This window comes from Sorex araneus, chromosome 5 (assembly GCF_027595985.1).
Source record: "Sorex araneus isolate mSorAra2 chromosome 5, mSorAra2.pri, whole genome shotgun sequence".
NCBI classification, from domain to species: Eukaryota; Metazoa; Chordata; class Mammalia; order Eulipotyphla; family Soricidae; genus Sorex; species Sorex araneus.
Window position 1 is genome coordinate 48,019,448 of NC_073306.1, and position 66,901 is coordinate 48,086,348.

The 66,901-nt window shown below is 51.8% G+C and overlaps 2 protein-coding genes across 2 annotated transcripts; one reads left to right on the forward strand and one right to left on the reverse strand.

Annotated features, from left to right (window-relative positions):
• The first annotated feature begins 33,160 nt into the window (after positions 1-33,160).
• Positions 33,161-45,267, forward strand: TENT5B (terminal nucleotidyltransferase 5B). The gene is made up of 2 exons (XM_004603486.2): positions 33,161-33,574; positions 39,178-45,267. Exons 1-2 carry the CDS (start codon positions 33,314-33,316, stop codon positions 40,189-40,191), a joined length of 1,275 nt encoding a protein of 424 aa, XP_004603543.1. The 5' UTR covers positions 33,161-33,313; the 3' UTR covers positions 40,192-45,267.
• On the reverse strand, positions 44,760-51,544 carry TRNP1 (TMF1 regulated nuclear protein 1). The gene is made up of 2 exons (XM_055139748.1): positions 50,561-51,544; positions 44,760-45,552 (listed from the first exon to the last, which is right to left on the reverse strand). Exon 1 carries the CDS (start codon positions 51,414-51,416, stop codon positions 50,724-50,726), a length of 693 nt encoding a protein of 230 aa, XP_054995723.1. The 5' UTR covers positions 51,417-51,544; the 3' UTR covers positions 44,760-45,552; positions 50,561-50,723.
• Positions 51,545-66,901: the final 15,357 nt, after the last annotated feature.

Sequence of the window (66,901 nt, forward strand, 5' to 3'; positions counted from 1 at the left end):
ATGGAATAGAGAAGGGATCACTAAGAAAATGATGGCTAGAAGAATCAGTCAGGACGGGAGATGTGTGCCGAAAGTAGATAATGGACCAAACATGATGACCTCTCAGTGTCTGTGTTGCGAGCCATAATGCCCAAAAGTAGAGAGAGAGTATGGGGAATATTGTCGGCCATAGAGGCAGGGGGAGGGTGGGAAAAGGGGGGTATACTGGGGATATTGGTGGTGGGGAATGTGCACTGGTGGAGGGATGGGTGTTTGATCATTGTGTGATTGTAACCCAAACATGAAAACTTGTAACTATCTCACGGTGATTTAATAAATTTTTTAAAAAATGGGTCTGCGAGGGTGGTGGCAAACTACAGGCCTGGCATGTCCAAGGCTCTAGGTTTTTGATCGAATGTCCCCTAGTATTCCTGAGTGTAACCCTGGTGGTCCCCAGGCACCTCCAGGCACTTCTGGGAGAGCCCCTATAGTTTAAAAAAAAGGGTGTGGGAGGGAGAAATGGAAGCCAGAGGGCTAGTCCAGGGGCTGGGTGCTTGCCTTACATGTGACCAACTCTGGTTCCTGGTACTTCCAGACAAAATTGGGTATGTTCGGGGTGGTACAGCTGTAGACTCCTGCCTGCAGAGTGATTCCTGAGCGCAGAGCCAGCAGTGAGCCCTGAGCACCATTGGGTGTGACCTAAAAGAAGACAATCAATAAGTAAAGAGTGGGACTCAGTGAAAGAACTCACGCCTCCCATATGTGAGGCCCTGAGTTTCTTGCCTTAGTGCCAAAAATAGAAAAGCAATGAAATGGGCTGTCTCGTCGATTTCCCGACAAAGGCCTGCGCTGCCAAGCCTCTGTGGGAAGATTTGTGGAGCCGGGAAGGACGATGTGTGCTGCAGCTGGAACCAGCTGGGCGGATGCAGGCGGTGGGAGCTGAGCACAGGAGGCGGTGGGCAACCAGGAAGGGCGTGAGGCCAGCACTGAGGTCCATCTCAGCCCTCCTCAGAGCTCCAAGTGACCACCAGGGGATGCAAGAAACGCTCTTGATCTCCCCAGCCGTTCTCAGAGGTGGGCAGGGCTCCCAGTGCAAAGGTCTGCTCCTGCTCCTTTTCCTGGAGCTGGTACACGAGCTGCTGGCACCCAGAAAGAAGGTCCCAACCTCTGAGTTCCTGGCCACGCCCCCCAGCATGAGGCAGGCAGGTCTGGGTGACCCGTAGGCCTATGGGAGCGGTGGCAGGGGATTTTCAGAATGACATCAAGGTTGCAATCTCGCTCCATGAAATCACTTCCTCTGGGTGAACCCAGCCAGCTGCCACATTGTGTGCACACACCGGCCACCCTAAGGAGAGGCCCTGAGGGAAGACTCTGAGGCCACCTGCTCACTCCACAGGCCACATGAAAGAGGTGCCCCGGCCCCAGCCTTCAGCTCCCACAGACCCCTTGAGCCCAGCTTGATGAGAGACTCTGAGGCCGAGCCCTGCCAAGCTGGTCCTGGATTCCTGCCCCTGAAAGGCTATGGGAGGGGCTGGAGCCATAGTACAGCGGGTAGGGGATTTGCCGTGCACACGGCTCACCCGGGTTCAACCCCCGGCATCCCAGATGGATCCCCAAGCACCGCCAGGAGTAATTCCTGAGTGCAGAGCCAGGAGTCACCCAAAAAGCCAAAAAGAGAAACAAGCAAACAAACGAAAAAAACCTAATAACAATGCTATGGAGCTGTGGGAAAGGAAAATGTCTACTGTTCCAGCACTGGTTCCCCTGATTCTCAGGGCTGTCTGTGACATAGCACGACAGGAAAAGACAAGGTGGTGTGCTTCTCCCTCAGAGGAAACAGGCAGGCGGCCAACGCAGACCTCTCTGTCGTCACAGAGATCAGAGAGAGGGGGCTTGGGGGAGGCCAAGGACATTTGAAAGCTCTGTGAAATATCAGGTCTATTTTAGTTTTTAATTTTGGCCACACCTGGCTGTCTCTGTGCTGAGAGATCACTCCTGGTGAGATCGGTGAACCGTCAGGAATGCCGGGGACTGAATTCGGGGCAGCTGCGCATAAGTCAAGATTTCTACCCTCTGTATTATTACTCAGCCCCTTCCACTTCTTTGGGGGTTTTGTTTTGTTTTGTTGGTGTTTTTGTTTATGTTTTTGTTTTGCTTTTTGGGTCACACCCAGCGATGCTCAGGGGTTACTCCTGGCTCTAACAACTCAGGAGTTACTACTCTTGGCGATGCTTGGGGAACCACATGGGATGCCAGGGATTGAACCCAGGCCAACCGCATGCAAGGCAAATGCCCTACCCACTGTACTATTGCTCCAGCCTCCTTCCATTTCTTTTTATTTGGGTTGAGTTTGGGGGCCACACCCTGCAATGCTCAGGAGTTACTCCTGACTCTGCACTCAGGCTCAGAGGAACATATGAGATGTTGGGGATCAAATTCGGTTGGCCACATGCAAGTTACGTGCATAGGCCTTAACCGCTGTGCTATTTCTCCAGCTCCTCCCTTGTCTTTTTAAGAATCTGCCCTGCTTCATCTTCTGAGAGCCCAAATACGTTAACAATTCCTCAGTTACTCAGCTAAGATTACAGGGAGGTGGCTCAAAAGTCTGGGTTGCAGGCTTCCACGCAGGAGGCCTAGCTTTAACCCCCAGCACTGCTGGCTCCGCCAGCCTTCAGCCAGGCATGGTCAAAACACAAAACAAAGCCAGGATTCCTGCGTGTCTATTCTTGTTGAGTCAAGGGCCAGCTTCACTCTCCTCAGGCAAGTCCAAGGGTCCAGAGGAGCTGCCATTTCAGAAGCGGCCACATCCTGGTTCCTTTACCCTGATGGAGGAAGAAACCAGAAAAGCCTGTCTCCACTGCCAGTGGCATTCGGTTTCTGCTTGCACAGCCTGCTCCAAGCCAGAATCCAGCCGTTTCTAAGGAAATGAATGTTGCCTTCACAAAGCTCCAGGGATCTGTCTAGAGGGAACAAGTCTGGGAAATCCAGATCTGTTAGAGCAAAGAAGCGCGGCTATTGGTCCGGCAGACCTGCGGGATTGCTGAGTCAGGCTGCAGCTTCCTGGGAAAGAGGGGGGCCCTCAGGTGGGGTGGGGGATGCTCAAAGGGCTGGAGCGCTTGTCTGCCTGGCACAGTGCCCTCGTTCTACCCCAACACCGCATGGCTTCCCAAGCATGCCAGGGCAGCTCTGGTGGCCACAGCAAGAGTTAAAGGAGCCTCAGGGCTGTGCTCGGTGTGGGACATCTGGACTTGCGGATTTCCGGCAGGTCTGTGGCACTTTTCCCTCAGGGAATGAGGGGGGCACTCTGAGGGTTGCACAACCCGTTTTCCTTTTTTGGCCTGTACTTCTTTAAATGTGCGATTCCCGCCAAGTCTCTGCTCCAGCCCCATCCATCTCACTGCTGGGGTGCTCTGAGGTCTGTGAGGAGGAAGGGGGGGTCCCGGCAGACACTCAGGCTCTTCTCCTCAAACAATCCTCTGTGAGGACATTCCTGAGGGACTTGATCACAGCACTGGGCTGACTCATCCTGCTGGTGTAGAGTGCAGGGGTGAAGGACCCTCACCCTTCCTTGCTCCCAACCTCCCAGGCTGGGAAGAAAGTTTTCTTCCTGGGTTCTGGACCCCCGCACACCCGAGAGGGCAAGGAGGCCTGTGGGACAGCTGGGCCCCCAAGGACCTCATGGGCCATAAGTTTGTATCTGCACAAAGGGATTTTGTCCAGGAGAGAAGAGAAACCCAAGAGGTCAGATTCTCACTTATACTGACTAGCATTGGCCAGTTCCTTGTCAGTGGAAAAGCTACATAAAACCCCCAGGCCCACTGACTTCCTTTGTTTGCCTGAGGATCATGTTTTGCTTCTACCTTTGGAAAATCATGCTTGAACAGATCTTGGTTCGCCAAGAATCCCCAGAGTCCCTCACGCCACCTTTCCCGTCCTGCACCCCCCAGCCTGTTCAGGTGGCGCCAGCAACTGCATCGCTGGGTTCCCACTGCGCCAAGCAAAGACTCAAGGACAAACCGCCCTTGGATGCTTCCTGCCAGCCTCTCCCGGCTGCCAACCCTGTGGGGAAGGACTGGGTCTGCTTCTTGCTGGAGCTGCAGGGCCTGGAGATGCTGTTGAATGAATTTTTGTGCATGCATTTGTTTTTGTTTGGGGCCACAACTGGCTATACTCAGGGCTTACTCTTGGCTCTTTGTTCAGAGATCACTCCTGGTAGTGCTCAGGGAACCATAGGCAGAGCCAAGGATAGAGTCAGAGATGAAGCAAAAGTTGTCTCATGCAAGGCAAATGCCTTCCTTAACCCCAGGTACTAGTTCTCTGGACTCTGAATGAATTTAGGGACGGTCTCGGTTTGGCCCGTTCCCCACTGTAGCTGGAAGGGTTTGGTGAACGAAAGGATAATGTCTGCTTGTGGCCTGACATGTCTGAGCCTTAGTTTTCACATCCATAAAGGAGGTAATTGTTTGTGCTTCTTGTGCAGATGGGGAGGAAGTCTAAACTCCTGCAAGCTGCTGTTTCCCTCTCTCCGTTTCTATTCTTACCTTCCACCCCACCCCCAGGATCCAAGGCCCAGAGGAAGTGTTCAGTCTCCCTCCCAGATCACAGGAGGAGGTGTGACTTGAGGGGCTAGTACACATCACGAAATGAACAAAGAACTGGCTTCCTGCACAGAAGCCTTGGGCTCCAGTACTGGGGGCCCAGGGGAAGATGGGCTTGGGCAGGCCTGGGTGTCGAAACAGGAACGGGGGAACCCTTAGATAAGAAGCAGAGGGAGACAGGCTGGAAGAGGCTGGATTTCAAGCAGAGCCCTGTCCTAGACCCACCCCAGAAGTCCACCTGCTTCTGGACTCTGCCTTGGCTGAGAAGCGCAGCTCTCCCATAACTGGGATTCTAGCGCCACCTCGTGATCATTCCTGAAATTGTCCACGCAGGCTACGGGAACCAGATCAACACCTTCCTTCCTGGAATCCTTCTCTTCCTTCGCATTTTCTCCCTCCTGTTTTTTATGTCCCAGGTTCTATGATCATTCCATAGAGGGCCAGGTATAAGGCTAGGTATGCCTTATAAAACACATTTAATTTGACCTATGGTAAAGGATGAAATCCTGATGCCTCCTGGGGCTTAGATATCTGGGCCCCAAGAGATCTCCAAATGTTCCCGTTTCTGAGGGGCTGCTTAAAGGAAGTTAGACTGGATGGCCCCCTCCAGCTCCCAGCCTCAGGGAATTCCCCACTGGTCTCTGGGACCCCACTGCTGGTCCCTGGTGGCCAGACAGTGGAAGTCAGAGCTAAGGTGGGCGCCTCACTGACAGAACCTATGACGGACGAATGTCCTGTTCCATGCTCTGCTTCTTCCAGAACCTGAAATTTTTTCTTTCTGCCAGTAAGTGTGTGCTGAGCACCCACCTACTGTGCTCCGATTGTTCCAGATCCTGAGGATGCAACAGCTGATAAACCATCGTGTGTGTGCTCAAGAGTGCAACTGTGTGTAATGTTGGAAAATTCTTCTGGGGGCCAGAGAGATAATACAGTGGTTAGAGCGGTTGCCTTGCACATAGCCAATGTGGGTTTGATCCCCAGAATCCCATATGGTCCCCCAAGCCTGTCAGGAGTGATTGAGAGCAAAGCCAGGAGCAACCCCTGAGCATCACTGGCTATGTCTCTCCCCCTCCCCACCCCCGCCCCGAAAAAAGATGTTGTGGGAGGCAGTGCAGGAAGAGTGTCCCCAGCAGAGGGAATAGCAAGTTCTGAGGTGGTGGGACAAGGTGTGCCTGCCAGGCCCACAGAGCCACAGAGGGCCGGAGGGAGGCGGGGCAGATGGAGATGGGCAGATGGGCCTGGGGGGCCACTGGGCCCACATCAGGCTCCGACATGTAGGGACAAAAACGGGAGGAGAGGAGCGAGCGGCGCACAGGCAGCTCTAAACTTGTGTCTCATTACCCAGCCACACCTCCTGCAGTGCACTATGAATTAATATTTTCTATAAATCCTGTAATTATCTTCTGAATAGCACAATTATATCGCATTGTATTTTGTGTGTGTTAAGAGCATTCATTTGTTAAATGTAAACATTTAAAATATACCATGTCTTACGCAGCTCTTCTTTCTTATTTTGTAAGCTGGAATTCTTAAAATTGGAAAAAGGATGAGGGATTTTCCTGGACTCCAGAGGCCTGAGGCAGACCTACACTCACAGTCAGCCACACCGTCTCACTCACTCAACCCCTTTCCACCCACCCCTACCCACACCCCCACTCACCCCAACCCACACTCACATTCACCCCCACCCACACTCACCCACACTCATCCACACTCACACTCCCCACTCACCCACACGCACACTCCCCACTCACCCACATGCACACTCACGTTCACCCACACCCACCCCTACCCACACCCACATTCTCCCCTGATCACACCCACGTTCACCCCTGATCACACTCCCACTCACCCACACTCACCCCTACCCACACACACCCACTTAACTGTACTCACCCCCACATTCACCCATACATTCACCACACCCACATTCACCCATACATCCCTACACATATTCCCACTCACTCACACTCACCCCTATCCACACCCCCACTTAACTACACCCTTCCCCACACCTCCATTCACTCACCCTCACTTCTACCCATATTCACATTCACAAGTACCCACACTTGCCCACACTTAATCACACTTCTGTTCACCCACACTTACCCCTACCGACACCACACCCCCACTCAACCACATCCCCACTCAACCATGCCCTCCCACTAACCCTCCCCCTCTTCCCCCTCTCTCACACTCAAACTGCCAAGCCAAAGGCAGTGTGGTGGGGCACTACCCACCTGCTGCCCCCAGTCCTGACTGCCTTGAGCACCTGGGCCCCCACCCCACAGTTCACAGAGAGGCTGAGTGTGTCCATTTCACAGATGGTTACAGAGGCTGAACCTCCAAGGTGCCAGCTCAAAGCAGCTGAGGTCGGAGCAGGGGGCCAGAGGAGGTAAGATGGTATTGGAAGGGATTTCAGCATTTGAAAGGGAGGAGGTGGGCAGGGAGATGGTAAGAGGCTGGATGCTTGCTCTGCATATTAATTAGCCAAGCCGCAGCAACACAGGGTCCCCTGAGCACCGCCAGGAGCAACCCCTGAACACCGTTAGTCTAGATGAAGAAAGAGCGTCGTGGGGAGAGCCCTTGCCTTGCATGTGGCTGACCCAGGTTTGATCCCCAGCATCCCATATGGTCCCCTGACCCCTACCAGGAGTGACTCCTAAATTCAGAGACTGGAGTAAACCCAGATTACAGCTGGGAGGTGCCCCCAAAAAGCAAACAAAAATCATTCTTAAGAAAGACGGGGTTCCAGGGCTGGAGTGATAGCACAGCAGGTAGGGCGTTTGCCTTGCACGCGGCCGACTCGGGTTCAATTCCCAGCATCCCATACGGTCCCCCAAGCACCACCAGGAGTAGTTCCTGAGTGCATGAACTAGGAGTAATCCCTGTGCAACGCCGGGTGTGACCCAAAAAACAAAAAAAAAAAAAAAAGAAGAAGAAGAAAGATGGGATTCCATCCACAGCTTATCCTCTGCTCACTCTCATGTCTCTGAGAACCCGTAGATATGAGCCATTGACTCCACCTTCTAGATCCTTCCAACTACTTTTTGCCTCCTCCCCCCCCCCATGCCTCCCCTTCACCAGTGCCATTAGGCAGAGTGGGGCTTCCAGCTACTCTCCACGGTCCTGTCCTCCCACCATTCCCCAAATCAGCCTCCAGCGCTGCCCCTGAACCCTCAGCCTCCCACTCACAATAAAATCCAGACTCTGGTGACGCACAAGCCTTGCAGGACCAGGCCTCCAGCTGCGGCGCCTGCCGCTGCTCTCCCCTTTCTGGACATACTGGCTCCCTGTTTTTCAAGTCCGAGAGAGAGGCCTGGGGCCCTTGGGACTTGCTGTTCTCTCTGTCTGGAATGTTCCATGTCCAGATGATTCTGTGGCCTCCTCTCTTACCTCACACCAGCCTCTCTCCAACTGTTACATCTCAGTATATTAGCATCTTCCTGTCTCCCTCTCTTCCAGAACACCCATCAGCGTGTCCCACTGATTGTGGTTTGTCAGCACCTGCTCCCAGCCGGGGAGGGGTTCTTCTCCTGCTCCCGGCTGCCTCAGTGCTGAGCACGTGCCCAGTCCCTGAGAGGTATGGAAGAATCAAACACAACAATGAAGGGGACTGAAGTCTATGAGTGGAAACTCAGGAAGCCTGAACATGGGACAACAGGAGGCTTCCCACAGCGAACGTCAGAAATGGTCTCTCCAAGGAGCTGGGGGCCTTCAGACTTAACCCAAGCTGGGCTCAGGGGAGAGCCTCTGCCTTGTGAGTGTGAGGCCCTGGCTTCTCACCCTGTGAATTCTCAGCACCAACAATGTAGTTAACCCCAACTGAGACAAGACAGTCACGTGAGGGGAAGTGCTTGGGGACCACTCCTGGCACGGGGCCAACCTCCTTAGACCCCCCACTACCACACAGTGCCTCCTCCCAGACCCCCTCAAAAAATAAAATAACAGTCAGGACATTAGCCTTTCCCTGGGCCTCCCCACCCTGTGTTCCGGGGAGGGGACCCAGCCTTCTCTCTGAGCTGACTGGAACAGAGAGCCAGTTGGAGTTGGTGGAAGTGAGCACTGAACACTGGAAATGAGGGAAGAGCTGAGAGGAGCAGGAGGAAGGGAGGCCCTGGGGTCAGGATTCCTTTTTCCAAGCCACCACAGAGGCTGCCCACTGTCCTGGGGGGTGGCCGGGCCAGTTCTGCATTCCAGGAGGCCTTCTCAGCTGCTGGGAAGAACAGGAGAAGAGGGAGGGGAAAAAAACATGTGAGAAACTGTGGTGAGCCCTGAGACGGCCTGTGGTGGGCTGTTGAGAAGAGGATGGTGAGGTGGACTCCAGGCGAGTCTCCCCGGGTGCCACACAGGGAAGCCTCGGTGCTAAACAGAGGGTGTCTCAGGGGCAGTCATGGCTGGGCATCATTCTCCCCTCAGGAGGCTCCTGGGCCACACTCAGCACCAGCCCTGGGAGGCAGTGGGGAGAGCGGGCGGCTGGGCGTATGGGGCGGTGGGCAGAGGCCCGCCAGAGGGAGCTTCGGAGCCCAGGGGCCCTACAGAAGTAAGGCTGGCCGGACCCTGGACACGGAACTTTCCAAACAGAGAAGAGGACAGAACCCGGTACTATTCGCTCCCAGGAATTGTGCTAGCCAAGAAGGGGGTTTCTGGGTGCTGTCCCCAGCCTCGCTTCACGTGGCCCTCTGAAGACCCTTTCCCACCCCCGCTTCTGTGTGGAAAGCTGGGCCTCTGGCAAAGTCTCCGCTACCCCCTGAGGCTGTGGGACTCGGGGATGGTGGGAAGTCTCAGGCTGAGCACATCACTGTCATGGGGTAGAGGGAGCCAGAGCAGAACAGGGCAGTCAAGAGGGACCGCCAGCTTTCTCTGTGGCTCGGGTGTCTCTGGGTAAACTGTGGCCAAAGTGGAGGGAGATAAGGTGAGTTTGGGTTGTGTCAATGCTGCATGAGTCTGAGACTGTCAGGCCCCAGGGTCTGGTGTCACCTCCCTGAGTGACAGGGTAAGAGAGATGATGGCAGAGGGGAAGGTGACAGAGGGGAATGAAACTCCAAGGTCAGGAGCCTGTAGATGCGGCAGTGATGAAGGGGTGGGGACGATAGGGAAAGGGTCCCAGAAGAAAACAGGCCCTCTGGAGTGCAGCCAACAGGAGCCCCCAGCTCTGCCCCTCCAGTGCCCAGAAGCCTCTCAGTTCCAGATCTCAGACAACGGAGCAAGTCCTGGCCCTCCCCCCTCCACATTTGCCCACAGGCACCACCAGTGGGGAGGAGACTCAGAACTGCCGCCTCAGCCCCAGACAACCGGAAGGACTTCCTGGCTGGGAATGGGAGGCCCCCAGGGGAATGAAGGCATTTCTGTGCGGGTCAGGCCTGGGGGTGGTGATGTGCCAGGGCCCCCTTTTGATTGCCTGATAAAACATGAAGAACAAGAGCTCAGGCTTGACCAAGGCTCCCTGTACTGTAACAGCTGGAGCCATAGCACAGCGGGGATGGTGCTTGCCTTGCATGCGGCCAACCCAGGTTCGATCCCCAGCACCACATAGGGTTCCCCAAGCACGGCCAGGAGTGATTCCTGAGTACAGAGCCAGAAGTAACCCCTGAGCACCACAGAGTGTGGCAAAAAATACAAATGCTTATGTATTATTTATACACGCATAGGTGTTTGGTTAAAGAAGAAAAGAGGGGCAGAGAAAGATACTCAAAAGACTGAGCATGTGCTGTGCAGGAAGTCTGGGTTCCATCCCCCGCATTTCCTACAAAGATTGGTAGGAGCAATCCCAGCACCGAGCCCAGAGCAGCCCCTGAGCACCACTGGCTGGACCCCTCCAGAATCTTTAAAAGGGCCAGAGGTAATACTGACATTAAGACCCCAGCCTTGCACTTGCACTTAGCCAACCCAGGTTCAAATCCTGGCACTGCATGTGGTCCTCTGACACCACCAGGAATGATCCCTGAACACAGCCAGAAATAGGTCCTAAGCACCTCTGGGTGTGACCCAAAATCAAAAAAAGAAATTTAAAAATGAAGAAAAAAGAAACAGAAAAGTCCTAGTGACTGCCTGGATGTGGGTTTCTGCTCTGGTACTTGATTTATGTTTCCTCAAATTTCCATATTCCTCTCAACAGCTGTTCTTAAGGCTTTCATTTCATAGATGAAGAAACTAAGGCCCAGAAGGGTGAAGTCACTTGGCTACATAAAACCTGCTCTGACTCTTCCTGTACTCTTGTTTTTGTTTGTTTGGGGGCCACGCCTGACTGGGACTTAGGGGCTGGCCTGCTCTTTGCTCAGAAGTGATCTACAGCAGCGCTCAGGAGACCGTATGCAGTGCCAGGGATTGAACTGGAGTCGGCAGCGTGCAAGGCAAACGCCCTCCTCGCTGTCCTGACTCTCCGGCCCTATCTATCAGCACTTCTAACTCCCACACTTCTAACTCCTGCTCTTCACCAGCAAGACCAGAGGATGGCCACGCTGACCGCGCACCCACGTTGTGGACCCCACCAGAGACCAGCCCCTTCCCCACCTCGGCCAGCCCAGACATTTCCCGGCTGTGCAGGGTAGCTCAGCGCTGAGACCAACTCATTAAGCAATTATTTCTGGGAGCGCCCTGCACAGGGGTGACCTCACTGGACACACGGCCACACCCTGCCACTGGAGACCGAGGTAATGGGGGATAATCAGGGCAGCGGAGGTAGTGACATGAATGGTGGTGATGTCCGTGGTGGAAAAGGAGACGGCTCTGCTAGATCTTGATGTTGGTGGAGCTGACAGGTGCTAATTGACTCGACTGTGGTGAAGGGATGGCTGGTGGCAGATCACAATGTTGCTGGGCCAGTGACAGTGCAGTGACCATGAGTGGGGCACACCCCCGGGGCCTGGCTCTCCCAGCCTCCATCCTGCCTCCTAGACAGAGGGTGGGAAAGCTAATGACTATGTTCCTGCCACACCACATAGGCCTGTGCCACAGACTCCCCCATCACCTCCCGCTGAGCCAGGTTCACAGGCCCCTGCAGCGCCGGCCTGTCTGGGCCGCTCCTTAAAACCGGGACCATTCCAGCACCATCTCTGGCACATAATAAGTGCGTTGTAAGTGGTGGTGATGGTTTTACTGTTTTAATTTTTAATTCTTGGGCTTTTAGGGATTGTTTGTTTATTTGTTTGTTTGCAAGGATGGTGGTGGTGGTTTTGTTTTTTAACTTAACTCTGATTCCATTTTTTTAATTCTTTTTATTTTGGGTTTTTTGGGGAGGCATATCTGGTGGTGCTCAGAGATTACTCCAGGCTCTGTGCTCAGAATCACTCCTCAAAGTGTCAGGGACAGTAGAGAGCGTCAGGGATTGAACCTAGATCGACAGTGAGCAAGGCAAGCACCTTACCCTATGTGCTTGGGTATTGTCTGTGGGTTTTTCTTTTGGAGGCCACACCCAGCAGTGTTGGGACTACTCCTGGTGTGGTGCCCAGGGGTCACTTCTGATGATGCGAGTGGACCATGCAGTGCCGAGACTTCTGTGTGCAAGTGTGCCCTCCAGCCCTTTGAGATTCCTCCTGAATATCAATGTTAATTTTTTCTCCTTGTCCCCCTCCCAGCCTAGTGAACATAAATAAGCATGCCCAGGGCCTCATGTCCCCACACCAGAAGTAGCATCCTGACACCCAGAGTAAGGCATCAGAAGTGTGTTCTCAGGTTCATGGGTACAGAAGCAGTGGCTCTCTTGGTGGGTCAGTTCTGTGCAGGCTAGGAAAGGAGGTCATTCCTGAAAGCTTAACCCATTTTGCTTCCCTCACTGATTGTCCTGAAATAACTCCCTGTAAAGGACACCAAGAAGAATCTCTGTTTCCAGCACTGAACCCTAACAGTTTGAAGTCTGCTTATGATTAAAGCTCTCCATGCTTGGAGATTATCATGCTAAGTGAAATGAGTCAGAAAGAGAGGGACAGACATAGAGGGACTGCACTCATTTGTGGAGTGTAGGGTAGCATCACATGAGGCTGACACCCAAGGACAGTAGATACAAGGGCCAGGGGGATTGCCCCATAGCTGGAAGACTGCTTCATGAGTGGAGGGGAGAAGGCATATGGAATAGAGAAGGAATCACTAAGAAAATGATGGCTGGAGGAACCAGTTGGGATGGAAGATGCATGCTGAAAGTAGATAATGGACCAAACAAGATGACTTCTCAGTGTCTGTGTTGCAAGCTATAATGCCTAAAAGCAGAGAGAGAGTATGGGGAATATTGTCTGCCTTAGAGACAGAGGGAGGGTGGGAAAGGGGGGTATACCGGGGATATTGGTGGTGGGGAATGTGCACTGGTGGAGGGATGGGTGTCTGATCATTGCGAGATTGTAACCCAAACATGAAAGCTTGTAACTATCTCACGGTGATTCAATAAAATTTAAAAAATTAAAAAGAAAAAGAAAAAGAAAAAAATTTTTTTAAATCTGTCCATGCTTATGGTAACAAATGAGAACCTGGAAAACAATGGGGTCTGGAAAGGGACAGTGGGGCCAGTTTGAGGCTGAGTAGCTGGCAGAACCAGTAAGGCCAGGCCCACCACAGACACTGACACAGAGTGTCACCATCACACGCCACATGTTCTGCTGCTACCAAAGCCTCCACCAGGAGCCAGCTCCTGTCTTGGTGGCACTCCCCCAACACCCCCTCCAGGGAGCAGGCAGAGAGCTCGGTATGCTGAACGCATACTCTGCACGTGGGAGGCCTGGGTCCAGTCACTGCCACTGCGTGCTGCCCCCCAAGCATCAAGCAGGAAGTAGCCCCGGAGCATCATTGGATGTGGCCCCAAATCTAAAAGAAAACCCAAAACTAAACAAACATGAAACAAAATCCTGATGGCAGAACACAGAACACAGGCCTACATGGGGCAAAGTCACCAGTGTCATGCCCCTCTTTCAGGGAGGGTTCCTGTGGTCCCCTTCAGCTTTGGTAGTAGGCAACATGTCCATTGTGTCCATCAAGACTCTCTCAGTGAGGGCTTCCCCATAAAGAGAAACAGGGTTTGGAGAAAGGCCGCCAGAGCCAAGCACAATCCACTTCATAAGAAGCCTGGTGCTCGGAAAGGGCCAAGTTGAGAGGAAGACTAAGCAGTCACTCCTTGGGAAGGTGCTCCCTGCAAGCCCAACCCCCTGAGTTTGATCCCTGAACCACCCCATGCCCAAGTGTGCCCCCAGCAGTACTGCTGTTGGGATCCACAAGGTCACAACAAAGTGTGTGGCCACCAGCACATCACCACTGAGATGTCAAGCACCACAAGTCAAAAATAGTGTGTAAGCATCACACAAGTGTGGGTGACCCCTAGTCACTGCAACAAGAAGGAAAACAGGGAATAAAGAGTAAAATTTTAAGAAGGGGGCCAGAGAGATGGTACAGTGGGCAAGGCACTCGCCTTATACACAGCTGACCCAGGTTGGATCCCCAGCACCTCTTATGGTCTCTCAAGCACCACTAGAAGTAATTCCTAAGCACAGAGGCAGAAGTAAGAGTGAGCATCACTTGATGTGGCCCAAAAACTAAAACAGAGAGCGAGAGTGAGAGCAAGAGAGAGAGAGAGAGAGACAGAGAGAGAGAGAGAGAGAGAGAGAGAGAGAGAGAGAGAGAGAGAGAGAGCTAGGCTACTTTATTTTATGAAAAATAAATCAAAGTTGGAGGTGGTTGGACCTTTCACCCTGACAGGGCCAAATCCCCTTGAGGTCACCCACCATCCTCTGCTTGTCATATTACCCTGTATGAAGGGCTGGGGCGTCTGTGGCCTCTGAGGCACCATGAACGAGCAGGTGCTTCTGGAAACGAGGTGGCAGAAGGAGGTGAGTGACAGTCACGAGGAGAGAGCTGGCATAGCACTGTCAGTGCGGGTCACTGGGCTGTCCTCTGACAACAGGGACCCATCCCCAGGCCGTCAGGAAGCAGTGGAGCGCAATGCAGGGGGCGCACACCCAGCAGTGGTGAGGACAGCTTCTGATTCTCAGACTGTCACTAGACTTATCAGACTTATCAGAGGGGAGAGGCAGGACGTGTGTGTGGGGGGGGGGAGGTGTGTGTGTGTGTGTGTGTGTGTGTGCATGTGCGTGTGTGTGTGTGTGTGTGTGTGTGCGCGCGCCGCACACACCAGAACAGAGCCAGTCACCTCACAGTCACCTTCAGTCAACAGGCACTGGGATGAGACAGGAGGCAGACGAAGGCACCTAAACTTTGGAGCCAGCAGGCCATCAGCCCTTCCCTGGGTCCTGGGAAAGCAAAGGGACTATCCCACAGGCACTGGCATCCATGCCAACCTCAGCATCAGACACAGCAGGGGACTCTGCGCTCCTTCCCTGGGGAGTCATGTACCAGCTCCCACCACACCCACTACACACACAGACACACACACATACATGCACACACTCACTGACACATACTCATACACACACACATACATGCACACGCTCATCAACATATACATTCACACACATTGACATATGCCCACTCACACACTCTCACACACAGTTCATTGCCACACTCACATTTACACACTTGCCTCTTGGTGGGAGCAGGGTTTCATCTGCTGAGGGAAGTAGGTAGGGGTGGGAGGTTCCCTCAAGCACACTCAAGAGAGGGGCTGGGGACCCTGTGCTGGCTCCAGGCGGTCCCGTCCCCCAGCACCTCTACTCCAGCCCAGAAGCCAAAGGCCTGTGGGTGCCCAGGCTCTGCCTGACTCAGCCGGGAGAGTCAGAATTCTGGGCGGGGTCTGACCTGGGAGGGACCAGAGGCGGCTTCTCCCAGTTCCCTGATCCTGGGATGAGCCCTGACATTGGTCATAAAAACTGGGCTTGAGCTTGGTGACAAAGATCTCCACCCTGGCCCAGACAGAGCCACACCCTGGTTCTAGGAGAGCCCAGCTGGGCCTCAGCCGACTCTCACCTTTATCTGCCCCCGCAACTGGCCCTGCTTAGCCTAGAAGCCTGGCGAAGGCAAGCATGCCAGTTCCTAGAGGCCCGGCCGTCAAAGCGAGGGAACAGGCCTGGACTGCGACTGGCTCAGCACCGCTCCCCTCCATGGGGGCCCAAGCCCCCGCCTGAGAAGTCAAACAGTAAAAACCCAAAGCAAATTAAAACCCAAGACCATCTCCTCCTTGCTTCTGTGACACATGTGGGTCTTGGGCAATCATCCCTAAAGGCAAAATGACTTTCTAAGGCTCTGCCCCCTCCCTGCTGGCTCTCTGGGATCTGGAGGATTCTGTATTTCTATAGAAGAGGCCACACCTGGCCGCGCTGGGCAGTGGGGCCCATGAAAACTCAGGCCTTCCCCATGTGGAACATGGCGTCCTCATCCTCTGAATGAAGGTTCTCACCTTAAGCAGTCCCAGGACACTAGGTCCCAGGAAGAGGAAGAAATGATATGTGTGGGGTGGGGGGAAGAGGGGCTAAAAAAGGCAGAAGAGCCTGGGGCAGAGAGGGCGGAGTTGGCCAGGATCTCATCCACCTTGTAGGTCCCTCTCTGGACCTCAGTTCTGCCACCTGTTTAATCAGACACTTGATTCTCCGACTCTGGTCTCCAAAGAATGGAGATGGAGGATGCCGAGTCTGCAGCTGCCGTGTTCAGAGCTGTGCCTTCTGGATAATCAGGTGCAGGGGACACTCCCTAGGAATTCTATAGGAAACCTATTGAGTCGAACCCTGTGTTGGTCTCTTACTCTGGTGCCTCAGACTCCTGACTTGGCCCCTCTGGGTCTCAGCAGGAGTCCGTGAGGATCAGCGGAGAAGGCGCCTAAGGTCAGAGAGAGCACAGCAGGGAAGGCGCTTGCCTGCATGTGGCCGGCCCTGGCTCCATCCCTAGCACTGCCTTGAGCCCTGAGCACCACCAGGAGAAGAGCCTGAGCACCGCAGTGTGGCTCTGACCCTGCCTTCCAGCAGGGTCCCGAGGCACCCACAATGGGTCAATCAGCCTAGCTCTTAGGCGGGAGACACCCCGTATCTCCCCGGCCCCCAGGCCCCAGCTCTGCCATCTGGCTTCTGCCTCCACTTTGGAGGTGAAATGAATCCCTCCCTGGCCACCACAGGATCAAGGACTCTTGAGCGCAGGAGCCACTTCTGGGAGCCTGGGGACCTTCTCCTCTGTCGTGGCCAGGCGGGAAAAGAGCAGGCCTGGAGACACACAGCCCCATAGTGGGAAGCTGGGCCCCTAACCCAGGCCTCTCTTCCTACAAGGCAGTTCTCCAAGGAGTCAGGGGCCTAAAGCAGGACTCTCAGCATCTTCCCAGCAGCAAGACCCCCTCTGGCACCCTCTTGCCAGCAAGCCTGAGGCCCTTAGAAAGGACTAAGGAGCCCTCTGCGGCTCTCATGCCTGCCAGACTCCTGCCTCCTCCAGGAAGTCCTCCCAGACCTACACCACAATGTTGAAAGTGAGTTCCTTGCGCTCATCCTTTGACAGGAAACAGGTTTAAAGATTAAAGGTGTCTGGGTTGCCAGCCTGCCCACCTGCCCCCTCCACTAAGACGGCTTCTTCAGAGCAGTCTTCTGAGCCCCTCTCTCCCAGGGCCCGCTGAGAGGGCAGAAAATGAGGAGAAACGGGGGAAGGGATGTAAAGGAGCCAAGAGATCTTGCTCCTGGGATTTACTGCTCCGAGACGGGCGGGGCCGAGGGTGGGGCTGACAGGGGCCAGAAAGGGAGGCCCCGCCCCGTCGCACGTCAATTCCTCGGGCGGGGCCTCATCCCTCCCCCGCGGCCCGTCGTGCCTGGGGCGGGCTCCTCCCGTGGGAACTGCTGTCTCCGCAGCGGGCGCCGGGCTACGTGGGTGCCAGGAATGAGGTTGGGCAGCGGGCCGGGCGGGGAATGCCGCTGCCTGGGGCCTGCGGAGGGGGCGGCAGGGAGGACAGGCGCGAGGGTCCGGGAGGGTTCAAGCACCCTCCCGCGGAGAAGTAGTTGAACGCCTGGGAGCAGAGATGCGGACTCCAGGGGCCTGCCCAGACCTGCAGGATCCGACAGAAGCGTCCTAGTGACGCCCTTGCGCCTTCCAGTTTGAGGGCGCCCTTCTACAGGAGTCCATCTGCGAGTTTACAGGTTTAAAAAAAAAAAAGTGCATCTGGAGAGAGAGCCCAAAGGGCTGGAGCCCCGGGTTTGATCCCCGCACCCCAGGGTCCCCACAACACCGCGGTGAATGCCCTCTCTCGCGCGCGCAGAAAAAGACCCAAGATGACCTGCCTTGCACGAGGCCCTGGGTTCATCCCCAGCACGGCAAAATAAAGAAGTAGTTAAATAAATTAAATGATTTGGGGGCTAGAGGGAGCGCACTGTGGGAAGGGCGCTCACCCTGCTTCGATCCCCAGCACCCTATATGGTCCCCTGAGCCCTGCCAGGAGCAATCCTTGAGCACAGAGTCAGGAGTAAACCCTGAGTACTGCTGGGTATGACACCAGCCTGCAAACGCCCCTCCCCACCCCACCCCCACCTCCGCAAACCGAAAGAATGCGAGCTCTGGTCTTGTCTCTGGTCTTGTCTCTGGCTACTGGCTTCCTTGCCTGGGAAAACGTGAGTCAACACTCAGTGACCTTTTCAAGGACTCAGTGGCCCTGGGGAAGACTCAATGGCCTTTGGGGAAGACAACAGAGACTTGGGAGGACTCCAGTGGCCTTGGGGAGGACTCCAGTGGCCTTGGGGAAGACTCCAGTGGCCTTAGGGAAGACTCTGCGGCAAGGCGCCTTCTCTACCAACCCTGCAAGAGCTGGTGCTGTAGAGGGCTCCTTCACTCAGCCCTGGAATAGTTACTGAGCAGGAATAATTGTCAACTGGGTTCCAGAAAACAAAAATAGAATCTCTGCCCTCCTAGAGTGCCCATCAGGGAAAAGGCAATAAGTAAATAGGCAAATATCCGGCAGGTTGTGTAGATCATGTGGGACTAAACAAAGGAGAGCTAGCTGGCCTGCAGGGCTGCCACTGGCGGGTTGGAAAAGGTCTGGCTGGGAAAAGAATACCTTTGAAAAAGCCCTGGGGGAACTCTGGGTTTAGGGAAGCAGGAGGCTGTGATATTTGGTTTTGTTTTTTTAATTGAATCACCCTGAGATACACAGTTTCAAAGTTGTTAGAGTTGGGTTTCAATTGTACAATGTTCCAACACCTGTCCCTTCAACAGTGCACATTTCCCACCAACATTGTTCCAGTTTTCCTCCCACTGACACCCTTTACCCTGCCTACTTTCTCTCTCTCTCTCTCTCTCTCTCTCTCTCTCTCTCTCTCTCTCTCTCTCTCTCTCTCTCTCTCTCTCTCTCTCTCTCTCCTCTCTCCCCCCCCCCGCCCACCCCTTTCTGGGCATTTTGATTTGCAATGCAGGTACAGAAAGGTTATTGTGTATATCCCTTTACCTCCTTTTACTACTTGGTTCTTGTCCAAATTGGTCATTCCCTACTATCATAATGGTCCATCTTCCATCCTAACTGACCCCCCACACACACACACACTTGTGGCCGACTTACAATTGTGGACCAGTCCTCCTGGCCCTTGTTTCTACTGTCCTTGGGTATTAGTCTCATAGTATTTTTTTTAATATCCCACAAGCCCTCTGAGCACTGCTTGGGAGACACTCTTGAAAAACAAAAGAATTGACGGCTGGGAGCTCAGGATGGAACTCAGTGGCAGAAGACTTGTCTCACAGATACAAGGTCCCGGGTTCCATGTCCAGCACCACAAGAAAGGAAATGACATTTAGAATGAGAGAAAAGCTTGAAAGTCCTAAGCGCTTATAAGGGACTTTCACCTAGGATATATAAAAACTTCTCTTAAAACTCAACAATAAAAAAAAAACTCAACAATATTTAATTTATAGGGTTTTTGGATACACCTATGGTGTTCAGGTGTACTCCTGACTCACTGCTGCCCATTGAACCTGGGTATCCTGCATGCAAACCATCTATTTTAGCCCTTTGAACTATCTCCCTGGCCCAATAATAATGTATTTTTATCTTTATTTTGGGCACCACATCAGATGCTTGGCTGGCAGCGATGCTCAGGCCTGATGAGGCTGCATAGTCACAAATCAAACACAGGACCTCATATATTCTTGATCCATAACCCCGGCCAAAACTCAACAATTATTTTTATTTATTTATTTTGATTGTTTGGGGCCCTCACCTGGATGTGCTCAGGGCTTATTCCTGGATCTGTGCTCAAGGATGACTCCTGGTGGGGCTCAGGAAGACCAAATGTGGTGCTAGGGATTGAACCTGGGTTGTTGCATGCAAGGCAAGTGCTCTACACATTGTGCTATCTCTCTGGCTCCTCACAATGATTTTTTTAAAAAACCAAATTTTTAGAGAGGGGTAAATGGTGGCAGGAAGTGGTCTTGAGCCCGGATGGGGTTCAGTGGAGAGCGTTTGCCTTGCTTATGTGAAGCCTGAGGTTCGGTCCTTGAACTTCAGTCTCCAGGTGCTGCCAAAAGCAACTGCTGATCACTGATCGGTGTAGCGCCTAAAAAGGGAAAGAAAAAGTCTTGGTATTCCCTCAAAAAAAGCAAAAAATGAAACCAAAATATTTAATAGGCAAAGAATTTGGATAGGTATTTCTCCAGAGACCATCTCTAGATAGTCAATAAGTACATGAAAAAACTGTTCAACATCATTGACCACCAGAGAATTCAAATTAAGCCACATTACATTATCATGCTTACCCACTAAAATGATTATAATGAAAAAAAAGATAGACAGCAACAAGTACTGGTTAGGATGTGGGGGAAAAATGGCTGGTAAGAATGTAGAAGGAGGAGGGCAAAAGAAATAGCATATCAGTACAGTAGGTAAGGTGCTAGCCTTGCACAAGACTGACCCAGGTTCAATCTCTGGCATCCCATGTGGCACCACCAGGTGTGATCTCTGAGTACAGAGCCAGAAGGAATCACTGGTTTTGGGGGTTGCCCAAAAACCAAGAGACACACATACCTAGAGAGAAAAAGAGAAAAAGAAGGAGAAGGAGGAAAAGGAAAAGGAAAAGATTAAAAGGAGCACCTTCGGGGGCTGGAGTGATAGCACAGCAGGTAGGGCATTTGCCTTGCACGAGGCCGATCCGGGTTCAAATCCCAGCATCCCATATGGTCCCCTGAGCACCGCCAGGGGTGATTCCTGAGTGCATGAGCCAGGAGTGACCCCTGTGCATCGCCGGGTGTGACCCAAAAAGCAAAAAAAAAAAAAAAAAAAAAAAAAAAAAGGAGCACCTTCTTGGGAAAGACATGGCATTTCTTCAGAGTTCTTCGCTGTGTTTTATAAAGCTTTTTTACAAGGCCAGCCAGTCTCAAGGTGTAGCCCAGAGAAATGAAAACACATACCACACAAAACTTGTCCATGTACAGTACCAAGTGTGATCTTTAATATAAACTATGGATTTTGCTTGATTACAATGTGATGATATATGTTCATTACAGCATTTACTGCTCTGATGGAATTAGACTGATGATGGGGAGAGTCTGCCTCTGTGGACTAGCAGGTCTAACACTGCTCTTAAAATAATAAAGTTAAGGGCCAGAGAGATAATACCAGGAGTTAAAATGCTTTGCTCACAACTGACCTGATTCAATCCCCAGCACCCCAAATAGTCTTCTGAGCCCCATCAGAAGTGATCCCTGAACACAGAGACAGAAATAAGCTCTGAACTGGGAGTGGCCCTAGCCCTCTCCCAAAAAGAACAATAATGTTTTTAAAAACAAACCATTTACACGAATAACCATAGCAGGATTCATAATAGAAAAAAAATTAAAACAAACCAAATGGTCATCAATTGATGAGCGAATAAATGAAATGTGATACAACCATATATCCATGGAATAGTATTTGACAATCAAGAAAATACGGGGCCTGGAGACATGGCTCAGTGGGAGAGTACTTACTTTGCATGTGTGAGGCCCTGAGTTCCACCCCCTATACTGCACGGGCCCCTGAGCACAACTGAAAGCTTGAGCCAACTGAGAGCTACCCCAAAAAACAAAAGAAGAAATGCAATACTGTTACAGCACAGATACACCATGGAAACATCACGCTGAATAAGTCATCACAAAAGACCACTGTGTTGTGTTTTGGGTTTTGGATCACACTCAGTGGTGGTCAGAGCTTATTCCTGACTCTGAGCTTGGGTTCGGTCCTGGCAGGATAGCCATTATGGGGTGCTGAAGCTTGAACCCAAGTCAGCCACATGCAAGGCAAGCGTCCTACCCACTCAACTATCTCTCCAGTCCCCAAAAAGACATTTTGTATATTTCTGTTTATATGAAATGTCAAAATTAGTCCTACCTGTACAGAGGCAGAAGAAAGACAGAGTAGTGCCTTCCTAGGGTTCAGAGATGGAGTGGCGTGGGGGTGTGATAAGGGCTGTAGGAAGTAGGAATTGGTTATAAAGGGTGGAGAGAGAGCCAGTGAGATGGCTTAAGAGCTGCACTCGTATTTGCATATAGAAAACTGGCACTGCAATGGCCCCTCAAGTACTGAGCACTGCTGGGTATTTCCCCCCCAAAAAAAAATAAAATAAAATTTAAAAATAAAAAAGGGGAAAAAAAATAAAAATAAAATTAAAAAGGGGTGGGGAGTGTGGCTGGAGGGAAACTGGGGATATTGGTGGAAGGAAGTGTACACTGATGAAGATATGGGTGTTAGAATATTATGTGACTGAACAAGTTTGTCACTATGTATCTCATGGTGATTCAATTAAAAAATAAGTAGATAAAAAAGGATTGGTGCTGAATGGGACTGGAGTGTGAGTAAGTGGGTTGGGTGCTTGCCTTTCACACAGCCAACTCAGGTTCAATCCCCAGCATCCAAATGGTTCCCCAGGCACCACCAGCAATAATTTTTGAGCACAGAATTAGGAATAACCCCTAAGCACTGCCAGGTGTGACCCAAACCCTCCCCCCACAAAAACGTTACAGGGACGGGAAAGATAGTACAACAGTTAGGGCACTTTCCTTGCATGCAGCAGATCTGAGTTCAATCCCCAGCACCCAATATGGTCCCCGAAGCCCTGCCAGGAGTGATCCTTGAGCATAGAACCAATGTAATCCCTGAGCACAGCTAGGAGTGGCCCCTCAAAAAAACAAAATAAGAATTTTTTAATTAAAATTAAATTTTAAAAGTTGGGGCCAAAGCCAAAGTACAGAGGTCAGGTATTTGCCTTGCACGCAGCCCATCTGGGTTTATCCCGGGCATCCCACATGGTCCCTGAGCATGCCAGGAGTAATTCCTGAGTGCAGAGCCAGGAGTAACCCTGGGTGTGACCCAAAAAACAATAAATAAATAAATAAATAAATAGTACATACATTCTTTGGGGATTGGTGAACATGTTCTAATATTGACAAATGGTGCTGATTGAACAATTCTTTGTTTTTGTTTTTTGGGGTTTTTTTTTTTTCTTTTTGGGTCACACCCAGCGATGCATAGGGATCACTCCTGGCTCTGCACTCAGGAATCACCCCAGGGGGTGCTCAAGGGACCATATGGAATGCTGGGATTCGAACCTGGGTTGGCCGCGTGCAAGGCAAATGCCCTACCTGCTGTGCTATCACTCCAGCCCCTGAACAATTTTTTGTGAAATATAGATGTAAATCCAATCTATAATAAAGTGGTTAACAAAATTGATTGGATTTAGCAATGTGAAGGTAACAGGTACCTTGGCAAAAGCAATTTTGGTAGCATGATAGGTACAAAATCTTGCCTGAAGTGTATTTAAGAGAGAGTTAAGGAACTGAAGAGATAATATCACTGTGTCACTGTCATCCCGTTGTTTGTCGATTTACTCGAGAGGGCACCAGTAACGTTTCTATTACACTCAGTGCTGAGATTTTAGCAGCCTCTCCTTATTCATCTTTCCCAGCGATTGGAGGATTTAGGATTTTTCAAGGTCAGAGGAATGAGATCTATCGTTACTGTTTTTTGCATATCAAAAATGCCACGGGTAGCTTGCCAGGCTCTGCCATGCAGGTGGGATACTTTCGGTAGCTTGCCGGGCTCTCAGAGAGGTATGTATAATATCTATTACTGTATTTGGGATATGAATATGCCACAGGGAACTTGTCAGTTTCTCCCAAGCGGGCAATAGACTCTCAATAGCTTGTCAGGTTCTCCAAGAGAGAGAACTAGGCTATTAGATGTCTCGCTTCTGGGAGCTTGGTTTTATAGTCTCTGGATGTTGGCTGTTGATGGGATTACACGTGGGGGGAGAGGGGGCAGTTTCTGATAATTTTGTTTGTTTTTTTTTTGCTCTTTGGGTCACACCCAGCGATGCTCAGGGCTTACTCCTGGCTCTGCACTCATGAATTACTCCTGGCGGTGCTTGGGGGACCATATGGGATGCTGGGAATCGAACCCGGGTCGGCCGCGTGCAAGGCAAACACCCTATCTGCTGTGCTACCGTTCCAGCCCCCGGAGGCAGCTTCTGAGTGTGACCGCCTAGCTACTAGAAAATGGGGGATCTGGGTGGAAGAGGCCCAGTCCCAGTCCAAGCAGCCTTGGAGATCTCGGCCCTGAGTCCCGCACACCTGGGTTCCTCTGCCAGTTCCTTCATGTGTGAGGCTCGTCCAAATGTGTGGAGAGTAACCTTGAGCATGGCTGTGGCTGGGTTCCAGAGGTCTTCAACAGTCAAGGCTCTGCTCAGGGGTGGGGAGGGAAATGCAACCTGTCCCCTCCAAGGGGCCCCAGTGAAGACAGCCAGGCTCGGGGGCAGGAGATTCTTGAAGAGAGTCTAGTACAGAAGAGATAGTACAGCAGGTAAAGTGCTTGCCTTGCACACATCCTACCAGGATTTGATACTTGGCACCTATATGGTCCCTGAGCCCCTCCAGGAGTGATCCCTGAGGGTCAAGAATGAGCAAATCCGGGGCTGGAGTGATAGCACAGCGGGTAGGGCGTTTGCCTTGCACGCGACCGACCCGGGTTCGATTCCCAGCATCCCATATGGTCCCCTGAGCACCACCAGGGGTAATTCCTGAGTGCAGAGCCAGGAGTGACCCTTGTGCATCGCCAGGTGTGACCCAAAAAGCAAAAAAAAAAAAAAAGAATGAGCAAATCCTGTGCATTGCCACGTATGACCCCAAAAAACAAAAACCAAAAAAAAAAAAAGAAGAGAAAGAGAGTAGGATTGGGGCTGGAGTAAGTACAGCGAGTAGGGCATTTGCCTTGCACACAGCCAATCCGGGTTCGATTCCCAGCATCCCATATGGTCCCCTGAGCCCTGCCAGGAGTAATTCCTGAGTGCAGAGCCAGGAGTAACCCCTGTGCATTGCCAGGTGTGACCCAAAAAGCAAAAAAAAAAGAAAGAAAGAAAGAAAGAAAGAAAGAAAGAAAGAAAGAAAGAAAGAAAGAAAGAAAGAAAGAAAGAAAGAAAGAAAGAAAGAAAGAAAGAAAGAAAGAAAGAAAGAAAGAAAGAAAGAAAGAAAGAGGTAGGACTGAGGGTGTGGCTCAAGGGTTAGAGCACTTGCTTTGCAGGTGTGGCTCTAGGTTCATGGATTCTTTGGGGATTAATTCCCAACACTGAAGCCCCCACCCAGCACTGCCAAGCACTGCACTAACCACCACAGAGAGAACAGGACCAGTAAGGCAACAGGCACAGACATACATACATTTTCTTTTGGGGACAGGGAGCCACACCCAGCAGTGCTCAGGGCTCATTTCTGGCCCTATGCTCAGGGATCACTCCTGGAAGAATTCAGGGAACCAGACAGGCTGCTGGGGATGAAACCTGGATTCTCCACATGCAAGGCAAGCACCTTACTCACTGTATCTCTCTGGTTCCTGAAATTGTGTTTTAATGCTGATTTAAATGACCCAGTAGTGAGGAGGAACCAGTCAGGGTGAAGTCCTCAAACTGCTGAAGCCCAGGGAATCTGAGTGACAGATAGTGAGATTCACTGAGGTAGGCAAAAGACGCAGTCCCAGAGGAGCTAAAGGAGCTGGTTAGAATCTAAGAAGGGTAGTTTTCTTTCTTTCTTTCTTTCTTTCTTTCTTTCTTTCTTTCTTTCTTTCTTTCTTTCTTTCTTTCTTTCTTTCTTTCTTTCTTTCTTTCTTTCTTTCTTTCTTTCTTTCTTTCTTTCTTTCTTTCTTCCTTCCTTCCTTCCTTTCTTTCTTTTTCTTCCTTCCTTCCTTCCTTTCTTTCTTTCTTTCTTTCTTTCTTTCTTTCTTTCTTTCTTTCTTTCTTTCTTTCTTTCTTCTTTCTTTCTCTCTCCCTCCCTCCATCTCTCTCTTTCTCTCTTCTTTCTTTCTTTCTTTCTTTCTTTCTTTCTTTCTTTCTTTCTTTCTTTCTTTCTTTCTTTCTCTCTCTCTCTCCCTCCCTCCCTCCCCCCTCCCTCCCTCCCTCTTTCTTTCTTTCTTTCTTTCTTTCTTTCTTTCTTTCTTTCTTTCTTTCTTTCTTTCTTTCTTTCTTTCTTTCTTTCTTTCTCTCTCTCCCTCCCTCCCTCCCTCTCTCTTTCTCTCTCTCTTTCTTTCTTTCTTTCTTTCTTTCTTTCTTTCTTTCTTTCTTTCTTTCTTCTTTCTTTTCTTTCTTTCTTTCTTTCTTTCTTTCCTTCTTTCTTTCATTCATTTCTTTCTTCCTTTCTCTCTCTTCCTTCCTTCCTTCCTTCCTTCCTTCCTTCCTTCCTTCCTTCCTTCCTTCCTTCCTTCCTTCCTTTCCTTCTTTTCTTTCTTCCTTTCTTCCTTCCTTCTGTTTTTCTTTATTTCTGATTTTGGGCCATATCCAGAGGTGCTGGAGTGGAGGTTTATCCCTGGCTCCATGCTGGGTGGAGTCACTCCCAGCAGTGCTCAGAGGACCATGTGGTGCCAGGGAGTAAAACTGAACCTCTGACATGCAAAGCACAATTGAGCCATTTCTCGGGCCTGTGGGGAAAGATCGCTTCTGCTTTCTCAGTGAAGTGGGAAGCAAAGTCATCAACTAAGGATGAAATACTGACAGGGATGGAGGGCAGGGCACGAGGACCCTGGGAAAGCCAAAGGACTGGCTTATCTGGAAGGATGCCCAGCAGCACTCAGGGCCCCCTGGAGGGTGGTGGGCGTGACTGGTCAAGTGAGACCAGTCAGCAGGGCTGGGTCTCTTCTCCAGCTTCATCAGGTGTGGGTGCAAGCTCAGAGTTGGATTAAATAGGGTGTGGTTTGGCTAGATGAGTGCAATTTAACGAGAGAGGAGTAAGGGGGTTGAGGGTGTATGCAAGGAAGTAATTATAATGATGGTCCATGGAATCTAAGCTGGTTAAGGAGAGTTGGGACACGAGGGAGATGAGAACAGTGAAGGAAAAGTGGGAGCCTCAATGGATTAGAAATGTGGGAGTCAGGGATCTGGGGATCGGGGGAGCAGGAAAGGAAAAACAGGATGGGTTTGGGAGGGTGCAGGTATGGAAATTATGCAAGATTGAATGGGGCTGGAAAGATAGTACAGTGGGTAAGGCACTTGCCTTACACACAGCTGACCCGGATTCAAATCCTTGTATCTGAGCACCACCAGGCAGGATTCCTGAGTGCAAAGCCAGGAATCACCCCTGAGCTTTGCTGGGTGTTGCCCAAGGGAAAAAAATTAGACTTTTATCAAAAGAAAAAAAAATTATGCAAGGTTGGGATACAGTTACTGGTAATGACAAGGTCTGGGAAATTACTATGGTCCTGAGGGGCTGGGGAGTAGAAGAACCACAGATGTATGGGGGGTTCCCTGTGAGCAGGGTTATCTGTGAGTAATGGAACAAAGGGAACCATCCTCAGCAGGGCCTGGGGAGGGCAGGGCCCAGGATGCAGCAAGCACATGACTGCAGAGAGAGACCCTCTGTGGAGCTGCGAGTTTGCACATAGTCATCACTTTTGTGAGTCTCAGTTTCCACAGAGGCAATGAGAGATCATGTCTGTGTGAAAAGATGATGTTCTAAAGATTGAGAAACTGGACAGTGCCCGGTGTAATTCTGGGCATAGTGGATACATCCCAGAGCACTCTGGTCCAGAGTCCTAGAGATGAGGAGGGACAGTATAAGAAACCAGACCCTTCCCAGGACCCTTTCTCTCTTCCCATCAGCTCAAGTCACAGCAAGAGTGAATGGAAACTGATTTCTGTTTTACTCCCACCTCACAGAAAAGGAAATAGAGGCTCAAACTAGGGAAGTGACATATCTACGTCACAAAGGCTAATTATCATTAAAAGTCTCCTCTTAACTTATTTCTTTGGTGCCAGGGATTGAACCCAGGGCCTCACACATGCAAAGCAAAAGTTCCACCACTGAGCTATATCCCAAGTGAAAGTACTTTTTTTTTTTTTTGGCTTTTTGGATCACACCCAGCAATGCTCAGGGCTTACTCCTGGCTCTGCACTGGGGAATTGCTCCTGGTGGTGCTTGTGGGACCATATGGAATGCTGGAGGTCGAACCAGGGTAGGCCACATGTAAGGCAATGCCCTACCCAATATACTATCACTCTAGCCCTCCAAAAGTATTTTTTAAATCAATTGTAGTTAGGATAAAAGTAAAAATGTTGTCAAAGGAGACAAAGCTCATGTATAATATTTAAAAGTTAGTTGGACTCTTCAGTTATACCTCAGCTGTCATTCCCTACCATTCTCAGGGACAATTAAAAGTTGGAAATCAGACCAGAATGATAGTACACTGGATAGGGTACTTGCCTTGCATGCAATTCAATTCCCGACATCCCATATGGTCCCCGCAGAGTGATTCCTGAATACAGAGCCCGGAATAAGTCCTGAGCACCACTGGGTGTGATCCAAAAAACAAACAACAACAACAGCAAAAAAAGATCCGGGGTCAGGGCTGGAGCAATAGCACAGCAGGTAGGGCCTTTGCCTTGCATGCAGCCAACCCAGGTTTGATTCCCAGCATCCCATATGGTCCCCTGAGCACCGCCAGGGATAATTCTTGAGTGCAAAGCCAGGAGTAACCCCTGTGCATCACCGGGTATACCCAAAAAAGAAAAAAAAAAGATCCAGGGTCAGTCTGGAGAGACAGTATAGCCAGTAAGGCTGTGCTCGCCACACAGCCTATCCAGGTTCAATCCCCAGCACTGCATATAATCCCTGAGCCCTGATAGGAGTTATCCCTGAGCACAGAGCCAGAAATAAGCCCTGAGCAACTCAGGCATTCAATAGGCCGAGCACACACTTTGCATGCTGGAGGCTCAGGTTTAATCTCTAGCTCTTCATGGTCCCCAGAGCACTGTCGGGAGCCACCCCTGAGCACAGAGCTAGGAGTAGCTCCTGAACATTACCAGGTGTGACCTAAAAACTAAATCCAAAAACAAGTTAGTCTTGGGGCCGGAGCGATGGCATAGCGGGTAGGGCGTTTGCCTTGCATGCGGCCGACCCGGGTTCGATCCCCGGCATCCCATATGGTCCCCCAAGCACTGCCAGGAGTAATTCCTGAGTGCAAAGCCAGGAGTAACCCCTGAGCATCGCTGGGTGTGACCCAAAAAGCAAAAAAAAAAAAAAAAAAAAAAAAAACAAGTTAGTCTTGGTGAAAATGCAACACACTCCTCAGCTTATCTGAGCAATCTCCTCTTTTCTCTTCCCTATTCCTTCCTTCTCCAGCCCAATGATGCACAAATCCTGCGACTGGGCAGATATTGGTCCACTTAGCTCGGGTTTAGAAGAGTCACCAGAAGGGTGACTCCCCAAGGATGAATTTGCTAAATGCTCTTCCTAACCCAGACAGAAAGAAGGAGAGACGAAGAGAGATCTTCAGGCTTCTTCCTTAGAGAACAGTGATCAATGCATGGGAAGAGCCCAGCGCTAGGTCACCCCTGGCCACGCCCTACCCCTGTGTAGTTCCAACTTGGCCCAGTCTCCCAGGTGTATATCCCTCCTGCTTTCTGGACCCTACACTCGCCATCTCTAAAACGGGAAGAACAGGAGCCAAGTGGTTCTCAAAAGTCTTCCCAGCTCAGGTCTTCAGGGTCTAGGAATGTGTGGCCTAACACCTGCACTCCCAACCTGGCTGTCCAGGGGTCAGCATGGGCAGCTCAGGCAGAAGTGGATACAGCAGATAGGATTAAAATGGCAGGACTGGGGCTGGAGTGATAGCACAGCGGGTAGGGCGTTTGCTTTGCACGCGGCCAACCCGGGTTCGATTCCCAGCATCCCATATGTTCCCCCAGCACCGCCAGGGGTAATTCCTGAGTGCAGATCCAGGAGTAACCCCTGTGCAATGCCGGGTGTGACCCAAAAAAAGCAAAAATAATAATAATAATAATAAAAATTTAAAAAAAATGGCAGGACTAGGGGAGGCCTTCCATGGGCATCACTCCAGACACTGCTCTCTCTCTCTCTCTCTCTCTCTCTCTCTCTCTCTCTCTCTCTCTCTCTCTCTCTCTCTCTCCCCCCCCTCAAACACACACACACACACACACACACACACATGCACACACACTTGCTCTCTCTCATTAACCCATTTTATTTCTTCTTAACATTTACAACCTGAAAAGTCTTACTTATTTGTTTACTTGACTATTGTGTTTCTACACCAGAATGTCAGTTTTACAAGAGTGGGAGTCTGACCTATCATAGGAACCTAGCCTGGTGCCTAGTACCTGGCTTGGTTGATGACTTAATGAATCTTGGGATGGTGGAAGGTCTGTGTCCAGCATGACTCTGATCTATACCAACTCTTTCATCAGGAATAGTTTAAAATTTAACCCCTAGGGCTGGAACTATATTGTACAGCAAGGGGGGCACTTGCCTTGCATATGGTCCATCTGGGTTTGATCCTCTGCATCTCATATGGGCCCCAGAACCCACCAGGAGTGATCTCTGAGCATAGAGCCAGAAATAAGCCCTGATCTGAGCACCAATTTTGTGTGTGTGTGTCCCCTGAAAAAAATAGGGCTCTAGGGTCTGGGTCTTTGTATGTGTAAGGCCCTGAGTTCAATCCCTGGAACTGAAAAAAAAAAAGTCTCTGAAGTCAGGAGACCTGGACTGGCACTGCAAACTGCCAATTAGTGGTTGTATGACCTTAGGCATGTCACTTGACCTCTCTAAACCTTGATTTCTTCATCTGTAAATTGAAGATAATGAATCCTAACGTGTATTTTTAGGAATTAGAGGTCCTGTTCATAAAATCATCTCGTGCCTTGTAGGTATTTAGCGAATATTGCTTCCTCCCCCTCTTACTCTGCTGGGGCATAGAGGCAATGATATGTCAAGGGTTTGGACACTGTGGGCCCATTCACAGGAGGTTTCTTATCTATTATCTTTCCAGAGAAGGGAAAACAAAATTGCAAACAATTGGGATTAAGACCATGCAGGAGGGAGCTGGAGTGGTAGCACAGCGGGTAGGGCATTTGCACGCGGCCGACCCGGGTTCGATTCCCAGCATCCCATACGGTCCCCTGAGCACCGCCAAGGGTAATTCCTGAGTTCAGAGCTAGGAGGTAACCCCTGTGCATAGCCGGATGTAACCCAAAAAGAAAAAAGAAAAAACATGCAGGAGACTTGTCCCAAGTCACACAGTTACACACTGGAGCAAGCACTGGGTTCCCTTCCTAGGACGAGGAAGCCCCCGACTCCAGACATAATGGAGGGAGGGACAAGGGCAGGGTCCTGTTTGAGCTGCCACCCAGACCAGGAAGTGGCAGCCCTAGTTTGAGAGAGGCTTCCTGAGCATGGTTGACTATGGACCCCAAACAAAACAAAAGTGAGGGGGGAAGAGAAGGGGATGAAGGTGGGCAAGTATATAGCTCAAAGGACTGGTGCACAAACTTTGTGTGTGTGCATGGATTCCATACCCAGCACCATGTGGTCCCCCAAGAACCTAAGAGCCTAAGCGTGTAGTCAAATCGGACATGGTGCCAAACAAACGAGAGAGAGAGAGAGAGAGAGAGAGAGAGAGAGAGAGAGAGAGAGAGAGAGAGAGAGAGAGGAAATACATCTAAAAGAAAGAGTAATAACAAGCTTCATCCATCTGGGCTCTGTAGAGTTGGAGAGAAAAAACAAGATATAATTGTGCAGGGGGCAGGGGGCAGTTGGGCCACAGGAAAGAAGTTCTGGGTTTGGTTAGTTTTCACCGTGAAGGTAGCCTTGGGTCTACTTCACCATCGCTGCCGCCCCCTATGCTCAGGGCTTACTCTTGACTCTGTAATTCTTTTTTTTTTTTTTTTTTTTGGCTTTTTTGGTTACACTTGGTGATGCTCAGGGCTGACTCCTGGCTCTGCACTCAGGAATCACTCCTGATGGTGCTCAGGGGACCATATAGGATGCTGGGAATCAAACCTGGGCCGGTTGCGTGCAAGGCAAACGCCCTACCCAACTGTACTATCGCTCCAGCCCCTGGCTCTGTAATTCTTAACATTCATGATCTGAAATATCCTGGCATTCCTCAGGGAGCTATATGAGGTTGCAAGGCAAGGGTGCTACCCACGGTACTATCACTTCGGCCCCATTAACATTATTTAAAAAAAACCCATATAAACATGTTTTGTCAACTATAAAAAAATCAGATAGGGGCTGGAGCGATAGCACAGAGGGCAGAGTGTTTATCTTGCATGCGGGTGACCTGGGTTCGATTCCCAGCATTCCATATGGTCCCCTGAGCACCGTCAGGGGTAGTTCCTGTGTGCAGAGCCAGGAGTAACCTCTATGCATTGCCGGGTGTGACCCAAAAAGCAAAAAATATATATCAGATAAAAATTTTTAACTATTTAGTGAGCACCTTCTTTACTGCTATTAAGGAAAGTGGCACAGAGAGACTCAGTGATTTGCCTAAAGGCGAACAGGACTTGGGAAGGCTGCCAAGCTAGACTTCCCACAGAGGCCCAGAACCCCTGGGGTCTGCGCAAATGTAGCGGAAAGAGGAAGCATCATAGATTCTGAGCTCAGGATCAGCGCAGAACTTTTCCTGCTGTGGAACCTCAAAGGAATCAGGCTCCCTCTTTCAGCAGGTTTCCCCTCCTTTAAAGGGGACCGAAAATGCTGTGCAGATTTTAGTTGGCAAGAGCCAATCACTTGCCCCTCAAGTCTGAGACCCCAGGTTCGACCCCTTAATTATAACAATCACAACAACAACAGAACAGTAAGAATCTACCTTCGCTCACACATGCTCGTTACCGTTCCTCTATTCTGGAAGACGGTCAATGAGTATGAGGGACGTTCTGTAGACTCTAACAAGTGGTGCCATGTCTCCAGGGTTTCTGAAAATAGCGAGGATGATCAGAACCAGGTCAGGAATGCCCAAATTCCTTGGGGTGGCTATGGAGGGGGTGGGCGGCTTGGGGGTTAGGGGGACATAATATATTTCAGTGTTTCAGCCCCGCTACAAACCCCACAGTAACCACCCTCTCTTCTGCCCCTGGAGGGCGCCGTCTCTTTCGGTCCAGCACCCCGCCGCCTCCTGACCAATCACAGTGACGCGAAAGAAGTTCGCAGAAGGCCCAAAAGAGGGAATTCAGTGCGGGCAGAGGGCGGGGCAGGGGTGCGCCTTCCAGCCAATCGCTGACTCTCTGGCGACCAGTGACTAAGGTGCCAAGCTCTGCTAGCCAATAGCAGAGGCGCTGGAAGGCGGGGCGGCTCCCCTGCGTCAGTGCCTTCGGGGCCAATGGGAAAGTCGCCCGCGGCCTATAAGAGCGGCGTGGGCCGGCGGCGCGCGGCTCTGGGTTCGGTTGGCCGTCGCCGTCGGAGGTGTGCCCTGGGTCTGCTTCGCCGTCGCTGCTGCACCATCGCTGCAGCCGCACCCCCAGCCTTGGCCTCGGCCCAGCGCTCTCCCCGCCTCCTCCGCTTAACCGCCCCTGGGTTTCTGCCTTCGAGGCCCCGGGGCCCGGCTAACGATGCCGTCGGAGAGCGAAGCGGAGAGCCCGGACCGAGCGGCTGCACAGATGGGGATGGCAACGGCCTCGGCGGTGGCCACGGCTGCCCTGGCAGGTGACGGCCCCGACCCGGAGGCCTCCTCGGCTTCCCCCGAACGGCACCTGAGTGGGCTGGGCTGGTCCCAGGTGCAGCGGCTGGACGCGCTCCTGAGCGAGCCGATTCCCATTCACGGGCGCGGCAACTTCCCCACCCTGAGCGTGCCCCCGCGGCAGATAGTGCAGGTGAGAAGGCGGGGGTGTTGGGCTTGGTGTTGTGCGCTGCTGGCCCAAGGCGGCAGGGGTCATCTGGAAAGAGGCAACAGAGGAGGAAGGGGGGCGGAGAAGACTCGAGAGGGAGATAATGAAGAGGGGGGTGGAGGTGAGAACGGCCCTGCCAGCAAAGGCAGAAGATGCAGGGCAGACCTGGGGGTAGATGTGAGTGCTTGCATCCAAAATAATTCTTGTCATCCCCATTCCTCCCCGGACCTTCCCACCTCATATTCCTGTCTCAGAGCTCCAGGAGCAAAACCTGTGCCCCCAGAGCCCAGGCTCAGAAGTCCCAGGCAAGGAGCCCCTTCCCTCAAAGCAGCAGATCGATTCTGCCTGGGAGACAGGGGGCCGTGCTCCAGGAGCTGACATTAGTTTAGGTGCCCCCTCCCCACACACACACACACCCAAGACTGTAAATGGGCCCAGGTGTCAGGCCCAAGTCCTGCATTTCTCCTGAGAAGAGGGAGAATTTAGCAACCCTAATACCCTCTCAGACACCTCGGCATCCTAAAGTTGGCTCTTTCACCTGCATAGTATCACCCTGTCACGCTCTCATTGCCAGAATGTGATTTATTGTACCTATCTTGTGGCTCCACTGTCAAAGATAATCTAAAGAGGGGAACATTGAACCTGAGAGAATCCATTTTTTAGGGGGGCCCTCTGGGGTCACACATGACAGTGCTCTGGACTTGCTCCTGGCTCTGCACCCAGGAATTACTCCTGACAATGCTCAGGGGACCATATGGGATGCCAGGGATCAAACCAGCATTGGTTGCATGCAACGCAAACTCCCTACCTGCCGTTGTTCTAGCCCAGAATCTATTTTTTCTTACTTTTGGTTGTGTGGGGGAAGGGGGGCAGGAGCACTCCCAGTGATACTCAGCCCGGTAGTGCTGATGGGTTTGATGCTGGGGGGTGGAAGGACCCCCTTTTTGTAGGATGGAACAAGCAGTTCCAAGTATTAAGCTGAGCTCCTGGGATTCAGGGATTGTACTGAATCCATTTGAGCTCTTTTGGGACCCTAAACCTGGAGAATCTGGACTCTTGCTGGAGCCAGTTGCTGCCTAGTCAGGGTTTTCCCACCCTTCCCCTGTTCCCAAGACTCAACTTCCAGGTCTTAGGCGCAGCTTCTGGTAGAAAGAAGAGAAAACCCAGCTGCTGTTCCTGCCAGCAGGTGGCCTTTCTGGGGAGTGGGCACCTGAACTGAGTGAATCTGTTGAATCTTGCTCCCTTTGCTTCCATGGGGGCAAGGGCGGGGGTTCTTGTTGGGGGATTACCAAGGAATGGGAGGGTGGGGGCAGATGCCCAAGTGCTGATTCACTCATTGTCCCAGTGGTACTCAGTGTGGCATTCCTCCGCTGCCACTGTCATGGGGCAATTAGGGAACCAGTGGGGGATTGTCTCCCTAGGACTCTCAGGTCAGCCTTTTGGTCCCACCTGCTACACCTTCAGCACTGTGGTGTCAGGCGTGAGTGGGGAAAGCCCAATGTGATAGCTCCCCTCTTTAGGGACGGGCATCCTGGAAAGGTAGTTTCTGCCTTTGTTGGCCTGGTCCAATCCACCTTTTCCTGAGCCATAGAGGTAGTATGAGGCTAAGGCATGTGTCCTGCAAGTGACTGAGTTATGTTGGACCCCCTGCACTGCCAAGAGAGACCCCTAAGCACAGAGCCAGAAGTAGTCCCTGAGCACCATTAGTTGTAGCCAAACAGAACAAAACAAACAAGCAGAAAACACACCATTCCTCTGATCTGCTCTCTGCCAAACTATGGTGAGGACAGCGGGGCCATGAAGGTGACTGGGCTCCAGTTTCCCTACTAGTACATGTTCCCAGCCATGGCAGAAAGGCTATGGGCCCATAGGAGGTGACATCATTGTGGTATGGTGGCACATCCTCAGTGAGAGTCAGTCCAGAACAGGGAGCTGTTGGTTGGTCTTGGTGGCGAGAGGCAGCAGACCTCTGAGCTGGGCTGGACTTCCAGCTTCAGAGCCGGGATATCAGTTCCCTTTGATGAACCCAGTGTCTGTTCAAGGGGTTTGGTTTGTCCCTTCCAGTTTCCAGAATCCAAAGGGGAACCGGTGTCTTCACCTGGCCTAGACTGTTGCCTCCACTGTCTCCTTGAAGAGTTTGTAGCTGGCATCATGGCAAATATTGAGTTGTGTGTACATGCATGCTTGTGTGTCTATGCGTGCATGCATGTATGTGAGCACACATGTAAGTGTGTGTGCACACACACATATGTGTTGGTACTGCTACTGGTTGACTCTGGATTTCTTACCAGGACTGAGTGGTCCCGCAGTTTAATATTGGCCCCTTTTCTCACTTGCTTCCCTCACAAATCTGAACAAATGCTATTCTTGCTTGAGTCTGGACTCATGGGGACCCTCTCCTACAGAAGGCCTCATTGCCCAGAGTTTTGGAAGGCCAGTTCTAATGAACTTGGCTGCTTAATGGCTCTAGAAGACCTTGGACAAGTCCTTTGCCTTCTTTGGGCCCACAGAATTGAATTAGAGAATCTGTTATCACCATTTGCAGTCAGAGGGCCTGCATTGAATTGCTCAGGAGGTGGGTTTGGGGGTTTTGGTGCTGGGGATGGAGCCTGGGTTTTCATGCATGCAAGGCTCATCCTTCACCTGTGAACCACGTCTCTGGGTCCCTAGGATGTGAGTGCTGGAAGCCAAGGACTGACAGCCCTTGACAGCCTGCAGCAGAGTGCTTCTGGGAGTGCCATGGCACAGGAGAAAGGAGGGTGCAGCCACTGCCCCCTCCATGGCTGGAAAGTCTGATTCAGGAGGCACCAAGCTGCCCTGCAGTTGTGGGGTGTGGCAGTATCTGGGGACTGCCTGCCAAGCCGGCGGTAGTCATACCTGGGAAAGAGACAACAGCCGCTGGCTGGCTGACACAGCTGGCCACATGGCCTGACGCAGGAGATTTAACGAGGATACTGCTTCCTACTCACCAAGCCAGATGCCATGCCCTGGAGTGGGCACTGAGTAAGGCCCAGTCAGCTCTCATGGGATTTGGGGAGGGGACTGGTCTGTATGTGAGTCTGGCAGGGTGCTTGAGACTAGGTCTCTGACCAGCTTCTCTCCTTGACCAACATAGGCGTAGCAGCCAGTGCCAAGTTGCAGGCAGGAAGTCCCACAGGCCAGATTGCAGAGGCTAGTCCCATACCCCTCGCTTCCCTCTGTGTCTGGCTAGGACATCCCCAACCTCCGCCTCCTTTTCCCCAGCTACTCAGGCACTGAGCTTCAGGGCTGGAAGAATTCCTCTCATTTTGCCATTCTGAGTGGGGAGTGGGAGTATGGGTTGGAACCCTAGTCTCTTGTCTCTGCTCTGTTCCCTGGGATGGAAGTATGCTAGAAAGAAGATAGACCGTAGAGTCAACCAAACCTGGACTGAAGCATCTCTGCACGATCTTGGGCAAGGGACTTCACTCATGGGATCTTGGTTTCTCCATCTAAAAGTATCAATCAGGAGCCAGAGCCATACTACAATAGGATAGGGCATTTGCCTTGCAGGTAGCCATCCCAGGCTCAATTCCCCAATACCCCATATGGTCTACCAAGCATTGCCAGGAGTAATTCCTGAGACAGGAATAACCCCTGAGCACTGCCAGGTGTTGCCCATTTAAAAAAAAAAAAGTAATAAATAAAAGTGCTGATCATAGGGGGCTGGGGCAAAAGTAGAGTAGGTTGGACATTTGCCTTGAATGCAGCTGACCCAGCTTTGATCGCTGGCACCTCATATGGTCCCCAGGCCCCACAAGGAGTAATTCCTGAGTGCAGAGCCAGGAGGAACCCCTGATCATTGCTGGGTGTAGCCCTAAACCTAAATGCTAATCACAAAGATCTTTCCTCCAAAGGTTCTGATAACAAGGTCCAGTGTCTGGCACCCAATAGGTACCTAACCTCTGTTTCCTGTCCCCCCTCCTCCCATCTCCACAACATGACAGTCCCTTCTCCTAGTCAATCTGTGCTCCCGGAAGGCTTCCTGGAGGGAGCCGCCCACCTCGCATTGCCTCACTGAGGCTTGCCTTCTCAGCACTTGGGCACATTCTTTGTAGTAATTCCCTGGGAGGCAAGGAGGGTAGCCTGGCCTGGAGCTGGGTGCTGACTTGGCACCAAGGTGGGGTTGCAGAATCACTCAGGGCAGGAATGCAGCCAGGTCACTTTCAGGATGGTGTGTGAAGCACTCTGGGTTGTTGAGAAAACTGAGTGTCTACCTCCTCTCTTCTCCCAGTCGGGTTCTGGGCCCAGGCAAGGCCTCTGGCTAAAGGAGTAGGTTCCTTCCAGCCATGAGTTCACTGTCTGGTCCCCAAGCCAGTGATGACTCTGCCTTAGTTCTTCCCACTTGATGGGGACCTGGGGAGGACTTCTTCAGATCCCAGCTTCTCCCCAGTCCTGAGAGCAGAAGCAGGGGTGAGTTTTACCTTCCAGCCCTGTGGCTGCTCATGGACTCCCCCTGCCCCCTGAGCCTTGGATATTTCACCACTGTAATTCTCTGTTTCCTCATCAGAAAATGAGTATATTTGCCTCACTGGGCACCTTGTAAAGATGAGTTAAAGTGAGTGTGTCATAGTCAGGAGAACACGCACCACCTAGAACCTGGCTGACAGGGGCTCTAATCTCAGCCCGGATCCTTGGGCCAACAGGTTCCCAGCCCATCTGTGCCTCAGTCCCCTACTTGCCAGTTGAGATCATAATACTCGAACTAGGATTATTGTGAGGGTGAATGTAGGAAAGAGTGTGACCTGCCGGTGACATCTCTGACATGCTGAGCAGTTAGCATGGTGCCTGGTCCAGGGCTCTGCGTTATTGGTGGCTTTAGACAGGTGAGTAAGAATATGGACCCTGTCTGAGTTTCAGTCCCAGATTTGCATTCACCTGCTGTGTGACCTGAGGGAGATGACTTGGCCTCTCTGAGCTTCTAGTCCCTGTCTATTCAGTGGGAATAATAGGACCTATTATAATAGGACTTCATGGGCTTATTGTGAGAATTACCTGAATTTATATCCTAATATTTAAAGTGCTTGCATCAGGACCTATCATTCAGTAAGTTCTTTGCTGTGCTTGCTATTCTTTATTACTGTTCTTTCTGAGTCATTCTTCCAAGTGGGCCATTCTCCAGATTAAGAAATCAAGCCTTAGCAATGCCCAAAAGGGGATAGAGAGAGAAAGAGAGAGAGACAGAGACAGAGATAGAGAGACAGAGAGAGAGGGAGACAGAGAGAGAGAGAGAGAGAGAGAGAGAGAGAGAGAGAGAGAGAGAGAGAGAACAAAAGCTCCTGCCATCGAGGCAGGCAGGGGGTGGGGGCAATGGGAGGGAACCTGGGGACACTGGTGCTGGGAAATGTACACTGGTGGAGAAATGGGTATTGGAACACTGTATGATTGAAATCCAACCATCAACAGTTTTGTAAGGGTCTATCTCAGTGAGTCAATAAAAAAGTTTAAAAAAAAGAGAAAGAAATCAAGGCTTAGAGAATTAAGTGGCTTCGAAAGACACCGTCAGTGATCCTGTGTTGCACACAATGTCGCGACTCCTGACCCCTCTCCTTCCCGCCCGCCCCATCCAGGTGGTCCGCAGCAGCCTGGAGGAGCGGGGTCTCCCTGTGCACAGTGTGCGGCTGCACGGCTCCGCGGCCAGCCACGTGCTGCACCCCGAGAACGGCCTGGGCTACAAGGACCTGGACCTGGTGTTCCGCATGGACCTGCACAGCGAGGCGGCCTTCCAGCTCACCAAGGAGGTGGTGCTGGCCTGCCTGCTGGACTTCCTGCCAGCCGGTGTCCGGCGGGCCAAGATCACGCCCCTGACCCTCAAAGAGGCGTATGTGCAGAAGCTGGTGAAGGTGTGCACGGACTCCGACCGCTGGAGCCTCATCTCCCTGTCCAACAAGAGCGGCAAGAACGTGGAGCTCAAGTTCGTGGACTCGGTGAGGCGCCAGTTCGAGTTCAGCGTGGACTCCTTCCAGATCATCCTGGACTCGCTGCTCCTCTTCAGCCAGTGTTCGGCCACGCCCATGTCCGAGGCCTTCCACCCGACCGTCACGGGCGAGAGTCTGTATGGGGACTTCTCGGAGGCGCTGGAGCACCTGCGGGAGCGCGTCATCGCCACGCGCAGCCCCGAGGAGATCCGCGGCGGGGGCCTGCTCAAGTACTGCCACCTGCTGGTGCGGGGCTTCCGGCCGCGGCCCAGCACCGACGTGTGCGCGCTGCAGCGCTACATGTGCTCGCGCTTCTTCATCGACTTCCCCGACCTGGCGGAGCAGCAGCGCACGCTGGAGCGCTATCTGGAGGCCCACTTCAGCGGGGCCGACTCGGCCCGCCGCTACGCCTGCCTGGTGACGCTGCACCGCGTGGTCAACGAGAGCACCGTGTGCCTCATGAACCACGAGCGCCGCCAGACGCTGGACCTCATCGCCACCCTGGCGCTCCAGGCGCTGGCCGAGCAGGGACCGGCCGCCGCCGCCGCGCTGGCCTGGCGCCCTCCAGAGGGGCTGGTGCCTGCCACTGTCAACTACTATGTGACCCCCGTGCAGCCGCTGCTAGCCCGGGCCCACTCCTACCCAACCTGGCTGCCCTGTAACTGACTCGGACCCTGGGTCACATGGAGGACCTGAGCCCTCTGACCGCGCAGTCCCAGCCTCCCCTGAGGAAGAGGGCTCAGGGCTGCGGGCCAGGCAGGGGCTCTTTGGCACATGATCCCTTCGGTCATCACACCACCCTCTGATTGTGGGGTGCAGGGCTATTTATCTTGAAGGCCAATTGCCTTCAGGTGACAAAGCATATCCGGGGTGGTAACTTCAATGCCTGGGCTCATTCCTGTGGCCTGGAAAGACTCTTTTTGGCTAGCACCAACCTGCACACATCCCAGCAATCCACACAGTAGCTAAGATATAGTATGTAGGACCAGGGATGTGGCTCAATAGTAGAGCACTTGTCTTGCATGTTGCGAGGCCCTTAGTTGGATTCCTGACAGTGCCCCCTCCCCCCCCTTAAAAAAGTCAAAGGAACTACTTAGTTTGGGTCAGGTTAGGCCACTGGCAAGGCTTGGTGGTTCAGGGGCATGAGGCACTTTCCTGGGTGTGGAGAGTAAGAGGTTAGCCCAGTCCCCTAGCACCCGATCTCAACCTGTTGAGAAGTGCAACGGCAGGAGGGACAGACAGAGCTCATGCACCTCCTGGTATGCAGTGAGGCTCCCTGCTTCCCACCTAGAAATGTGTCCTTTCAAATGTGCTCGAGGCAGAGTGCTGCCTTAAGTCAGTTCCCGCCCCACTAGCTGTGAAGCCATTAGCCCTGGGGAGGGGAGCTGTGCCTGCCTCCTTTCCAGCTCTGTGCATTTGTTCCTCTAACACCTGCCAATAAAGACTGTCTACACTTCCAGAGAGATAGTACAGGAAGTAAGGCACTTGCCTTGCATGTGGCTGCCGTGGTCACGACCCTGGTTTGATCCCCTGCACCACATATAGTCCCCTGGTTCCTGGGCAGAGTCAGGAACAAGCCACCAAGCACCACCTGGTATGGCCTAAACTGCTAAAAGAAAAAGAAGAAAACAAGTTTGTCTACACGGAGCCCTGGACACTCTCTCCTGTTAGATGGGCCTTCCATGCTGAGCTGCCAGACATCCAAGTCCCAGCTGGGGCAGAGGTAATGCCACTCCTTCTGCCATCAGCCCTACCTGCCCAGGGGAGCTGCATGTACTGCCTCAGCAGGTCTCCAGGAAGAGTCAGTATTTCAGGGTCTTCTCCCTGGAATCCCACTGACTTGGGTCTCAGACTCCAAAGCTCCTGATACTTAAGCCCAGCTCTGCACCTTCTCCCACCCTGCGCAGTCTCAGGATGCAGATGGACAAGTGAGGTGAACCTGAGCTGGAGGGATAAGATCAGGTTTGGATGAGAGACAAGTGCCTTACTTCCTATCCTACCTTGACTTCATCAGCAAGGACGGTGCACCCACAGGCACTCACCAAGCATGTGAGGTGGCAGGACTCACCCTAGTGACCTAAGACCTCTTCTGTGGCCTTGCTTTTTCAACCCTGGTTGGAACCATCAAAGCCACCACTTCAGAGGCCCTAATGAGGCTGAGTATGTTAAGGGCTTCACAATTCTTGGATCAAAGAGGCTGGATAAACAGTGGGCAGCGTCCAGGCTCTGACTGGCTGTGCCCTGCGGGAACAGGAAGTAAGGTTCTTGCCTTGCATCCCACCAACCCCAGTTTAATCCCCAGCATCACATATGGTCCCCCAAGCACTGTCAGGAATTACTCCAGGAATGGCCCCTGAACACTGCCATGTGTGGCCCTGACACCCCACCCCACCAGAAAGAAGGAAAGAAGGAACTGGGTAGGAGAGCTCAAAAGGCTAGCACCTGTTTTGCATGCAGGAGGCCTTAATCCCCAGCACTGCATCATCCCCTGAACATTGTTGGGTGTGGCCCATGCTCCTTACCCAACTCCTGCCAAAAAAAGACTGGAAGGGTGAGTGGAAAGGCTTTCTTTGCTCTTAAAACAGAGTCCACCTCACTCCCACTCCTGCACACAGACTCTGGATGAAATGAAGTATGTTCCTGTCCTGACCCAGGCATGAGGCTCACAGTATAAGCACACAGGCTTGGCTTGGTGAGTGGGGAATGGGGTGTACCTCAATGTGCTTGTCTCAGAGGTTAAAAAAGTCAGAAACAAAAATTAAATTCTATTGGGTGAAGAGACAGTCACTGTCACTGTCGTCCCGTTGTTCATAGATTTGCTCGAGCAGGCATCAGTAATGTCTCCATTGTGAGACTTGTTGTTACTGTTTTTGGCATAACGAATATGCCATGGGTAGCTTTGCCAGACTCTGCTGTGCGGGCGGGATACTCTCAGTAGCTTTCTGGGCTCTTCGAGAGGGATGGAGGAATCGAACCTGGATCGGCTGCGTGCCCTACCTGTTGTGCTATCACTCCAGTCTGAAGAGACAGTACGGCAAGTAATGCTGGCTGCCCCACTGGGACTTGGGAACACATCAACCAGCAAAATCACTATCCTTGTGACGACTGCGGTCCCAGGTTCAAGATGTGAAATGATAGTCTTAGAAGACCAGTTATGCTTGGGCAGGAGCGATAGTACAGTATGTAGAGTACTTGCCCAGTACAGCGATAGTACAGTATGTAGAGGCTGACCCAGGTTCAATCCCCAATATCCCATATGGTCCCTCAAGCACTCCCAGGAGTAATTCCTGAATTTCCTGAATGCAGAGTAGGAATAACCCCTGAGAACCACCGGGTGCAGTCCAAAAGCAAAAGAGAGAAATCAGTGATTTAGTAGAGTCAAAAATTCAATGTGTAGGAGTTTGCAATTCTTATAAGATGCCAAAATAAAACTCATTGAAAGAGGGACATTTGAAAAAAGACTGAAAGACAACAGGAATGGAGTGACCAAGCCTGGGGAAGGGGTGTGTTGCTGAGGGCCAGTGTGCACACAACCCCAGCAGGCATGAGGGAGGTGGCCACTGGCCTTCTAGAACACTTTGTTTTTGAACCACATCAGACAGTGCTCAGGGATTACTCCTAGCAGGGCTTGTGGGAGCACATGGGGTGTCAGGGATTGAACACGGTTTGACTGCATGCAAGGCAAGAGCCCTTCCCACTGTACTGTCTCTCCAGCACCCCTTCTGGAATACGTGGTCCCAGGCCAGACTAAGGTGTTCCCAATCACTTTACAGTTTAACCTCTCAACAAGATCAAGATTTCTTTTTTGGTTTGGGGGGGGATTTTTTTTTTGAGGGGGTAGAGTTGGGTCATTCCTGAGAGCATTCAGGAATCACCCAGCTGATCTCAGCAGGGGGCATATGGATCCAGGATCAAACGGTTGGCTGCATGCAAAGCAAGTGCCTTAACCCCTGTACTAACTCTGACTCCTAAGTTAGTACTTTTTCTGTTGCCAGCAAGGAAATTGATGCCAGAAGAGTAAAAAATTGTGTGAGTCCTGCTAAACCCTACACAATCCTGTTCTAATACTGTGATTTCACACAATAATTCCTGTACTTAATGACAGACCATGTGACAGTAGGCTTGCATCACTGTGTCATGTATGACCACAGAGCATAGCAGTATGCCAAGTAGGTATTTCCTCGATGCACATGTGATATCAGCCATGACTTGTGATTGTCAGAGGACTGTGGCAGCAGGTGTGCCTAAGGGTGTGCTTAGGGGTGGTGCAGTGTTTCTGGGTGTAAGAAAAAGACTCCCTGGCTTGACATTGTTCCTCACATGCAGTTCCTGTAGCTAAGATGCTGGACAGGCAGAAATCAACTGGGGACCAGGGCTGGAGTGATGGTACAGTGGGTAGAGCATTTGTCTTGCACACAGCCAACCTGGGTTCAATCCCCAGCACCCCCGATGGTCGCCCAAACCCATCAAGAGTGATTTCTGAACTCAGAGCCAGGAGTAAGCCCCAAGCACTGCCAGGTGTGTCCTTGCCCCTTAAAAAAAAAGTGGGGATCAGAGGGTACAGAGATAGCACAGGGAGTAGGGGTTATGGTATTTGCCTTACACGGGGCTGACTTGCTCCATTCCTGGAACATGATACCTTGAGCATCACTGGGGTGTCCACCCCTCCTCCGGACACATAGAATGGGCATCAGAGCCAGAGAGGGGATGTCCCTCCTCCCTCTTATGACCCTTGGTGGGTGGAGGGCTCCAGAGCAGGAGAAAGCATGCTCATGAAGTTTGAGGGAAGAGAAGAGATTCCCCTGGCCTCACCCGGCCCCTGTAGTCCCACACTGTGTCGTTCTCGCTCTGTCCGAGAGGCTGACCTCTGGATCATTCATCAATGGCTCCCTTGTTTCCTGCCTTCCTGTGGAGCCAGGCCAGTGAGGGGCCCCTGCAGGAGACTGGAGAATGGGGCGTTTATTCCAAGGATCTGACAGGGCCTGGCGTCCTCGGCAGTCACACCATCCTCCAGAGTCTCACACAAACTCTCCCATGCGCTGGCTTCCTCATCCAACCTGGAGAAGCTCAGGTCTGCGCCAGGTGGAGGGAAGCAGGCCGCAGACCAGCCCCGGCCGACTGCCAAATGAAACTGCCCGGGAGCTGCCTCAGGAACTGCGTCTCCCGAGCCGTGACAGACAAAGGAAGGGCAGCCAGTCCGGACCCAGGCAAAGTGAACCTCAGAGCCACACACATTTCTCTTGCACTGCTGACATTTATTCTTCCTGATTAGGTAACTCGGGGGACGGACTCCAGATACATTCATTTTGCAGAGTTCTACAAGTTTGAGTTGTGTGTGAGGAAGTGCACCCTCTCCCACTCCAATATCAGGACACTTGAATAAATAATAAATACTTTCATTTTTTCATTTAAAACTTTGCTGAGAATTTTTTTTTTTGGGGTGGGGAGGATCAAACCCAGGGCCTCACAAATGTGAGTCATCTGCTATGTAGAGCTGTGCTGCTGTCATTTAAGAGGTGCATTCCGCCAGGAATCAGCAGCTGATCCTCTTTCTGAGGTGCCACAGGGACACCCTCCATGGAACCAGGAAAACGAGGGGCTTTCTCAGGCCAGTGCTGACCCTTCAACTTGTCTCCCAGAGCCCGTAGACTCAGAAGCAACGGCATCAACAAAAATGGGGCCCCACTAGGCTATGACTTATTTAAGAATGATGACTACATTTTAAAGACAAAGTTTGTGTTTCCACATTGGAAGTATATACTGCACTCTCAAATAATCTGCACCTGAGACACGTTACCATGTTGCTAAGTGTGCATAATAAGCCTAAGTCAAATATAGCAAATATAAAGAAATAGAGTATAGACAGCCTTCCAGCGGTCAACCCCCACTGCTGTCTGGGGCAGGAGGAGAGCACCAGGCTGTGGAGGGTCCACTGGCGAAGGCTTCCTGGAGGAGGTGCCCAGGAAAGGAGCAGATTCCCGGCATGCTGACCAGAGCAGCTCCAGGGCGCAGAGGAGCTGGGATGTGCTGGAAAGAATCATCATAAGAATTTTAGTTATTTCTTTCCCATAGTTACCCAGCATACTGAGCCCCCATCCAAGCCCCATCCCCAACCTAATCCAACAATTACTTCCCAAAGAGGGTCCTAGAAAGACTGGGAGCTCATGGCCAGAGCGGCAGTACAGCAGGTAGGACTCTTGCCTTGCATATGGCCAACCTGGGTTCAATCCCTGGTATCCCCTATGATCCTCTGAGCATCACCAGGAGTGAATGATTCCTGAGCGCAGAGCCAGGAGTCACCTCTGAGCATCACTGGGTGTGACCCAAAAAAAAAAAAAAAAGAAAAGAAAAAGACTGGGAGCTCAAAGTTTCCCTTTGGGCTTTGTCCTTGGCTGGAATCCCCACTGGTCTGAGCAGCTAGAATGGAATGTTCCTAGGCCGAACGCCTGCCCCTCTGCCCTCCCCTTAGGAGAATCCCCCAGGGCTTGTGTGTGGGGTGTGGGAGGGCATATGGGGGGTACAGGGGGCAGCGACTGTTCTGAATTCCTGATATGGTGATGCTGGCAGAAGTAGGTGTGTGGGAGGGCATATGGGGGGTGCAGAGGGCAGGGACTGTTCTGAATTCCTGATATGGTGATGCTGGAAGAAGCAGATGCCTGCTGCCCATCTCTCCTGAGCTCGACACACGGGCCTACCCACCCTTTCCAGAGCTCCACCATGCACTAGACACTTGCTGAGACCTTCCAGTCACCTCCTCCCTAGCTCCCAGAAAAGGCAGAAACTTGCTGATTCAGAGAAGTTATTTCCCCAAGACTTTCCAGACAAGACTGAATCCCAGGTGTGTCCGACTCCAAGGCTAAGGCACTTCCTGCCCCTGTCACCCTCCTCCTTGGCCACCTTGGTTTCTTGACTCCTTGGCAACAAACACTCCAGTCCAAGTGTGAGGGGAGAGGAAGCAGCCCACCCAGGCAAGTGGAGGTCCTGAGCACCCCTGGCCTGCCCTTCCAGAAGCAGCCAGATGTGCCCACTCAGACACACACACAGACACAGACACACACACACGCACACCTCGACCCCGCAGTAGAGTCACCCTGGGGTATTCCTGCACCTGTGTGGGAGCACTGTATGTCAGCCCCCAGCATCTCCTCCTCCTTCTCCAGAACCAAGGGCCAGGGATTACCGTGCCAAGACTTCAAAGTCTAAGCCCCGAAATGCCACCAAATGGAGCCCTCGCTACAGAATGAAAAGTCTAAAGCATGTGGGATTCCCCCACTGACAGGGTTTCATGTCCTGGGACCAGTCACCTGTCCTCCCTGACCCTTGTTCTCTGCTCCCAGAGATGTGGATAATTACCCTGATTTTGCAGAGTGAACAGGAGGAATGAAACCAAGAACAACGTGTTTAGCAGAAAAGAGGGGAGCACCCACTCAGACACCTGGAGCCCCAGGTACCACCCTGAGCGGAGCAAAGCCATGAGTCTTGCTTAGCACAGAGCCCGGCATGTTCTAGAATCAGACCTTTCTCTGTTTCATTTGGCCAGGGTGTGGTCACAGAGGGAACGAGGATCTCCCAGCCATCCCAGACACAAGCCCCTCACCCTCCCTAGGACCGTGGGCAGGGGTCTCAGTGCCTCTGAATATTTCTCTAGGGCCTGGCTGTCAGGGGAGGGAAACCACCAACACTGCAGCCCAAGGAGCTTCGGTTGCACCTCTAGGAGGCCACCAGCTCCCAGGCAGTGGCACAATGTTCTACCCAATGTTCAGGGTCACAAATCTGTAAGAAGCAAACAACTTTAAATCAAACAACAACTACAATCTCTCCTTCCCTGAGGATCCTTCTGCGTCCCTTCTCTAAGTGGCTGCCGCTGTCCTCTGATTCCACCAGATCCTTAAAGTCCAAGGCTAGGGAGACCAGCATGACACCCAAGAGCCATCTGAGGCCTGATCCTGGGCAGAAGCCAGTGCCAAGCCACACCCCGTCAGCCAGGGAAGCAGCCCCACACTGCCCTCTGGTGGTGGTACCCAGAGCTGGACCACTAGGCAGGAACTGCCAGGATGGAAGGGGCTTCCTCAGGAGAGGCCCCGGTAGAGATCCCAAACCAGAATCCTGAACTGGCCTCCCAGGCCCAGGCACCAGTCTTTTCCCCCTTTCCTGAGACCCTGGGCTCACTAGAGGCAGCCGTGTTCTCACACAGGCCTCTCTGAAGATATCTGTACCTCCAGGGATGAAGGGATGAGGTCAACGAGAAAGTGTTTGGAGAGTCAAGGATGGACGTGTGTGTGTGTGTGTGTGTGTGTGTGTGTGTGTGTGTGTGTGTGTGTGTGTGTGTGTGTGTGTGTGTGTAGCAGGTCTTCTAAGTGAGGCAAGTCATTTGTGAAGGTCTTAAAAACTGCCCTCCACACTGGTGGAGGGATGGGTAAATGATCACTGTATGAGTGAAATGCAAACACAAAAGTTCATAAGTTTGTAACTGTACATCACAATGGTTCTCTAATTAAAAAAAATTTAAAAGAAAACTGCCCTCCAGGGGGCTGGAGTGATAGCACAGCGGGTAGGGCGTTTACCTTGCACGTGGCCAACCCGGGTTCGATTCCCAGCATCCCGTATGGTCCCCTGAGCACCACCAGGAGTGGCTCCCAAGTGCAGAGTCAGGAGTAACCCCTGAGCATCGCTGGGTGTGACCCAAAAAGCAAAACACACACACACACACACACACACAAAACTGCCCTCAAGATGGCCCCAAAACAAAACAAAAAAAGCCCTGTGGTAGGCTTGGGGAGGGTGCTTGCCTTGTCATTGCTGACCCAGTACCATCTCATGCACACCATATGTCATGCCACGAGTAAGCCCTGAACACTGCCAGGTGTAGCAAGACAAAACAAAACTAAACCTGTCTCCAGGGTCATAGTTAACAGGCATGAATACATGGCTTGCATGCAGGAGGTCCAACACCCCATGGTTCCCAAGCATCTCCAGGAGTGACCTCTGAGCACAAAGCTGGGAGTAGCTCCTGAGCACCATGGGGTGGCCCAAAAACAAAAACAGCCCTCTAGTACAAATTTCCCCCATCCCAGTCAGGGAAGGGCACCAGGAGGAAGACTGGAAGACAGACGCGAGGCATTCAGAGCCCTGGACTGCCAGATTCATGCTTGCTGGCTTTATCCAGGGGCCCCTGGGCAAGTCAGGCAAGCAGGCAGGGGTGGGAAGGTGACATATTTGGCAGAGCTGAAAGCTAGGGCTGGGGTTCAAGTCACTGACCAAAGCAGTGGGACATCTGGAAGGGAAGGTACAGGACTGTCCACCACCCATAAACTAGGACCAATTTGTTTCCTGCCCACATTACACCATCTCAAGCAAAGCTCTAACCTCCAACCTCCTGCCCAGTAAATCAGGACAAAGTGATTATCAATAAATCCCAATGAAAGGCACTATTATGTGGCACAGAGCACTTATGCCATTAGCTAAAAGCTCGTCCAGACCAAATGTCTCCTTCCTATGCAGCCCAAAAAACAAACAGTCCTGGCCACAACCCAGTGCTGCAGCCTGATCTCCCTACTGGGTCACCTCCAGAAGGCCTCACTTTCTCGGGGCCTCCAGGCCTACACAGCCTTCAGGAGATTCTCCCCCTCTGAGGTGAATATGACCCTTGCTTCTCTGGTCCCCAAGCTCCCTTAGTCTCTGAGCCCTCCTTCCTTTCTCCAGCTAAGAACAGGTTTAGGAAAGCCTGACTGCTGTTGGCTGAAAGATCACCCCCAAAGCTTAGTACCGAGGGAGAGGCTGGGGCAGGGGCTTGGGGGAGGACCCCTTGAGCCCAGCCGCTCAGACTTAGGACTCCAGGATTAAACCACATTCCCATGGCATGGGGGTAGGGCCTGGTTCGGCTCCTATTGCCATGTGACCTTGACATTCGAAAATGAAGACTTCGGCTCCTGCTCTACCAGCGAAAGCAGCACTGTTTCTAGTGTGATTGAAGAGAATCAACCATTCTCCCATGACACATGGCAGGGGGCCAGGACCTGGTGCTCAGCTTGCTAAAGCCCTTCCTGGGGTAAGGACACTCATTTCACAGGCAAGAAGTAAAGGGCAGAGATGACTCACGGGGCTGCAATACATGGCCCACCCCTACCTGCTCCAGAAGCCACTGAGCACCACTGGGTGTGGCCCCCAAGCCCAAACAAGCAGCAACAGAGACTTACAGTTAACTCAGCAACCCTTCACAGCTGGGGGCGGGCGTCAGGGCTGGACCCAAGCACATCTCAGCTCGGGTCTGGCCCTTTATTGTTTTGTTTATATTTTCATTTGGGGCCACACCCAGCAGTGCTCAGGCTTACCCCTGGGTCTGGGCTCAGGGATTCCTGGTGGTAGGAGACTATAATGGGATGCCAGGGATTGAACCAGTGCCCTACCCACTGTACTATCTCTCCAGTCCCAGGTCTGGCCCTTTATGGTCCCCCTTTTTAGAAGCCAAATGACACAGATGCACCTTTGGGGCCTGTTAAAGAATATTTACTGGCTCCATCCCAGGAGAGCTACCTTGGGGCCACCTTAGAAACACTAGGACGGGTTGGGCCCTGGGCACACGGCTCTAGGGGGAGCAGCGGTGCCACCTCGACCTTTCTGTGGCTCCACCTTCCTTAGGGCGAACAGGGAAGAAAACTGGTGGGAGGCGCGGACACGAAGCTGTGCCAGCCCCCACCCCATCCTAGTCCCTTATTATCCTGTCCCCTCTTAGGAATGAAGCAGGGTGGTGCGAAATAGCAGCAGCCACAGGGCCCAGGGACCGGCAACGCAGGTGGAAGGTGCTGCGTCAGTGCTGCAAACACCACGGGTCAAAGTTCACCTCTAAACCCACCTGAGCCTGTGCACCTCCCAATCTGCCCAACTCTGTAACGGAGGGGGGACTTGGTGCTCCAGGAGTGGGGAATACAGTTAAGTGGACAACTTTATTAGGGACCCTGCAGCCTCCAGGAGCCCCGAGGAAGGAAGACCACGACCCACCCCGCGCCCCTAGGAGATACCAACTCCTAACGCGCACCTCAACCTTTCCTGGGCCCCGGCCCCCAGGCCGACTCTTCCAGTAGTCGCCGGGTCGCTCGGTCCGCATCGGTGACGCTGTCCATCCAGCCGGCGTCCGCCCTCCGTCCCTCGGCACCTGGGCGATGACCTGTCGGGGACGGCCAGGGCTGCTGCTGCGGAGGTCAGCGCTGGGGCGAGGCGGGGCCGCGGGGCGGGCTCCGGCGGAACGGGGAGTCGGGCTCCGGGCCGTGGCCGCGCCGCAGGCGTCCCGCGCCCCAGGGCACGCAGCTGCCCAGGCCCAGCGCCGAGGCGAGCAGCGCGGGCGGCCGGGCGCGTCGGCCTCGCCGCTGGCCCTTCTTGAGGCGCGCCCCGTGCGCCGCTAGGTAGAGCTCGGCTTGGGCCACGCCGCCGCCCAGGCGGCCCAGGCTCTCGGCGCGGTGCGCCAGGCGCAGCTCGGCGGCCAGGAAGACGCGGTGCAGCTGCAACACGCGGCTCTCCAGCTCCGACACCAGGCGCCGGCGGCCCTCCACCTCCAGCAGGCGCCGCCGCGCCTCGGCCAGCTCCAGCGCGCGGCCCCCGGCCCCCGCCGCCGCCGCCGCCGCCGCGCCCGCGCCGCTGCCCGGCCCGGTGCCCCCCGTGCCCCCGCTAGGGCCCTGGCGCCAGCGCTGCAGCTCCTGCCCCTCGGCCGAGCCCGCTGACGCCGGGGCCGTCTCGGTCAGCGGCGAGGCCTGAGCTGGGGTCCCGGTCGAGGTCGGAGTTGGGGGCGGGGGCTGAGGGGACGGTAGGGGCTCCCGGGGAGGTGGCGGCGGGGACCCCGGTTCCGCCGTCCCTTCCTGGGCCCCCGGGCCGCAGGCGCTAATGCGGCAGCCCGGCATCCCCCGCCCCCCGGCGGTCTACAGCCCGCGACCGCGGGTCCGGCCCCCGCGCGGGGGAAGATGGACAGGGAGCACACGCGAAAGTCGCGGCCGCAGCCCCCACGCCGGCGCGGTGCCAGGCGCCCGGGAACCTTATAGCGCGCGGGGAGGAGCGATGAACCGCACAGCCAATCAGAGGCTGGCATGACCTGACCCCGCCTCTCCCTCTGCGCCCGGCGCTTCTGGTCCAGTTCGCCTGGGTAGGGCGTCAGTCTCTTTCTAAAGGTCACCGCATCATCTCGAGGCTAGACCTGAATCATAAACTCTCTCGTAGCCTGTGCTTAGAAATCAAGGCTCCCAGTCTCTACCTAAGAAGGGTTCCGCTTGAGGCCACACACCGCACTTTATAACAGCGAAAGTCTGAACTAGTTCTGGGGAGGTTTGCCAAGACCCTCCTCCGTTCCTCCTGCGGCCTTAGAGAGCTTCAGTGCACAGAGGCAGCAGGTGTCTGGATGGGGATCTGGTCGGGTTGGTTCCCGTCCAGTCAAGACTTGCTTGCAAAAACAAACCACAGCGCTGCCACTCAGTCTGACTTGACTTTCCACAAATTTGGTGGTCCCCAGAGGAGCAATCTCATAATGTGTAAAATTGTTTCCATGTCCCTGCTGCCCCACGGTAAGGTGTCCCCACACCTTTTACACAAAAGGAGAAGTGGATCCGCAAGGTGGAGCAGCGCCTTGTTCAAGATCATGTTTCAGGTGGGTAACTGAATCATGGCCACTGAAAGTTACCAGTTCATTCTTTCCTGCTCCCTGGAAGCTTAGCTACTGGAATTCTGAATCATCCTGGCAAAATTATAGAACTGAGTTCTGTCCATTTCTTACCTAGCAGAAGTGACCTTGCCATGTCTCTTCCCGACACTTGCCACATCTCTTCCCTGATTCTGCCACTGTTTACATTCTTATATTCTCTCTGTGTGTCTCTCTTTCTCTCTCTTTCTTTCTCTCTGCCACACCCAGCGATGAATGCTCAGAGGTTACTCCTGCCTCTGCACTCAGGAATCACTCCTATGGTGTGCTCAGGGCAATCACATGGGGTGCCGGGAATCAAACCGAGGTCGAATCCATGCAAGGCAAGGACCCTACCTGTTGAACTATCTCTCCAGCTCCTACATTCTCTTTTTTATTTTATTTTTTAAATTTGGGGGTTTTGAGTTATACCTGGCTCAGGAGTATCTCCTGGGTCAGTGCTAGGGGGTCACTCCCAGCAGTGGTGGTGCTCAGGGGACCATAAGGTGCCAGGTATTAGGTCTTGAGTACCACCAGGTATGCTCCTCTCCAGAAAAGAAGAAAGAAAGATTGAAAGAAACTGCTTTTTATGACCACACAGAGAAGATGGGTGGGGGAGGGGGGCATAGTCGTGAGTCTGCCATTTTTCAGCAGTAAAGCTTTCTCCACTGTCACTGTGTCTCTAGATGAAGTGCCATGGCCCCGCCCTGTTCTCTAAGTGCTTAGGTGCCTTTCCCCCCCCCCCTCGAGTGAGACTGACAGCTTGTGCTCATGGGCGTGGGCAAAGCAGCCAGATTCACAGCTCCAGAAAGGGGCTCCCGAAGGAAAGCAGAGTCTGGAGTCTGTGGGGGAAGCCAAGAGGAAGGGAGGTGAGCTTAGGAGGAAGCAGGAGGAGGGAATTAGTGGCCGGGAATCCTGAAGGCTCCGTGGAAGGGGAGAGGAGGTGCTCAATGACCATAAGAAGAGGGGCTTCCATGAGCTGAATTTGCTCAGCAAGAGAGGAGGAACTTGGTGGGGGCATGGATGCTCTTCGGAAGGGGCTTAATGAGGATGAGGGAGACCTTACTTCTTCCTTCGCTCCCATGCTGTGCTGAAGGGCATTAGCTCTTTGCAAGGTCTCCTTACTGCCATGAACTTGGGTCTCTTTACAAACAATCCACCCCGCCCCCAATGTGAGGAGAGCTAATCAGGTCACTGGTTCCAACTTCCGGTAATGAAGTGGGTGAAAGGTCAGTATCCCCCTCCCACACACACACACAAACCTCTCTGTCAGCCAGATCCAGAGAACCAGTAGGATCCAAGTTCAAATTCCATACATACTAGCCAGCTGGGTGGACCTGGGCAAGCGGTTTCTCTGGGTAGGTGGAGATCCTCAACATGTTCACTGAATAGATGAACATCTCATCTCTCACAACATCCCTAAGAGAGAGACTTCAATATCTTTTCTTTCTCCAGAGACCAGAGACTTGTAGAGGCTTGCCTAAGTTCACACAGCATGTGCCCAGTGAAGGATCCAAACACAGATCTGACCTGCTCCAGAGTCATCCTTCATCTACCCCTTCTTCTCTGAATTGGCTCCTGTTCCTGTCCTCTCTGACTTTTTCCACAAGTCATAAATATATACATGTCTGTTTATTGTTTCATTTGGGGGGGTTGTGAGTCACATCCAGCGATGCTCAGGGGTTACTCCTGACTCTGCATTCAGGAATTATTCCTGGCAGTGCCTAGGGGACCATATAGGATGCAGAGGATGGAACCTGGGTTAGCTGCACCCAAGGCAAACACCTTCCCCACTGTACTATTGCGCCAGCCCCTATTGTTTAGTTATTTAATAATCACCCTCGTCCACCCCATTTCCATTCCCAAGTTGGTTTGCTGCTCCTGAAGTTAAGCAGAGAACCTAGTCAGTGAGGCACTCGGTGAAAGTTTGAACTTTTTGAAGGTTGCATTTGTTGAGAATGGAGAAGCCCCTGTCTGCATCAGTTTATTCATTCATTAGTTCACTCGTTCAACCTGTCTGATGATGGTCTGGTGCTAGTCAGATGGGCATGGCAATGGGAATGGGAACCGGGCAATGGGAATTCAGAATGGCAGCAGCAGCCCGGACAAGCAGGGAGAGGTGATCAGGGAGTTCCCCGCAGATGATATTTAAGCTGAACCTGAAGGATGAATCAAAGTGAGTGATGCACAGATGGTGGGAGGATAGGAAGGGGGGAAGATGCAGGATGGGGACGTTGTGTACCCAGGACCAGGAGGGAGAGTTTGGGCATCCCCCAGCTTCCTTCCCAGCTTCCGTAACAGTCTGCGCCTCACACTCCTTAGGCTGGTCACTCCAGAGCCACAGCCAGGGCCCCTGTTCGAGCACAGAAAGCTCAACAAACACTTCTCAACTCTCGTGATTAATATCCCCCCTGGCCTTTGTACAAACATCACATTCCTTTTTATAGAAAAGATGCGGGGCAGGGGGAGGTCAGGAAATACTAAAGTATATAAAAAGGATGTCTAGATAAAAGGCATGTGGAACTAGAAATTTGAGTTGGAATAAAAGCTCAGCCTCGGGGCTGGAACGATAGCCCTGAGTGGGCATTTGCCTTGCACTCGACTGACCCGGGTTTGATTCCCAGCATCCTATATGGTCCCCTGAGCACCGCCAGGAGTAATTACTGATGCAGAGCCGGGAGTAACCCCTGTGCATTGCCAGGTGTGACCCAAGAAGCAAAAGAAAAAAAAAAAAAACAGCTCAGCCTCTGCTGGCTGTGCAGTCCTGAGGAAGGCTCTGCTCCCCTCTGAACTACGGGGTTTGAGGAAGGAAGCTGCCAGTAGTCTTGCCACAGACAAGGACACCAAGAGATGCAGAGATGCAAGGGTCTGTCCGGGGTCACACAAGCCATCGTTTTAGTCTGTGATCTGCGTCACAAACCCTAAAAAAGAAGAGGCAGCCAAGCTGATCTGGTTCCCGAGTCCTGTGCACGATCCACATGCCACCCCCCAGCCCGCCCCACTCAGGACAGCAGCCAAAGGAGACAGCCTGACAGAGAATAGAAGGGGGAAAGGGGGTGCCTGTGGCCTCAAGCTGAATCCTCTCAATCCCCAAAGAATGCTTGGGGTGTGGGGCGGAAGGTCAAGGCCCAAGTTGCCTAGGCCTGAGGAAGCTAATTGGATTCCAGCCTAGATGATGTAAGATCTCTTCTAATGTTCCAACCCTTCCTTTCAGCCTCTCCCTGGCAACCTGGCCTGGCACCCTCTAGGATGTGATATCAGTTTAATAATTTAGCAGATGCAGACAAAGATAGCAGCTCTGAAAATAACCCAATGAGGCCCCAGCCGCCAGCTCCTTTTTCTTCTGCAGACTTCCCTGCCTCCCCCAGGTCTCTGGATGCCTCCACACACCTGTCAGTGGCCCTGCCTGCAAGGGGAGCCTGCTGGGACACCTTCTCCTCCTCTTCCTCCTCCTCTTCCTCCTCCTCCACCTCCTCCTCTTCCCTCCCGTACTCCCTCTCTCTTTTTCTCCATTTTCATATTAAGAGCTTTTCTATTAATTATTGTTTAAAAGAATTTGGGGCTGGGGCTGGAGACAGTACAGCAGGTAGGGTACTTGCCTTGCAGAGGGTCAATTCAGGTTCAATCCCCGGCATGCTGAGCCCCCCCACCAGGAGTGGTCCATAAGTGAAGACCGCCCCCCCCCACCAGGAGTGGTCCCTATGTGAAGAGCTAGGAGTAAGCCCTGAGCATAAGACTTTGAATGTTGCCCCAAAAATAACAAACAGAAATCTTGGGCTAAAAGTTTAGATTTGACTGTAATTCATTTTGTGGATTTGAGCCAGTTCCTTCTCTGGCTCCATAGGTAAATAAGCCTAAGTAAGCCTCTGCTCCTTGTTTTATAAATGTGGCCTCTGGATTTGTGAATGTGGTCTGAAGTAAACACAGGGGGAGTGTGGGCAGGGCATTTACCTGAACTGGAGGGCTTTCCCATGAAGACACAAAGGGCCTAGTGGCACCACCCATGCTAATGGCTCCACAATCTGCAACTCCCACCAAAGAGTGCCCAGCTTTTGTTTTTCCACTGGGATCAAACCTTACCCTGGTTATTATTCCTAGAATAAAAGGTCACAACTCGTGTTCTCAGTGGAAGTAGCAGGTTCCACGTTCCTTTGGTGCTTCATCGCATTTCACACACAGCGATGTCACTTCCTTTGGAAGCTAGAAAGAGCAATATCCCTCAGAGCTTTGCTCAAACCACTACCTGTATGGGCTTTCACATGTCTAAAATGGGCAGGTGTTGGCTCAGGACAAAGCTAGGTTCCAGGATCTCTGAAGTGTAAGCTCCCAAAGGCTGAGAGTACTGCACTTACCAGGCAACAGCCACTGTGCTGGGCATTGAAAGGAAAGCAGGACAGCAGCAAACCTTGTTCCTTCAAAGTGGATATTTCAGAAATAATATACGTGGGAGCCAGAGCAATAGTACATCAGGTAGGGCATTTGCCAACATGCGACCAATCCCCAGCATCCCATATGGTTCCCCAAGCATCACCAGAGTAATTCCTGAGTGCAGAGCCAGGAGTAACTCCTGAGCATCGCCGGTATCACTCAAACAAAAAAAAAATTTTTTTTTGCTTTTTGGGTCACACCCAGTGACGCACAGGGGTCATTCCTGGCTGTGGTCATTCAGGGGACCATATGGGATGCTGGGAATTGAACCTGGATGCAAGACAAACGCCCTACCCACTGTGCTATCACTCCAGCCCCCAAACAGAAATTTTTTTTAAAAAATCAAATAAATGAATCCAGTGAAAGGTGCAGTGCAGGAATGCAGATGTTCCTTCTATGCTTCCTCCCTGCAGCTCTGATGCTCTGCATCTGACTAGCACCACCCATCTCTCTTTTTTCTTTCTTTGTTTTGGGTCACACTGAGCAGTGCTCAGGGCTTACTTCTGGCTCTTCACTCAGGAATCACTCCTGGCAGGGTTTAGGGGATCATGCAGGGTTCTGGGCACTTAACCTCGGTTAGCCTCATGCATGCAAGGCAAACACCTTCCCACTGTACTATTACTTGGGTACCAGAACTGCCCATCTTTGGTTTTTTATTCATCTTGGGGCCTTATGTAGGGATGCTCAGAGCTTAATCCTGGCTCTGAGCTCAGAAGTCATACCTGGTGGGGCTAAGGGAGCCATATGGGATGCTGGGGACCAAACCCAGGTTGGTCACATGCAAGGCAGTGTACAACTTGCCATACTATCGCTCTATCCCAAGTACTCCCCATATTACAGAGGCTGAAGGAGCTTAGGGACTGGAACTGAGAAGCCGAGAAGCTTAAAGGAGATGAAAGACAGTGCAGTTAAGTGACCCTGGCCTAGGAGTGGTCAAGCAAGGACTCAGCACCCAGGCAACTACCTCCAGAACCTGCATTCCACTTTTCTGCCAATGCTTCCTTGGAATCACCAATAAACTGCTGACACAGGAGAGGGAGGAGGCACAGAGGGTCTTCCAAGGACATTTAAGCTGCAACCTAAATAATGAGCCCAAGTCTCTATGAGGTATTTGGAAGAGAGAGACTTCCCAGGAGGGAAAAAAACAAAAAGGCAGGTGCAAAGGCCCTGAGACAAAAAAAATTATAGGGCTCAGGGCCAGGGGACAAGGTAGATCTGAAGACAGAGGATTTGGAGACCAGAGGAGCAAGGCTTTTACTCTAAGTGCAGAAGAAGCCTTTGAAAGTGTTGCTGGTGGCTCGTAAGGTGGGTAATACAGGAGGTTGACTCGAGAAAAGAGTGCTTTCACTTCTCTGCTCAACCCACTTCAGCCACCAGTGCTCGGGAAAATGCCTGACCTAGATCAGGTCTGTCCTAATCTCAGCACAGGCATTGTGGGTCTGTTCCCTTTCCCTCACAGAATAGAATTGCAGGAGGAGGTGAAATGGTGAAGCAAGGTTTCATTGAAACTTATTTAGAAAGATGTGAAGGGAAATCGACGGAGAAGTATATGTTTGAGAGAGAACACAGACTTATCAAGAGCGGAAATAGGCAAGCAAAGAAACATCAAGATATATGTTCAACTGCCTCTGGGTGCCATTTAAGTGCATTAATGGCTATGATCCAGAGATTCACAAATGAATCTTGGAACTGAGCAGCTCACTGCAGGGATGGCTCCAGGCCCCAATTATTTTAATTTTGAGAATCCTAGGAGTGCGCAGCCGCAAAAGCAGCCGCGCCATATCTCATACCATGTTTTTTGTTGAATCATGTGAGATAGACCCTTATAGACATCGTGTATTATTCATAACAAGGAATACAAAATAAATTATCTTGCATTTGAAAAAAAATACAGGTTCAAAGGAGAACAGAGGCTTCAAGGTCAAGCCCTGAATGGCTTATACTATCGTTTCAAATGGGTTTTTCTGGAGTTTTGAAGTTAACTTGGGCATTATCACAGGAAGGCCTAGCACTCTTGTTTATCTTCTCATAATTTCATGGATTCTTCTGTAGCTTCTCCTTTCCTGAGGAGTCCACCCTTCTCTGCTTAGGTCCGTGTATTTCTGTACCTGGGTGATGACTCAGTTTCTCTTCTCCAAAGGGCTCAGTGTTTGTGATGTTAAAGGGATGTGGTCTGGGCGCTACATCAGAGCTAGGAAATCGCTTTTTAGATTTTTTTCTCAAAAGTGCACTACCAGAATCCTCTACCCATCTGCCTACAACAAAAGGTTTAATTGTGGATTGGCATGATCTCATTTGCTTTTAAAGCTCATTCCTGCATAGGGATGTACTAAAGGGGTGCATGAGAGGGATGAGGGAAATGGTTAGAGGTCACCACAGTAATCCATTTGAAGCTGCACAGGGCTAGGCCAGGAAAAATGGGAAGGTGGTGGGGGTGGATTTGAGTCTTACAGGGAGGTGAACTGAGGGGACTTAGAGAGAAACTAGAAACAGTTGAGGGAAAGGTCTCTGGGCTTGTGGAGCATCACAGTGCATCAGACTTCCTTGACTGAGATGGGAAAGGCCAGAGAGGAACAGATTCAGTGGAAGAAATTAAGATCGAGCAATTTGGAAGGGACCAGGAATGTGTTGCCAATGGAAGAGCGCACGTTTGCATGTATAAAAAAACTGGCGGTGGGAGGTACAGAGAGATAGTACGCTGGTTGGGCACTTGCCTTGCATGTATTTGACCTGAGTTCAATGCCCAGCACCACATCTGGTCCCCTGAGTACTGCCAAGAGTGATCCCTAAGCAGAGAGCTAAGAGTACCATGAGCACTGCCAGGTATCCCCCCACCAACGAAACAAAAAATAATTTTAAAAAATTTATTAGTGAATCACCGTGAGGTATAGTTATAGACTTACAAACTTTCATGCTTGTGTTTCAGTCATCCAATGATCGAGTACCCATCCCTCCACCAGTGCCCATTTTCCACCACCAATGGTCCCAGCATCCCTCCCACCACCCCCACCCCGTCCCCTCCACCTCACCCCACCTCTGTGGCAGGGCATTCCCTTTTGCTCTCTCTCTCTCCTTTTAGGTGTTGTGGTTTGCAATAGACGTATTAAGTGGCCATCATGTTCAATCTATAGTCTACCTTCAGCCCGCATCTCCTATCACGAGTGGGCCCTCCTAGCACCATTTACTTGGTGGTTTCTTCTCTATCTGAGCTGTCTTTTCCCCCAGCATGCAAGACCAGCTTCTAAGCTGTGTAGTAATCCTTCTGGTACTTATTTCTACTATTCTTGGGTGTTAGTCTCCCATTCTGTTATTTTATATTCCACAAATGAGTGCAATCTTTCTATGTCTGTCCCTCTCTTTCTGACTCATTTCACTTAACATGATACTTTCCATATTGATCCACTTATATGCAAATTTTATGACTTCATCTTTTCTAATAGCTGCATAGTATTCCATTGTGTAGATGTACCAAAGTTTCTTTTCTATCTTTTTTTTTTTTTGCTTTTTTTTTTTTTTTGCTTTTTGGGTCACACCTGGCGATGCACAGGTGTTACTCCGGGTTCTGCACTCAGGATCACCCCTGATGGTGCTCAGGGGACCATATGGGATGCTAGGAATTGAACCCGGGTCGGACACAGGCAAGGCAAACGCCCTACCTGCTGTGCTATTGCTCCAGCCCCAATGTACCAAAGTTTCTTTAACCAGTCACCTGTTCTCAGGCACTTGGGTTTTTTCCAGATTCTGGCTATTGTAAACAATGCTGCAATGAACATATAAGTGCAGATGTCATTTCTACTATATTCAAAAAATAATAATTTTTAATTTAAAATTTTAAGGGGTTTCAGGGTTTTTCCCCCTAAATTACCATTGTCTTATTACAAAAGAACCAAAGGGAAGCCGGAGCAATAGTGCAGCAGGTAGGGCGCTTACCCTAAACAACCCAGATTCAATCCCCAGCACCGCATATGGTCCCTCTAGCCCCATTAGTAGTGATCTCTAAGCACAAAGCTAGTAGTAAGGCCTGAGCACAGCTCAGAATGAAAAAAAAAGTTTTATTTCTACAATAAACAAAAATTGGTGTAGGGCTCTTGCCTTGCATGTGGCTGACATAGGTTCGATCCCTAGCACCAAATATTCCCCTGCGCCAACCAGGAATGATTCCTGAACACAGAGCCAGGAGTGATCCCTGAGCACAACTGCATGTGGCTCCTTCCCAAAATAAAAATAAATAATAAAAAAGGATCTGCATAATTGCTCATTACATCTCCCTTTTTTCTTTCTAGTTTTTGGGCCACATCTGACAGTGTTCAGGGGTTACTCCTGGCTCTTCACTCAAAAATCATTTCAGGGGCTGGAGCGGTAGCACAGCAGGTAGGGCTTTTGCCTTGCACATAGCCGACCCAGATTCGATTCCCAGCATACCATATAGTCCCCTGAGCACCGCCAGGGGTGATTCCTGAGTGCAGAGCCAGGAGCAACCCCTGTGCATCTCAGGGTGTGACCCAAAAAGAAAAAAAATCATTTCAGGCAGTCTCAGAGATGATATAAGATGCCAGGGATCAAACCAGGTTAGCTGCATGCAAGGCAAATGCCCTACCTGCTGTACTGTCTCCTGACCCCAGGACAACTCTTGTGTTTGTTTGTGGGGGAGTTGGAGTACACTCAGAACTTCTTAGAGATTATTCCTGGTTCTATGCTCAGCAACCATATGTGTTGCTGGGGATCAGACCAGGGTTGGCCAAGCTCCTTAGTCCCTATACTGTCTTTCTAGCCCTCCAAGAAAAACTATTTTAAAGGTGATTTTCTGTTCTTTTTACCCTCTACTTTCAGAGCGTGACTCACAGAATGCTTCTGACACTTCCCATCACCAAGTACATCTTACTTTCCCCACACCAGCCAATTCCCTGACCGAAGCTAGGGGTAATTCAACTGAATTCTGAACTCAGAGTCAGCGAGAGAGACCAACAATAAGAAAGACTGCAGTTCCTACCAGCCAAGCAGAAGAGGGTTCTGAGTATGAAACACCAGCCCAGTTCTTGCCTACTGCATGTGGGCACCAGAATTCAGATCCCTTCCACCATCTCCCTCTTTTCCTCCCCCTGTCTCTTTTGGACTTCAGTTCTGGTTCCACCTCCCTCTCCTGGTCTTTCAGAGGTTCTGTCTTTCTTTCCCAGCCCTCCCCCCGACTCCCCCCCCCCCAGCCCCACCTCCTGGGCTCTGGCTGCCATCCAGCTCTGCCCCAAAGCACTCTGTTGCCAGAGAAAAGATGCCTTTGCAGTGAGGGCATTAGTTGCCAGGGCCTCCCCTTCCATCATCACAGACACCCCCCCCCACCCCCCCACCCCCCCCCCCCGACACCTCCACTCCAGTGTCTTCAACCTGGACTCAGCTGCCTGCGGAGCCCCATGGGAGGAAGGAAGAATAAAGCAGGGCAGAGCTCTGAAGTGCGGCTGCGCGGCCCTTCCTTCCCCTTTGAGCGGAGGTCAGAGCTCAGCCCGCTCATGCATTATTGAGCTTCTCTGGTTCCACTTGGCAGAGGCCTGGGGACCCTCGGCACCAGCCTGAAAGTGCAGATAAACTCAAGGTCACTCAGGATGGGGCTAAACTAGGCCAGGCTCTGTGCTCCCTCCCAGCCTCCCCTGCTGATCCCCCAGGAGCAACTCTGACTTGCTAGGGAACCAGCCCAGCCCTAGCCAGAGGCCTCCCATGTTTTCCCAGACCCTGACCTCTCGCTCCTACACCATTGCTGTCCTCCTTCCCTCAGAAATGGGGGTTCCTAGACTGACTCTTCCCCTCCCAGGTTCATGTCGTGACCCTCCCTTCATAGGGCTCTGCCTTCCTCGGGCAGGGTAGAAAAACCCAGGCATGGAGTAAAGCACCTTCAGCAGTGTCTCCCCTCCCATGCCGGCCTCTGAGGGGTGAGGGGCTTCCCTGTAAGCTCTGAGAGCACCCTCCCCACCCTTCCTACTTCCTTGAGGGAGAAGATGGCCAGAACTGGCCCTGGTTGAAAGAAGCCCAGAAATGAGGTGCCAGCTCTGGGGCGGGGTGGGGGTGGGGGAGGCAGTGAGCAACCCCCCACTCTGCCTTGTGCTTAGGTCATCGGGAAGAGTCTGGCTCTTGCCGCCTTCCCAGCACCCTCCAAGGGCTGCTCTCACCCTTCACAGCCAGCCAGGCCCCAGGCAACCTTCACAGACTCCAGCCCCACTACCTCCCACCAACTTCATTTTTTTTTTCTTGGTCACACCTAGAGGTGCTTAGGGAACCATATGTGGTGCCAGCGATGGGACCCGGGTCATCGACATGTAAAGCAAGTGCCTTACCATTCTACTATTGCTGCAGCCCTAGAAACCTTATTTATTTATTTATTTGTTTGTTTGTTTGTGTATTTTTAAATTTATTTTTGGGTCACACCTGGCGATGCACAGGGGTTATTCCTGGCTCTGCATTCAGAAATTACTCCTGGCGGTGCTGGGGGGGGAGGGGGGGACCATACAAGATGCTGGTAATGGAACCCAGGTCAGCCCCCCCATCTCCCCCCCCCCCCCCCGTGCATGGCCCTAAAAGTTAGAGGAAGAGGGAGGGGGGAGGAGGGAGGGAGGGGGAGGGGAGAGGAGAGGGGAAAGAAGAGAGTAGAGAGAGTGTGCCAGTCTGTGTGTGTGGTGTCAAGGACTAAATCTAGACTTTCACACATGCAGTGCAAATACTTTCCCACTGAGCTACATCCCTGACTCTGGCTTAGCTCTCTTAACTAATAAAAGGAAGCAAAACAGTCCTTAATGTTCAGTGTTGTGAGGAGAGCAAATCTGAGCCAGACTCACTGTTGAGAGGGTCCTGTGATATTCTACTTCGGGTTTGTTTTGTTTTGGTTTTTTGTTTTTTGGGTCACACCTGGTGAGGCACAGGGGTTATTCCTGGCTCTACACTCAGGAATTACTCCTGGTGGTGTTCGGAGGACCATATGGGATGCTGGGAATCGAACCAGGGTCGGCTGCATGCAAGGCAAATGCCCTACCCGCTGTGCTATTGCTCCAGCCCCTCCCACCAACTTCTTATTCGGCTCCAGTGGAAGGCAGCCCTGGGATGTCCTCACAGACCTGCCAGCTGATCCCTGCCATGCACAGAAGACAACAAACTCCGCAGTGGCCTTCAGAGCCTCATGTGGCCATGAATCCACCTGTCACCATCCCACCCTGCTCATAGCCTCCCGTCGCAGACCAAGTCACTCAGGGCACGGCCTCTGCACCTGCATGACTATACGCAGAGGACTCTGGCTCTGCTTTGTCCCTGTCTGCTTTGTCTCCACAGAGCTGACTGGAGAAGAGGAGACCAAGGCTCAGAGAAGGGAGGCTCCCGAGTCTACTCACTCAGGCAGAGGCCCTGAGCACAGCCAAGCGTGATCCACAAGCCCAATCCCTCCCCACCCTCCCCCAAATAAAAAGAAGGCCTGAATGAGTAAATGAAATTTACTAACATGGGAAATAGAGTGCAGTGAGGCCAACTTGTGTGCACAGCTCACAAAGCTACACGGACCAGTTTGCTATTGGGGCTTGGGGGGGTTGCTTTTTTGTTTTTGTTTAGTTTCTGTTTTTGCTATTGTTGCGAGGTCCACACCTGACAGCTCAGGAAGAGTGCTCGCAGGGAAAGGGTTGAATCCAGGGCCTCATACATGCAAGATGTGCTCCACCACATATCATGCCAGCAAAGGAAGGACTTGTACCCAGGCCTGTCTGACAGCATTAGAGCTGAAGTCCACTGTCGCCAGGACCTACTGCTTGTCCACCGTGTGGCCTCCTGGAGGCCATTCCCCTCCTGAACTCATTTCCTCTCCAATCATCTGAAGCAGTTAAGGAGGTTCATTTATATAAAGTCTCAGCAGAAGGTACTTCTACTAGTGCTGAGAACCAAATTCAGAACCAAAGGAGCAGCCCTGCCTCTACCTAGTACACAATGGGTGCCCCGCCCACCACCCTCACCAGGCCCAGAGATTTTGTGTCACACTAGCGAAAGCCAGAAAGTCCCAGGAATACCCCCAGTAAGAGGGGGACGTGCGGGGTCTTCTATCTAACAGCCCACCCTAGGGCTTACTGAAGCCCTAAATTGCTGAGGCCTTTCATATTTTAAGGTATGAGCTGTACCTCAAACCATGTCACAGGCCCAGCCCGGAGACCAACTCACCTGTCTTGATCCCCAGGGTAAATACTCACAGCTTTGCCTGTTTCCTTCTGGCCTCTGGGACACACCTTCTTTTGGCAAATAAGGAAATAAGTGAGGCAACTCTGAGAAGTCATTGGCCCACTGTCTGACTTGTATTACCAACCTGACCAATCAGAGAGAGTCTGCTCACATTCCAATTCTGCCTCTCCTCCATCATTCTGCTCCCTTCCACCCCACTGAGTCAGTTCAGTTCAGTTCATCTATCATCAGGTAGACGCGCTATTTATCTCTCTAGCTCTCCATTTAGAATTCTAGGCAATTTTCTCTGGGGAAGAGGAGTATGGCTGGCAGAATTGAAGCTAATCATAGAAGAAAATTTGTGAGGGGAAAATTGCCCATTCTGCTGGAGCCTGGGACAAGCCCAAAGGGCCCAGTTTCCACGATAGAGCACAGGCATTGAGCAAAATGAACTTGGATTCTGCTCTGGACTCTGCCATTTACTACATGACCTTGGGCAAGTGTCTTAAATCTCTCAGCCTCTATTTTCCTAGGTGTAAAATGAGGATTTAGGGGCCAGAGAGATAGTACTCTGTCTTACTATCAGTAAGGATACTGAAGTACAAAAAGTACAAAAGTATTTGTACTCAAGTACACAATGTACTTGCCTTGCATGCAGCTGACCTGGGTTCAATTCCTGGCATTCCATATGGTCCCCTGAGCACTGCCAGGAGTGTTACCTGAGCATAAAACCAGGAGTAAGCCCTGAGAACCCACAAAATAAATAAAATGTACTTTTTTTTCTTTTTGGGTCACACCTGGCAATGCACAGGGGCTACTCCTGGCTCTGAACTCAGGAATTACTCCTAGCAGTGCTCAGGGGACCATATGGGATGCTGGGAATCGAACCCGGGTCGGCTGCGTGCAAGGCAAATGTTCTACCCACTGTGCTATTGCTCCAGCCCCAGAATGGAATATTTTAAAGCATTTATTTAGTTATGTGGTTTACATTTTGTAGCACTGTCGTTCCGTTGTTCATTGATTTGCTTGAGCACCAGTAACGTCTCCATTCATGTGGTTTACATTAGGGACATAATATAACTAATATACAGTAAGTCGATATGGTCAGAAGTAGTCATTTGTTTTCATGTTTTGTTTTTGATTTTTAATTTTCTGAGACAGGGGGCTGGAGCAATAGCACAGCGGGTAGGGCATTTGCCTTGCACGCGGCCGACCCGGGTTCGATTCCCAGCATCCCATATGGTTCCCTGAGCACCGCCAGGAGTAATTCCTGAGTGCATGAGCCAGGAGTAACCCCTATGCATCGCCAGGTATGACCCAAAAAGCAAAAAAATAAATAAAAATAAAATAATTTTCTGAGACAGTGACTAGAAAGGGGACATGAAGAAGGGGTTAAAAAAAAAACAAACTGGGGCTGGAGTGATAGCACAGTGGGTAGGGCATTTGTCTTGCACTCAGCCAACCCGGGTTCGAATCCCAGCATCCCATATGGTCCCCTGAGCACCACCAGGGGTAATTCCTGAGTGCAAAGCCAGGAGTAATCCCTGTGCATCTCCAGGTGTGATCCAAAAGGCTAAATAGGGGCTGGAGCGATAGCACAGCGGGTAGGGCATTTGCCTTGCACGCGGCCGACCTGGGTTCAGTTCCCAGCATCCCATATGGTCCCTTGAGCACCGCCAGGGGTAACTCCTGAGTGCAGGGCCAGGAGTAACCCCTGAGCATCGCCGGGTGTGACCCAAAAAGAAAAAAAAAAGGCTAAATAAATAAATACCGGGGCTGGAGCAATAGCACAGTCAATAGCACAGTGTGTAGGGTGTTTGCCTTGCACGTGGCCAACCCAGGTTCGATTCCCAGCATCCCATATGGTCCTCTGAGCACTGCCAGGGGTAATTCCTGAGTACAGAGCCAGGAGTGACCCCTGTGCATCGCTGGGTGTGACCCAAAAAGAAAAAAAAAAAACACAAAACAAACAAAGAAAAGCTCATCCACCTAGCATTCACCAAGTGGTGAACTGTTGTAATCACCACCTGAAACCATTATTTCATCCACCTTACAGACAAGTCATATGAGGCACAGACAAGTTCAAAACTCTGAACAAAGATACACTGCTGGAAGTGG

Coding starts and splice junctions, on each gene's coding strand:
- TENT5B (XM_004603486.2), top strand. CDS start 33,314: ATGCCGTCGGAGAGCGAAGCGGAGAGCCCGGACCGAGCGGCTGCACAG. Junction 33,575..39,177: donor CCCCGCGGCAGATAGTGCAG/GTGAGAAGGCGG, acceptor CGCCCCATCCAG/GTGGTCCGCAGCAGCCTGGA.
- TRNP1 (XM_055139748.1), bottom strand. CDS start 51,416: ATGCCGGGCTGCCGCATTAGCGCCTGCGGCCCGGGGGCCCAGGAAGGG.